Source organism: Durio zibethinus, chromosome 8 (assembly GCF_047325235.1).
Source record: "Durio zibethinus cultivar Kanyao isolate XHJ-2024 chromosome 8, ASM4732523v1, whole genome shotgun sequence".
Lineage (NCBI taxonomy): Eukaryota > Viridiplantae > Streptophyta > Magnoliopsida > Malvales > Malvaceae > Durio > Durio zibethinus.
The window spans coordinates 3,555,848-3,627,936 of record NC_143169.1 but is presented as its reverse complement, the minus strand read 5'-3'; the positions used below and the strand labels follow the sequence as shown (position 1 = coordinate 3,627,936).

At 29.2% G+C, this 72,089-nt stretch overlaps 1 protein-coding gene and 1 pseudogene across 2 annotated transcripts; both read left to right on the top strand.

Moving 5' to 3' along the window:
- The first annotated feature begins 38,659 nt into the window (after positions 1-38,659).
- Positions 38,660-49,354, top strand: LOC111293530 (uncharacterized). Its single transcript, XM_089764593.1, has 9 exons — positions 38,660-39,139; positions 39,288-39,443; positions 40,227-40,382; positions 41,721-41,795; positions 44,093-44,248; positions 44,935-45,009; positions 45,163-45,318; positions 46,795-46,941; positions 47,135-49,354. The coding sequence occupies exons 1-9, from the start codon at positions 38,779-38,781 to the stop codon at positions 49,267-49,269; spliced, it is 3,417 nt and encodes a 1,138-aa protein (XP_089620719.1). The 5' UTR covers positions 38,660-38,778; the 3' UTR covers positions 49,270-49,354.
- Positions 49,355-55,474: 6,120 nt separating this feature from the next.
- Positions 55,475-58,375, top strand: LOC111293531 (DEAD-box ATP-dependent RNA helicase 35-like; annotated as a pseudogene). Its single transcript, XR_016343985.1, has 3 exons — positions 55,475-55,611; positions 55,803-56,717; positions 57,388-58,375. The product of XR_016343985.1 is annotated as a DEAD-box ATP-dependent RNA helicase 35-like (transcript).
- The last annotated feature ends 13,714 nt before the right edge of the window (positions 58,376-72,089 follow it).

Genomic DNA, 72,089 nt, shown 5'->3' with positions numbered 1-72,089 from the left:
TTCCGAGTAGAGATGCTTTAAGAAATCTCTAGGTGAGAAAGAGTTCTTTTAATGTTACCAACGTACTGGAACATTTTAAGAATTATTTCAATAAAAAGGTTTTGATTTATTTTTCTCGAGAATAATTTTAATAAATAAAAAATCAAAGAAATTATTTTTCGAATACTGAAAATAAGACTGTTTGTATCAAAATCAAAGGATAACACGTTGTTAATTGGTACCGTTTTTTAACGGGCGTTGTGGGGGTGCTAATCCTTCCCCACGCGTAATCGACTCCCGAACCCAGACTGTTTCGCAGACTGTAAAATTATCTTTTTAATAAATTTTAATTAATTTTAAGATTTCATTAAAAGGATATGTTTTAATAGGTGGCCAATCGCACCTAGCCAAAAAAGATTGGTGGCGACTCTGTTATTTTTTATTTCGTTTCCAAATTCGTCGGGCGGACACAAAACCGTTACGACATTGTCACAATAATAATTTTATTTTATAATTTTATTAACTTTTTTATTAGTATATTATTTTCATATATATTATTAAGTATGATAAAATATTTAAAAAAAAAAACATGAAATAAAGTATTTTGAATATTATTATTTGATTCTAAAACTAAATGTTAAGATTTATCACTACAAAATAGATATATATCCAAAAATATTAACACTTAAATTCCCCTTCATCCAAAAAAGCAAAGAAAAACACTTATATTCTCTATCTATTTACCAATTTCATTATGATAAACCAGTTGAATTAAACTTCAACTTCGGATTTCTTTCTTTATTTAATTAGTAGGAGTGCAGCAAGTGCTATATAACTCAGAAATTATCGAAGTGAAACTAGTTTTGGTAGTGCCAATGTGATTCTTAAGTTTAAAAACTAGTTTTCAATGAGTGTTTTGAGTCCTATATTAACATGTATCACGCCCCAGATCTGTTCCCATGGAATCTTAGCTTTTAAATTGCGTAGGAAAATGATTGTGGAATTTTTTTCCAGGCGGAGTTGCGGAAACATAAGCATGTGGGAAGACATGATTGCAATGTTTTTTTTTTTTCTTTATACATTTGCTCTTTGAATGGGAGAAGGTAGTGTAACGAATTGAGAAAAAAGAAAAAACTTGTTTGTAATTCATTCGATGTACGTGTTTGGACTGCTTATAAATTATAATTCTACACTTATCAACTGTTACCCTTAATTTGTGTTCTCTTCATGATTCGAAATATTTATGTTATTACAATGTATATAGTGTGAATTGTGTTAATTAAAATATTAAATTAATTATTTTCAAATGAGTTTAAGGAAATACATGAAGTTCTATTGACATCGATTTACGGGTAAGTTCCTTGAGGAACCTATGTAGAAACTTATTTTAGCGTAAATTACGTAGGAGTTTCCTTTGAATTGCTGAGCTAGCTTGACTATTTTATCAATCAACTTGGTGTGTTCAAAGTTATCATCTCGAGTCAATAATAATATTATAAAAAAGCTTGAAAAAGAAAGCATCATGTCTGTAAAAAAAAAAAAAACATATATCTTTTCTTTTTTTGATTAAGCCCTACAATATCTTTTCTTTTTGAGCTTATTTCAACTTCTCCATATCATTTTTCACTTTTATTTTTATTTTAGATTTTTATGTTGTTGTATTTTTTTAACAAAAAAATCATGTTAGGTTTACTTTAGGAAACGATAGAAATGCACCTTAATTTTTAATCTCAAAATTTTATTACATTCTTTTTAAAATACATTTAATTTTCTTGTTTTGATAAATTATTTACTAATTAATTACTCGTGCATCTTTTTTATTACAATTTTTAATTGCCAAAAAATCAAAAAAAAATTTATAATTCAATTATAGAATTTGTAATTAATAATTCTACCTTTAATTGTAAATCTTATTATTGTTAAAAAATATAATATTGTCACAATAATATTTTTATTTTATAATTTTATTAACTCGCCTTTTTTATTAGTATATTATTTTCAAATATATTAATATATATATGCTAAAATATATCTTTTAAAAAAAATAAAATAAAGAAATTTATATATTATTACTTGACTGTAAAATTAAATGTCAAGATGCAAAAGAATATATATCCTAAAATATTAACACTTAAATTCTCTTTCATCCAAAAATAAATAAATAAAAACATTTAAATTCTCTATCTATTTACTAATTCCATTATGATAAACCAGCTAGATTAAACTCCAACCTCAGATTTATTTCTATGTATAATTAATAGGAGTGTAATTACCCTAGTGAAACTAGTTTTGGTAGTGTCAATGTGATTCTTAAGGCTAAACACTAGTTTTCAACTAGTATTTTAGGTCCTAAATCACCCTGGATCACGCCCCAGATCAAGCCCCATGGAATCTTTGCTTTTAAATTGTGTAGGAAAATGATTGTGAAATTTTTGACGAGTGGGAGTTGTGGAAAACATATGCATGAGGGAAGACATGATTGAAATATTTATTTGATTTTTTTTCTTCATTAATCATTTGTTCTATGAGTTTTTGGAATACGTATAAAATACAATTGTATATTTTTGGACAACTTATAAATTATAATTGTACAATTATAAATAGTTATCCTTAATTTATGTTTTCTTCATAATTTGAAATATTTATGTTATTACAATTTGTATAGTGTGAATTGTGCTAATTAAAATATTGAATTAATTATTTTGAAATGAGTTTAAGTAAATACATGAAGTTTTATTGACATTACTTCTGGGGTGCGTTCCTCCAAGAACCTATGCAGAAACTTGTTTTTGAGTAAATTATGAAGGAGTTTCCTTTGAGTAAATTTTGGTATGTTCAAAGTCATCATCTCGAGTCATAAAAAAGTTTGAAAAATATGGCATCATGTCTGTGGAAATCATTTTGGCAGACGCAAAAGGACTTAACTTTTGGAATCCCACTCTAGTAAGAAGAAAGAAAATATCCGGAGCAGAGGGTAAACGTGTGGAAGAAGGTCCTATTACTGTATAATTTGATAACTCAATATTGAAGTTGAAACTTGAGGCCAATTGATGCGTTGCACGTATATCTTATGTATTCATATAAAGCTTAGCTTGAGCGCATGCAGTTGTAGCATCAAATTTCGGGCAGAAATTAATGGCTAGGTGTAAGTTGGGCTCGCTTGACTGATTTATCACGCAAACATGGTGCGTTCATAGTCATCATCTCGAGTCAATGAATGTTGCAGACTTGAACTAAAATGAATGTTGCAGACTTGAACTAAAATGAAAGCGATAAATATGACAGACGAAAGGACTTACTAATTTGTCTTTGGATGTCCTTAAAATCTGAAAAGGAAGACTTTTGGAATCCCACCATAAATACTAAGAAGAAAGAAAATATCCCGGAGCAGAGGACAAACGTGTGAAGCAAGGTCGGATTACTGTATGTTTTGAGGCTTGACGCCAATTGATGCATTGCACGTATATCTTATGTTTTTATATAAACCTTAGCTTGAGTGCATTCGTGCAGTAGCAGCATCAGATTTCAAAACAGAAATCAATGGCTATGTGTAAGTTGTTTTTATTATTGTTGTTGGTCCAATTCCATGAGCATCAAGCTTGCTATGAAGAGGAGAGGAGGAGTCTATTGAAAATCAAGGCATACTTCCAATCAAATGGGTATGCAGACTATTTTCTTCGACCTTCATGGGGTGAAGATGATCCAGACTGTTGCCGTTGGGAGAGTGTCAAGTGCGCTAACACCACGGGTCATGTCATTGAACTTTCTCTTGGCAATGTAGGCGAAAGTATTTATGGAGAACCCTTACCATGTATGCTTAACCAATCTATATTCCAGCCATTTAAGGAGTTAAGGATTCTCAATTTAAGTTGGTATGGGATTAATCTGATTCAGAAGGAAGGTATGCTGCTAAATGCTATATAACATAGATCTTGCTGAATGAATGTGTACATTAATTAACAAATTGCTACAATTTCATTGTATTTTTTAAATTTATTTGACTAGTTAATTTGCTAATTGTAATTATACATATATATTATTTGTTACAGGTTTAAGTGATTTGTTGAGACTGCAAAAGCTTGAGACTTTGGATCTTTCTGGTAACTCTTTTTCAAATAACTCTTTACAGTCCTTAAGTGCTCTCACATCACTTAAAAATTTGATTCTACGTAACAATTACGTGGAAGGATCCTTTCCTGTCCAAGGTACGTCTAATATTTGTTATTAATATCATATTAAATATTAATTTGTTTTGATTTTTAGTGTAATTAAATTAAGATTTTTTTAATACGATATAACAGAGTTACTAAATAATATTAAATAATAAATTTTTTATATGTATTGTATTTAAAAACAATGGAATATTTAAATAATTAACAAAATTTGCCATAAATAATATATTTAAAGTATTTGAAAGCCATATATATATAATATAGTTGTTGGAATGTGTTAATTTCTTTCATATAAATGCCTAGACACCCGCATATACTACGTACATGTTTAGTTAGTTATTTTAAAGTGTTGTCAAATACTTATGAATAAAAAGTATAGTCAAAGATTTAATATAATTTTATAATTTTTTAACAATAAACTTGTCATTTTTTATTTTAGTATTAATTACAAAATTTAACATAAATAATATATTTAAAGTATTTTTAAGCCATATATTTAGTATATTTCTTGCATTTATTAACTTTTTTCATATAAATGCCTACACATCCACGTATACTACATAAATGTTTAATGGATAAAACTTACATGAAGTTTAATAGGTGGAGTTTGTGAAGTTTATTATCAAAAATAAATAAATAAAAACTTTAATAAAAAATCTGAACTAATAAATTAATAAAGCTTAATGTAAAAATTAATAATATATAAAAAATTATTAAAAATATTATTTATAATTTAAATTTGATTAATACTTATTCAACAATAAAAATTCTATCAATATTTTTACTAAAAATATTTATTTAATAAATATATCAAAATTTGTTAAATTTTTTTCAAAATTTACATATTTAATATATGTGATGAAATCTTTCAATCTATCAATTTTGATTTTTAATTTTAGTTTTTATTTACTTGTTTCTAATAAAAAAATTTCACAAACTCTACCTATAAAATTTCATGCAAGTATTTCTTCATGTTTAATTATTTATTTTAAAGTGTTAGTCAAATACTTATGAAAAAAAAAGTAGTCAAATATTTAATATAATTTTCTAATAATAATTTTTTATATTTTTATTTTAGTATTAATTAAGAAAAGGTTAAGTGCAATATGGCACGTAGAATACCCACATATCAAAAGTCTTAAAAATAATTAGAAAAAGATAACATGAGCAACAACTTCAAGCTTGCAATTAGCTCTAATGTTTTTAAAAGCATTATTTTACTTTTATTTTTTAAAATAAAAAATTACCAAATGCATTTATTTTTTGTTATTGTTATTGAAAGGAGAAGAGAGCCCCGTTTGAAATTTAATTCAAATGTTGTTTTGAATGGGATTCTTGTTGGTTATTGAATATTATTTTCGTGCAGAATTATCTGTTTTGGAAAACTTGGAGTTTTTGGATTTGAGCAGCAACTATCCAAGAGGTTCTCTAACAATGCAGGGTAATCTCTAAACAAGTTTGAATTTTGCATTTTCCTCGGTTGGCTTTTTTCTCTTCAATGCTCTATTATTTCTCTTTTTCTTTCTCTAATTATTCAAATAAAGTATGGTATGATGATAGTTGAGTGTTGACAATCATTCTTTACAATTTTTTAGATTTAAAAAGGTTATCTAAACTAAGAAAGTTGGAGTACTTGGATCTGAGTTTCAATAGATTCAACAAAGATATTATGAGATTATTGGTATTTCTACCGTCCCTCAAATCTCTCTTTCTGAAAATGGCATGGAAGGGTCCCTTTATGTATATGCAGTTCCAAAGAAATTTATCTATAACAAAAACAAATCTCTCTTGTATAACAAAAAGCCAAGTTAAAGATTACAAAGGATTTGAATACCTAAATTGTTTCCAAAGCTTAACATTAGCACAAAATAAGGTGAATTCCAAAAACCTCTCCCAAGACCTCGAAATTGTTTAAACCCAAAGTCTCTCATAGGTCACAACTTCCTCCTCCATTCTATCATGGCTTGTTGTATGCTTGAGTTGTTGTTCCCAAGGTCATTTTTGTTTCTATTCTACTTTGCTGAGTTTGATCTTTCTACTTAAGGAAGATAGGTTTGCAGACTTTGGCTTTGGTTTTATTCATTAAATTTTTACGTAATTTTTTTTCTTAAACATTATTTGCTGCTGAAAATATGAATTTGAGAAAGGATTAAACATTCATTTAGCTCCTGTACATTACATTTTCTGATAATTTAGTAGTTAAAAATACAAAATTGTAATTAAAAATTTGAACTTGCATTCCATTAAACATTTTGGTCTTTGGACTATTTTCGTTAATTAAGCAGTTATCATAGATGAAACATCTAATAAAATCCTAACACATGTAAAAAATCTTTAGTTATCACCAAATCATTCATTGCTATGGTAAAAAAAAAAAAAAATGTTAAAATTTCTAAAAAATATGAAAAATTTTATAAAAATTTTCCAAAAATCAAAACAAAAAACTAAATATTTTGATTTAAATAAAATGTTAAAATTTGAATAAATAAAAAAATAAAAAAATAATTTTTACAAAATAAAATCTTTAATTTATAAAAATCTATTATACTACATTGATCTAAAACAAATCAAGGCCGATCTACACTAGGATATTCGATCGACTCTAACGGTCCCATGCCCCTTCTCCTTCCCTTTTCTTTCCTCCTGTTCAATCCTTCCCTTCTTTTCTCTCCTCTATTCTTTCCCCTTTTTAAAAAAATTTTTTAAAAATTTTGTATTAAAAATTCAAATTTTAATTGTTTTTAAAAGATTTCAATATTTTAAATATTTTTGACATTTATAAAATTTTTTAAAGCAATTTTGAATTTTAATAAAAATTCATATTTTTTAAATTTTTAATAAAAATTATAGATTTTAAATTTTTTGGATATTTTAAATGATTAAGTAAAAATTCAAAGATTTTTCTAAAACTTAATTTACTAATAAAAAAAGAAAGTTGGCTACATATATATATATATATATCGTTTGACATGTAACCAATGAAAATGGATAAAAATTTTGGAATTTCAAATACAATTTGTACATTTTTCGACATGTCTTTTATAAATATTTTGTTTCTTGAGATTAATTAATATTGCTACAAATTGTATGATAAAAAAATTTTGACATGCGAATGCATGTCTATGTGTCACTGACCTAAGGAAGAGTCTTGAATCTCACATCGAACATGATAAGAGGGTCACTAGGGTATATAAGGGTTCACACCACTTCCGTCTTGTGAGGTGCCTTTTGTAGGACAAAACCGTGAGGCTATGGGGGCCAGAGCGGATAATACCTCACAAGGGTGTGAACCGTGACGGTCAGGCTGATCCGAGATATCGAATGAGTGGATGTCCAGGTCTCAGAGTCACGCGAGTTCGGAGCTTAAGTCTCGACCCATGACAAGTGGTATCAGAGCCAGCCTTAAACCGTTCGATCCACGTCAAGCACCTCAAGGGAGGCAGGCAGGGTGGTCAGCCTTCGTGACGAGGACGTCACGAGGTTGGGTGCGGGAGAATGTCACAGACCTAAGGAAGAGTCCTGAATCTCACATCGAACATAATAGGAGGGTCACTGGGGTATATAAGGGTTCACACCACCTCCGTCTTGTGAGGCACCTTTTGTAGGACAAAATCATGAGGTCAGGGGGGCCAAAGCAGACAATACCTGACAAGGGTGTGAACCGTGACAGGAAGGCTGATCTGGGATGTCGAAAAGGTGAATGCTCAGGTCCCGGAGCCGTGCGGGTACGGAGTTTAAGCCTCGACCCGTGATATATGCACGTTGCTAAAAAACTCTGCAATGTTTCTTTTGATACATGATATTATGCAAAGCTACTTAAATGCATAGTGATAGCTAACTTTTCAAAAAAATAAAATTTTCATTATAAAATGTTTATAATCTTATAAAAAATTATTAATGTTATAAATTATTTTTAAATTATAATAAAATATTTAATGTAGTATTTAAATTATAAATATATTAATTAATATGATATTTAAAAGATTATTTATCTATCACATATATAATTTAAGAGTAATTACATTAAAGGTGTGTATCACATTAGTTAATAAATTTATAATTCAAATATCACATTAGAACCTTTTGAAATTTAAATACTAAATTAAATTTCATAATATAAATATCATATTTTAATTATTATCTTTTCTTTTTTTATTATTTTTTTCTTTTTTTTTCTTATTCGATTCAGCTTGACAGGATCTAGTGCATTAAATACACTACCACCAAAGTTCAAAATGACAGCGGTTGCTACCACCGGCAAGCACGCTACCTAAATTGACAACATGGATTTTAGGTTGAAAAATGAGATTCGAATCTCAGAAAATCTGGGATTTGAATCTCAGAAAGTTATATAAATAGAGCTTGTTATCTACAAGAAAGAGGAGGATAAAAAAAAAAGCTTTTAAAAAAAATAGATTAAAAAAAAGTTTTACCAGATAAAAAAAACCATTATGCAAAAAAAAAAAATAAAAAACAGTCCCCTAGAATGGGGAATCCCACGCCAAAAAATAATACTTGTAAAAAAAATGAGTCAGAATAAAAAAAAAAAAGGGAAAAGGTTTTAGCCAAAATTTAGAAAGCAAATCTAGGAAATTGGTTACTCTTTTTGCTAAAAAGAATTTCAAATCTATGTTCAAGGGTTCGAGAAAAGTTTGTGGGTGATTTTTGAGATTTTTCGATCACATGTGCGATGACGATGATCGGTTGGTCCCATTGGGTTTTTGTTTGAGAGACTAAGGGAGAAGTTTTTTTTTTTGGAAGAGAAAAGAATAACTGAAAAAAATTGGACCTTTTATATAGACGGTTAGTATTGAAATGATGTTGTTTCAATAAATGTCCAAAACTATGTCGTTTTAAGCCCTGAAGATCATCGCGTTAACCCGTGACTTGACCTGGGATCCGCGCACCCTATCTGACGATCCGTTTCTCTTTTAGCCTTTGACTGGTCCAGCTAGCCCAATTTAGATCGAACTGAACCATTCCTAAACTAATCGCTCTAACCAAATCGAATCACTAACGTCAGATCAAACCGTCAATCTGACCATACCTGCATTGATCGAACCATTGAAAAATCCGATTCAGATAAAAAAAATTTTTTTTGAATTTTTATATATTATTTTATTAATATTTATGCATGTTAAAATATTTATATTTATTAGATTAAGTGATGAAATATTTAGTAAATTTTTTTAAATTTTGTTAATTTTTAAAATAAACTTTAAAAATAAAAAAATAAATTTAATAATAATACAAAAAATAAGAAAAAAAATTTTTATCCGACGATGAGATTCAGAGGTACTCCGAGTAGTGATATCTACGAAATCTCTAGGTGAGATCTTTTTTAAAATATTATCAGTGTATTAGAGTATTTATAAAAAAAATTTCAATACAATAAATTTTTTTTTCTTATAAAATAATAAGTAAAAATTAATTAATATATTAAAAAATAATAATATAAATAAGGAAAAGGAAATTTTATCCAATGATGGGATTCTAAAAGTATTATGAGTAATGATGTTTTACGAAATCCCTAGTTGAGAAAATTTTTTTTTTAATATTACTAGTGTATTGAAATATTTTAAAAAAATCTTCAACATAATAAATTGTTTTTTTTTAAATTTCAATTTAAATTAAAAAAATTAATAAAATAATTAATAAATTTTTTTTTTAAAAAAATAAAACATGTGAATCAACATGGTAATATTCTACATTGCATGCATGACTTTTTTACGAAAAGTAAATTTGAGCATACGAGGATAAGATTTTAAAGTATTCCGAGAAGCGATGCCTAAGAAATCTTTAGGTGAGAAAAAATTCTTCTAATGTTATCAATATACTGGAACATTTTAAGTGTTATTTTAATAAAAAGGTTCTAATTTATTTTTCTCAAATATAAAAAAATAATTTTTATTAAATAAAAAATCAAAAAAATTATTTTTCAAACACCGAAAATAAGATTTTTTTATCAAAATCAAAGGATAAAATGTAGTTAATTGGTACCATTTTAAACGGGCATTGTGAGGGTGCTAATCCTTCTTCATACGTAACCGACTCTCGAACTCAAACTGCTGTGCAGACCCTAAAATTATTTTTTTAATAAATTTTAATTAATTTTAAGATTTCATTAAAAAGATATATTTTAATAGGTGGTCAATTACACCTAATCAAAAAAGATTGGTGGCGACTCTATTATTTTTTATTTCGTTTTCAAATTCGATGGACGGACATAAAATCATTACGATAATTCCAACCATTTAAAGAGTTAAGGATTCTCAATTTAAGTTCGTATTGGATTAATATGATTCAAAAGGAAGGGATGTTGCTAAATGCTATATAACATATACCCTGCTGAATAAATATATGTACATTAATTAATAAATTGCTACAATGCAATAATATTTTTTAAATTTATTTGACTAGTTAATTTGATAATTATAATTATACATATACATAATTACAGGTTCTAATGGCTTGTTGAGACTGCAAAAGCTTGAGACTTTGGATCTTTCTAGTAACTACTTTTCAAATAACACTTTGTGGTCCTTAAGTGCACTCACGTCTCTTAAGAAGTTGAGTCTAAGTGACAATCACATGGAAGGATCCTTTCTTGTCCAATGTATGTCTAGTATTTGTTATTAATATCATATTAATAATAAATAATAATATTAAATAATAATTTTTGGATATGTGTTCTATTGTTTTAAAATAAAAAATTGATATATTTAAATAATTAACAAAATTTAACATAAATAATATATTTAAAGTATTTTAAAGCCATATATATAATATAGTTATTGCAATATATTAATTTTTCATTTTCCTCGATTTTTTCTCTTCAATGCTCTATTATTTCTACCTTTTATTTTTTAATTATTCAAACAAATTATGGTATGATGATAGTTGAGTGTCATTCTTTACAATTTCTTAGATTTAAAAAAGTTATCCAAACTAAGAAAGTTGGAGTACTTGGATCTGAGTTACAACTACTTCAACAAAGATATTATGAGGTTATTGGAATTTTTGCCCTCCCTCAAATTTCTCAAGCTTTTTTGGAATGACATGGAAGGGTCCCTCTCTGACCAAGGTATGTATATGCAGTTCCAAAGAAATTTATTCTATAGCAAAAACAAACCTCTTGTATAACAAAAAAACAAGGCAAAGATTACAAAGGATTTGAAAACTTAAATTGTTTCCAAAGCTTAACATTAGCACAAAATAAGGTGAACTCCAAAGCCTCTCCCAAGACCTCAAAATTGTTTCACCCCAAAGTCTCTCATAGGTCACAACCTCCTCCTCCATTCTACCATGGCTTATTGTATGTCATAACATATAGATCGAAGGATCTATCGCTAGACATTGACTTAAGGAGTCGTCACCGATCTTTTTTGTTTAGGTGCGATTGGTCACCTAAGGAATCTATCTTTTCAAGGAACCCCTAAGCTTAAAGGTCCGTAAAAGAATAGGTTCAAGTCTATCAACTAGAACAAGGTTCAAGAGTTCGGTTACGAGTGAGGAAGGTTATAGCACCCTCACAACGTCCATTGAAAGATGGTACCAGCTTAATTTCATGTCATCCAATAAGCCTTAAAAATTTATCAAGTAATTAACTATTGAAAATTATTCTCAATTGACTCTAATACTTTTAGCAAAAAAATTGAGAAAACTTTCTCACCTCAAGAGTATGCAAGGAAACTACTATTTCACTTGCAGAGGCTCTATCGTTGGATTATTTAACATTAAAAAAAAATTCAAGAAACAAAAAGGAAAAGAAATAAAATGAAAGAAGAAAAAAAAATGATTCAGCTTTAGATATAAATTTTTTTCTTCAAAAACTCAATGTTTTTTGTATAAGAAATATTGATACTTGCAGAGGCTCTATTGTCGGATTATTTAACATTAAAAAAAATTCAAGAAACAAAAAGGAAAAGAAATAAAATGAAAGAAAAAAATATGATTCAGCTTTAGATATAAATCTTTTTCTCTTCAAAAACTCATTGTTTTTATACAAGAAAAATTGATACTTAAATTGATACTTGCAGAGGTTCTATCGTCGGATTATTTAATATTAAAAAAAATTCAAGAAACAAAAAAAAAAAGAAAAAAATGATTCAGCTTTAAATATAAATCTTTTTCTCTTAAAAAACTCATTACTTTTGTACAAGAAAAATTGATACTTTCAACTTTTTCTCAAAAACACCCTTTTTTATAAAATTATTTTCAAAGAAAATTGATACTTTCAACTTTTCTTCGAAAATATTTTTTAGAAAAACTTATTTTCAAGGAAAATTGATACTTTCAACTTTTTCTCGAAAATATTTTTTAGAAAACTTATTTTCAAGAAAAATTGATACTTTTAACTTTTCCTCAAAAATATTTTTTTTGGAATTTTATGTAAAGGCAATCAAAAAAATAAAATAAAATAAAGTAAAATAAAAATAAAAATAAAATAAAATAAGGAATACTAAATAATTCTAATATAATCAATAAATAATAATAATAATAAATAAAATAAAAATATATATATATAAAAAAAAAAAACCTTAACGATGCTTTGCTTGAGTGGCTGGGATCGGCTCGAGGAAGAAAAAAATGGCTCGAAGAACAAGGCTCGCGAGCGCGCAGCTCGGCTTGGCTCCAGAGGAAGCTTAATATGCGGGTCGTTGGACTGGGTCGCGATCGGGTAGGGTCAAATTTTGGCAAAATGCGCAGATCCTGTGGGTTTACTAACGCTAAAATGACGTTTTACGGCACTATAAAAGGCTTCAACCTCTGTTTTTTTGTAGAGTGCTTCTTTCCTTCTCTCTTTTCTCCCCATTTTTCTCTTCCTTCTCTTTAAAAAAATTAAGAACATCAGTTGAATCTCATCAGATTCTAAAAAATATTATCAGAATTTGGGTTGTTCGTCTGAAGTTCACCGAAAAGTTGATCGATTTTTGGAAATAGTACATCAAAAACTGGGTAGTTGGTCAAAAAATTCAATCAGTGCCGAAAAATTCATCGGAATCTAGAAATTTTTCAAAAATTTTCAGAAAAAAATTCGCTTAAAATTCTCCAAAATTTTTAAAACAAATCTGAAATTGCTTTTGACCCTTTTGAACACCCTTTTTTCTTTTTTTTTTTTGCTTTTTCTTCATGTGTGTTTCTGTGTTTTTTCTTTGTGATTTATAGATCTATTTACAGGGATTGATCAGAAAAGTTTCTGATCAATCCCAATTTCATCTTGGATTGGGATTCAATCTTTGAATCCAATCCAGATTCTGATTGAATCCTAAATTCACGGTAGAATTCTAAAAAATTTTTTTACCCTAATCCCAGCCGCAAGGATAAAAATAAATATATATATTAATAGATAAATAATAATATATGAATAGATAAGTAATAATAAAAAATATATATTAATAGATAAATAATAAAATATGTTAATAGATAAATAATAAAAAATATGTATTAATAAATAATAATAGTAATAATAAATAAATAAATAAAAATAAAAATGCAAATGGGTTTACCTATTTCGATCAAGCCCAACTGATCCGAGCTTGGACTAAATTGAGTGTCTACAACTGCCCCTCTTTGCTCATTTTCTGTGAAATAGAAATTGCGCTAAGACGTAGGCGCACATTCAAGACTCCATTCGACCTTTTTTTTGTGTTAAAATTTTGATCAAAGCTTCTTTAAGCAGAGGCTCAACGACTTTGAGAAACATAAACAAAGCTCCTCTAATCAGAGGTTCAATGACTTTGGAAAATAAATGGCTCCTCTAAATAGAGGCTCAACGACTTTGAAAAATAAATGGCTCCTCTAAACAAAGGCTCAAAGACTTTGAAAAATAAAAAGCTCCTATAATCAGAGGCTCAACGGCTTTGAATAATAAATAAAGCTCTTCTAAACAGAGGCACCACAACTTTTGAAAAATAAACAAAGCTCCTCTAAACAGAGATACCACAACTTTGAAAGTAAATGCCCCTTGACAATCATGTCCAAAGGAGTTAAAAATCGTATTTGAAGGAATTTCAGGAGATTATGCCTAAAGGTCTTACAAATCAATCCTCATACCAAGAGATATCCTATTTCAAGGATTAGAAATTTACCTGACAAGCTTTTTCTCAAATTTGAAAATGTCTTCACATTTGTCTTCTCTATGTGAGATTTTGGAATACCTCTATTTCTTGAATTTATGCACTATATTTTCTTGAATGTAGTATATGCTATGCAATGCGTGTGAAATTCAATACATGCTATGCAAATGTTGGCTAATTAATTCTTATTTAATTGTGGTACTCAAGTTTTTCAAGCCCTTTTCTTGGGCCTCGAACCCTTGATTCTTCAAAGACCAAGTTACACTATTCTTCTAAGATCGAGCCAGTGTAACTCTCAATCATCTCTTCCATTTAATTTGCACATTCTTTCTGTAAGAAATTTTTTTCCAAATTCAATGTCCTTATCAAGAACTGAACATCTCGATTTTACCTTTATCACTCTTGACTTTTTCAATGTAATGTAAAATCTTTTATGCCATTGTTCATTTATCAATCATTATTTCAAACTCAAAAAGTAAGAATGCATTTGCACATTTCTTCCATTGTAAGGTATTAAGAAGAAAAGAATAAGAATGGTTGGGAAACAGTCAACAGGAGAGACACACAAATAGTGAAATAAAATGTTTTTTATTAACAAAAATATTGGCAAACTTTAGCCAAGAAAGAATTACAAAAATAGGCATAAGGAGACAATGCCCAAAAATGAACAATCGGACAATCATGATGTTGAACTTTGAAAATCTTTTACTGTTACGTAAAAGAAATTCTTAAGAATGTATAAGGCACCAACAAAAAGTATCATTTAAAGCAAACCACTAAATCACTAGTCCTTAGATACTAGCCACTTACCCACTCAAATGCATACTTTTAGCAACAAACAACCTACTTGAGACATCTTTAAAGAATTTTCTTATTAAAGCAAGTAATTCAAGTGAAGCATTTAGTGTATGTTTATATTATCATAAATTAAGTCATTCTATGTAATATTGTTCTTTAAAAAAAAATCACTCATAAAGGTAAACTCATTAGAAGTGTGTGAATTTCAAAAAGAATTGGCACATTTCAAGAGAGATTATTAAAATAAAGTGGATTCTCAAATTGTGAATACTAACATAAACGACTCGAGAAAATTTTGGTATTCAAAACTAAACTTTAATTGTTCATTTATAGGTGTAGAAGCGTTGCTACTAGGTAAATTCAAGCAAGAATAATTAATGGTACTTTGATAGTGAATGCTTAAAGCACTTGATCGGGAGCAAAAGTCAATTAAAGGACTTTAAAGCCCAAATGTGGAGAAAGTGCTGCATTTAGAGAGAACATCAAAAGTCAAATTGAGGGAATTAGTTCATCATTGATTTTAATTTTACCATTATTGGTGCTAATCTCACTTTCATCACTATTTTCAATTTTATCAAAACCAATCTCATCACTCATATAAACGAACCTTTAATGAAGATGAAACTTTTTTGCTTCTATTTCCATTTGTATTGATGGTTGTTTTGCTTTGGTTATCTAATAAGTAATATAGCCTAGGAAGTTTATCTTTTAGGGGTTCGTTATTATGTTTAGTTTTGGGTCTTAAGACCTCTGTTTTGGATTTTTTTTTGGTACATAGCCATGAGAGAAGGGAAAGAAGGTCTTGATATTTTTGTTCAAAATCAAGCGAAATCAAGATTTTTATATCTGTCTAAGATACTATTTTGGACTATTCTTTTACGCTTATGAGAAATCTTTTTTTATTATCTCCTTTTGATATCCAGAGACTCTATCAATTAATTGTTCTTAATTAGCCAACCTCTCTCAAAATTGTTTAGGTTAGAATGTTAGATAAGATAAATCAATTACATATGGAAAACTAACAAGTGAAAAAAAAATTAAAAAATGCATGCAAATATACAAACTTACCTTGATCAGAAAGGAACCCCTTCATGTCATTGTTAGAAATAAATCAACTTAAGGCCTTAAACATTTTCTCTGGAGTCACACTAGCCTTTGTTAAGAATCTGCCATGCTTGTAGACACCCAATTTGGTCCAGGCCCGGATCAATTGGGCCTGGTCCAAATGGGTAAGCTCATTTTTTTTTCATTTTTGTATTTTACATTTTTATTTTATTTATATATATATTTATTATTATTATTATTATTTTTTATAAATTTTTCTTTTATTTTTATCTTATGTATTTATTATTTATTATTTATTATTACTATTTATTAATATATATATCCTTATTATTATTATTACTTTTTTTTCTGTTAATATTTATATATATTTATCTGATTATATATTATAATTTATCTATTATTTATAATTTATCTATTAATTTTTTGGTTTATCTGATTATTTATCTATTAATTTTTTTTTATTATTTGATTTTTTTATTTTTTTATTTTTTTTTGGCTAAAGATTGGATTGGGATTCAATCAGAGTCCATATTGGATTCAATGATTGAATCTCAATCCAAAAAGAAGTTGGGATTGTTCAGAAACTCTTATGATCAATCCTTTTAAAAGGACCCTCGAATCAAAGGAAAAAATGGAGAAAAAAACAGAGTTACTGGTTGAGAAAAAAAGGTACACAAAAGAGATTTGAAAGCTGAAAAAGGGTTTAGAGGCATTAGAAGAGCTTTAGGAATCGGTGGGAAATTTTTGGAGATTTTTCTGTGAATTTTTTTCTGGAAATTTTTGAAAATTTTCCAAATTTCGGTTGAATTTTTCGACGAAGGTTGAATTTTTCGGCAACTATTCCAGCCAATTTTGAAGTTTCCGTCCAGCTGCCTAGTTTCCGATAAGAATTTCCAGAAATCGACCAACTTTTTCGGTAAACTTCTGACGAAAAACCCAGATTTCGATGAAATTTTCAGAATTCGATGAATATTCAACCGGAGTTCTTCAGGAATTTTAGAGAGAAAGGAGAGAAAAAGAAGGAAGAGAGAGAGAGGGAAGGCTCGGTCTACTAAAAAAATGAAGGAATCAGCCTTATATACCTTCCCAAAATGATACCGTTTCTGCGTTAAGTAACCTAGAGGATCCGCGCGTTTTGCCAAGATCCGACCTGAGCATCGACCCGCTTTCAACCCGCGCGTGACTCACCTCTCTGAGCCGTTAGCCGAGCCTAGCAGACACTCCGAACCGCGTCTCCGAGCCGTTTTTCTTCTTTAAGCCGAGCCAAGCCATTCCAGTTTTTTTTTTCATTTTATTTTTATTATTATTATTATATTATTATTATTAGGTTTGCTTAGTTTTTTTATTTTTATTTATTTTATTTTCTTTTATTCGTATTTTCATTTTATTATTTTATTTTCTTTAAATAGAATTCAAAAAATATTTTTGTGGAAAAGTTGAAAGTATCAATTTTCTTCGAAATTAAAGTTTCCAAAAATATATATATTTTTGGGGAAAAGTTGAAAGTATCAATTTTCCTTGAAATTAAAATTTCAAAAAAAATATTTTTGGGGAAAAGTTGAAAGTATCAATTTTCCCTTGTACAAAAGCAATCATTTTTCTTTTTTTCTTTTTTTATTTCCTTTGAATTTTTTTTAATGTTAATTAATCCAACGATGGAGCCTCTACAAGTGAAACAGTAGTTTTCTTGCATACTCTTGAGGTGAAGGGATTTTCTCAATTTTTTGCTAAAAGTATTAGAGTCAATTGAGAATAATTTTCAATAGTTAATTACTTGGTAAAATTTTAAGGCTCATTGGATAACACGAAATTAAGTTGGTACTATCTTTTGATGGGTGTTGTGAGGGTGCTACAACCTTCCTCACACGTAACCGAACTCTCGAACCCTGTTTTGGTTAGTAGACCTGAACCTATTCTTTTAGAGACCCTTAAACTTAGGTGTGCCCTGAAAGGATAGATTCTTTAGGTGGCCAATCACACCTAGATAAAAAAAGATTGGTGGTGACTCCTTAAGTCAATACTAGCAATAGATCCCTAGATCTAGACGTTATGACAGCTTGGCGACTCTATTAGGGACCCTGAGAGTCAAGCCAGCAAATAAATTTATGTTATCCAAAAGCCTAATAAAATTGAACCTTTTTGTATATGTGTTATTATTCATTCATGTTTATTTAGTTTATTAATTATGTCATTCATATGTATGTGCATAACATGAGCTTTATACCCGAGCTCTGTCCCTTTAAGAGGGAGTAAAGTACCTATTGTTTTCGTGAGGTCTAATGCCTCCGTAGTGGCTAGCGAAATACTCCCACTCAAATTGAATCATTTTCGCTTGTAGCCTGTAATGGGTGAGAATTAGGGTGCCCTACTAGTCTGTGATGGACAAAGATGTAAGAAGCAATTTGGGAACCTTTAGACTCTAATCTTAAACCACATAGTGAACCTTACGAGTGCCTAAGCTATAGATAGAGCCATCACTCTTCCCTTTTAGAATTGACCAAAAGCATAGGATTCATTCCTCCTATTCTGTGTGATAATTAAATTTACTTAGTTATTTGTTTATTTCTTTTTTCTGGGCATACTAACCTTTTATCTCATTTTTTTGCATTGGTTCATGCTCATATCATATAGTTGCATAAAGAACATTTGCTTAAAAGACGGTCTTCAACAAATTTTTTTCATGGACTCCAATGAACGACTAGTTTGCTCTTCATCCGTATTAGCATCTTGTGAGACACCCAATGAAGTAAGAATCCAATAAAAAAAGATTCAACTGAAGATGGGAGATTGTTTACCAATTGGATATGATTCTACTCTGTTTCAAAAATCATCTATCCTCCTTAAACATAATAATCTAGAGGATTTGGTTGATATTTGGAAGAGGATGAGTCTGTTAAGATAAGAGCAGTTTGGCTAGAGACACGGTCATATAGCACACCTTCTAGCAGTAGTTGTTGATGATCAACTAATCAGAGTTGCAGCATAATTATGGGATCTTACATACAAGTGTTTCATCTTTAATGAAGCTGATATGACTCTCACCATCAAAGAATATTCGATTTTGTTGGGTTTGCACCTCAAGGCTCCTGATAAGATATATGTCAAAAAACACAAGTTAGGATTTCGTAAGGGTTTGGCTCAACTCATGGGGATAGACAAGGAAATTATGGATTCTCATACAAAGAAGAAACAAGAACAAGTTTGCCTACCTTAGAAGTTCTTTCATGAGTTCCTAGTGCAACATGTCAATGAAGAACGGGGGTTAAATATATTTGCCTTGGCCATATACGAAATGATGATCTTCCCAAAGGTTTTGGGTTATATTGAGATAACGGTGGTTGACTTCATCGAGAGTGTGATCAATGGCTGTAATCCTTTAACGGTAATATTAGCATAGACTGTCAGATCTTTGAGCTACTGTCGTCGAAATGGATGGCGCTTTATATGTTACATATAGTTATTGTACTTATGGATGAAAAACCATTTTGAATGGGGAAATGGTGCTTTCTCAAAGCTTTATATCTGTAATTGAGCTCCGATCAAGGAATTTTGTAAAAGTGGGTGGTCAGAACAAAAGTCTAAAAAGGAATGGATAACTTTCCTACAAAAGTTGACCAGCGCCAAAGTGAGTTGGTTGGCCCTATGAATAAATCGTGAGCCTATGTTGTATCGATGTGGGGATAATACAGTGGTCCCACTTTTGGGTTTATGAGGAGTGACAAATTATTCACCACTCCTAGTGAGAAGGTAATTTGGAGGAGAACAGTTCATTCTTATGACTTATGGGCTTCATCAATTAGATTTCTCTTATAGTGAGCCTAAAGCATTTTAGAGGATGATTGAGATGATTAAAGCATGGAAAAATCCCCAAAGAGTGAGTCCTGGACCATTTACTGATAAAATCACTCCAGGGTACATGGTTTGGAGAGCGAAACGAAGACAAGAAATGGTATTCACTTATAAAAGCTTTCAATCACCAACAGAAGAAAAACTTGAAGAGACACCATCAGAATTAGAGCTCGCAACAAAAGAATTTGAGTCTGAAAAGGGTAAGTTAAAGCAAGAAATCCAGAAGCTTCAAGAAGAAAAAGCCCAGCAGAAAGATAGAGCTGAAAGTCATGAAGTTAAAGTTCACAAGATTTCTAGAGAATGTGATACAACTATTTAAGACCTAGCAAAGCTACACCAAGAGCATAAAAGGTTATGTGTGAGAGAAAGGGCCAAAGAGATAACCATTGTCGAGCTAACTGAAGAAAATGCAAGATTGAAGTAAGAGTATGCTGAATTGGAAGAAGAAAGTACCCAAGTACAAATAGAGAGTAACATGCTAAACAGTTATCTGAGTAGGCTAAGGCAAAAGTTGAATGAACAAGAAGACCACATTGCTGCATTGGTTAGGGAGCATAGAAAATTATCATACCAAGTCTGGTGTAGTAAAAAGGAAAACTTAGGAAGACAGAAATACATCGAGCACCTAATGACCCAAATCTGTAAAGGGGTATGCAAGGCAAGAGAGATGGTGAAAGAGGCAGAGGCATTGAAACAAGTGGTGACACCAGTAGAAGAACATGGACAGCGACTGTTGAACTTAATTGAGGAAGCCAAGGCCCAGTATGAACAGATCAAATAATTTTATGGTTATAATTCTAGGATGATAAACTAAATGTAGATAAAAGTTTTTTGGAATAAATGAAATCTTTTAGTTGAATACCGTTTTTAAGACAAATGTTCTTTGCATACATGCATTTTTCATTCATTGCATTTTCATGCATTACACTTAATAAACTAACCATATGATAGTCATACAAATTTACTAATTCTAAGACATGGTACTCAAGGTTCAAGGATAGCTCCATCTAGCGAGAACCCTGCCCATCGATACAACACAAGATCTAGAGCCAGACAAATAGAGCAAGAAAATTCTCACAAATTTGAAAAGATAGAAAAAGCATAGGAGAAGATTGAAAATGAGTTAAGCAAGATTCTGGATCTCTCAATAAGCTGAATAAAGGAAAATGAGTTGAAGAAAATACAAGCCAACAAATTCCCCCATTGCAAAAAGTGGCTGACCCTTTGTATCCTCTAGGTTTTGGCCTACCTAAAGTCCAGTCTGTTCAAGAGGTTCCACCGTAACGCTTCACATATCCAACATATCCTAGAATATCGTCGGCTTCCAACCCAGGGCATTATAATAGCTACGTAAATTCTGTCTTTACTGAAAAGGTAGTAGAACCATTTTTTGATCTAGATGATTTGAAAGAGAAGGAGAAAAAAAAGATAAGAGTGGAAACTCAGGAAAGCTCAAAGATTAGTATGCTAGAACAAAGGCTACTGGCTATGGAAGGATTTGGTTTCTATGGTTCAGTTGATGCTCCTGGGCTCTGCTTAGTCCCTGATATGGTCATTCTTCATAAGTTCAAAGTACCAAAATTTGAAAAATATGATGGTATGAAGTGCCCCAAAACCCACATCACCATGTATTGTCAAAAAATGGCAGCTCATGCTCATGATGAAAAACTCTTGATGTATGTCTTTCAAGATAGCCTTACAGGCTGAACGGCTAGGTGGTATGTTCAGAAAGACAGAACCCGCATTTGCTCTTGGAGTGATATGGCTCATGACTTCATCAATTAATATCAACATATTATCGATTTGGCCCCTGATCATTTGTCTTTACAGAACCTGGAGAAAAAGGCAAATGAGTCTTTTAAAAAGTATACCCAGAGATTGAGGGATATAGCTTCTTAGGTACAACCTCTACTGACTGAAAAAGAAACCACAGTGTTATTTGTTAGCACTTTGAAACCCCTTTATTATGAAAAAATGATAGGGAATGCAACAAAAAACTTTACTGATATGGTAATTTCAGAAGAAATTATTGAGAGTGATATCAAGAATGACAAGCTGAAAGGAAATGAAGCATCTGGCAAGAGAGTCTCGAAGAAGAAAGAGACTGAAGCTCAGGCTGTGAGCTTTGATAGACAGCAATTCGGGGGTTATCTACCCTACTCACCACTAGGATACCTACCATATTATCCTACTATAAATAACACTTCCCCTTGCCCATACCAACCATTTGTACAGTCACCTTACCCCTAAACATATCAAACCCCTTCTAGGCCTCAAAATACTATATACAGTTCTAATACTCAGCCTACCCCAAGACCCTAAAATCACTCAACTAACCCCATTGGTCGTTCACAAGAGCAATAAACTACCCGTGAGAACCTGTGTTTGACCCAATTCCAATTACTTATATAGAATTATATAAGGAGCTTTACAACAGTCATTTGATTGCTCCTAGTAAATTGGAACCCCTCAAGCCACTTTACCCTAAGTGGTACGATCTCACAGCCCACTATGACTACCATTATGGGATCGTTGGTCACTCCACCGAAAATTGCACCGCTCTGAAACATAAAGTGCAATGGTTAATCAAAGATGGAATGATTTGCTTTGATATAGGAGGGGTGACTGCACTGAATGTTAGTGGCAATCTCTTGTCGAATCATAGTGTGAATGCTATAAGTGAAGAACATGAGCACCATGTGAAAAAAAAAAGTGGCAGATATTAAGACACCTCTCAGCCAACTGTTCGATATTCTATGGAGAGTTGACATGATACAACTAGTAAGACCACATAGCTATCATATAGCATATATAGCTAGTATTAGTTATAAGTATCATAATGGGGCAATAGGCCATTCCATTGAAACCTGTAGGTAGTTTAGGTGCAAAAACTCTTAGATTCATATCAAATGAAGGTTTATGAAAGAAGAAAAAACTTAAGAAGTGTTGAGGTGTCTATGACTAATAAGCCTACAAAGCTGTTTCCAAAGCCAGTGACAATTCATTATGGGAACAAGCCAAAGTCTATCATAGACAAACTCATTCTCACGTTGATAACTTTTAAAGTTTCGACTCCTTTCCCATACAAGGATGATAAAGCTATACCCTGGAGATATGACTATGATACTATAGTTTATGGGCAAGAAGATGATGTCTCCAAAGCTGACACTTCCAATATAACTGGTGTAAGAGGCATTACCCGAAGTGAGAGGTACTACACTCCAGAAATGTTAGAGAAAGCTAGAAGAGAGAAGGCCAAAGAAGAAGAAGGATAAAATAATCCTGAAGTAAAACCTGAAGAAGATCGTTCGAAGTCGGTATCAGAAAGAGAGATTTGTGAATTCCTAAAGCTAGTAAAACATAGTGAGTATTCAGTTGTTTAACAGTTGAATAAAATGTCAGCTCGAATCTCATTACTATCACTGTTATTAAACTCAGAGCCACACTAAAAATACCCTGCTGAAAATGTTGAATCAGGCATACGTGGCATATAATATATCTGTTGAATATGTGAATCACTTGGCTGAAAATCTAGTCATGTCGAATCACATTTCATTCAGCAATGATGAGATTCCCTTGAAAGAAAAAGAAAATGCTAAGGCTCTATATATCACGATCAAGTGCAAGAGCCATATCATAGCCAAGGTTCTTATTGATAATGGCTTTGCTATCAATATCATGCCTATGTCAACTTTGGTGAGGCTACCTATCGACTACTCTCATATGAAGAACAGTCAGATGATTGTGAGAGCTTTTGATAAGACCAAAAGAGAAGTCCTGGGGGATATCGAGATGCTTTTACAAATCAGGCCATGTACTTTTAATGTGAAGTTTCAAGTAATGAATATCTCTCTATCCTACAGCTGTCTATTGGGAAGGCCATAGATTCACATGACAAGAGCTGTGCCCTCTACCTTGCATCAAAAGATCAAGTTTAATGTAGAAGGTCAACTAGTAGTGGTAGTTGGGGAAGAAGACATGCTAGTGACCCAACTATTGAATACTCCATATGTAGAGGCTGTCGAAGAAGCATTGGAATGCTCTTATCGATCTTTTGAATTGGTTAATTTTATGGGTGAAAGATTTAAAAATCAACCTTTTTCAAAGATAGTGATGAGCTAAGTCATCAATAAGGGCTGGTATCCTGGATTAGGGCTAGAAAGAACTTACAGGGAATAAAGGAACCCCCGACGGTAATAGACAATAGCGACAGGTTAGGCCTAGGCTATAAGATGACAGAATGGGAGGTCAAAAGAAGGCTAGCAGGAAAGACATCAAGACTAATGGTTATCCCACATCTGTATGAGACTTTCAGACCTGGAAGATTCATGTACCTAGATATAAGAAAAAGTGTGGAAAATATTTTTGCCCAGTTAACCATTAATGCTGTTAAAGATGAAGTAGGGTTTAATCAAGAGAAGTGGGTTCACCTTTGTCTGCTAGATTATGAGCTGAATAATTGGAGTGCCATCGAGATGCCTGTGACTTTTGAGACTAATACAATGTAATTGTAACATCCCAATAGCTATTACCCAAGGCATTGGGGTGATCTTTTTTGTTTGGGCCATTTATCATTTATTATTTTTAATAAAAAATAGGAAATATGCATTTTCATTCATTTCTTCTTGTGTCTTCATTATTTTCATCTTTCCAAGCACATCTTGCCAACATATCCCATTTCATTCAATTTCAGGTCTTTAAATGAACATGAAGATGATCATGATAACAATTAAGAGGTTAGTTTTGAGAATTCAATTAACACTGATGAACTTAACAATGAAGAGAATTCTAAGGAATATGTTATGCCTTCGGACCTAATAAGATTGATTGAATAAGAAAATAAGCCAATTGAGCCTCATCAGGAGATAATTGACTTAATGAATCCGGGAGATGAAGAGAATAAGAAAAATGTCAGAATTGGCACTTCACTTTCATCAGGAGATAGACAACGATTGGCAGACCTACTTCAAGAATTCGTAGATGTATTTGCTTGGTCTTACTAAGATATGCCAGGGTTAAGCACGAAGATAGTGGAGCATAGATTGCCTTTTAGGCTAGAATGTAAGTCAGTTCAGCAAAAACTGAGACGAATGAAGCCTGAAATGCTACTAAAGATCAAGGAAGAGGTGAAGAAATAATTTGATGCAGGTTTTCTACAAATGGCCAAGTACCCAGAGTGGGTAGCCAATATAGTACCCGTTTCTAAGAAAGATGGAAACATACAAATATGTGTAGACTATCGGGACTTAAATAAGGCTAGTCCAAAAGATAACTTTTTTTTGCCTCATATCAACACACTGGTAGATAATACGACTAGGCATTCAATTTTCTCTTTTATGGATGGTTTCTCAGGGTATAATTAGATAAAAAAGATCACTTTCGTGACTATGTGGGGAACCTTTTGTTACAAGGTCATGCCTTTTGGGTTAAAGAATGCTGGAGCAACATATCGAAGGACAATGGTAACACTCTTTCATAACATGATGCACAAAGAGATCGAGGTGTATGTAGATGATATGATTGCAAAGTCTTGTGAAGATGAAGATCATGTCACCAGCCTCAGAAAGCTATTTGAGAGGTTAAGAAGATTCCAACTCAAATTAAACCCAGCCAAGTGCACCTTTGGGGTAAAGTCAGGGAAGTTACTGGGCTTTATGGTCAGTAAAAGAGGAATTGAAGTTGATCCAGATAAGATACTGGCCATTCAAAATTTGTCACCTCCTAACACATCAAAAGAAGTTCGAGGTTTTTTAGGGAGATTGAACTACATTTCTCGATTTATCTCTCAGCTTACTTACAAATGTGATCCCATATTTAAGCTTCTCCATGAAGATAATCCTGGAAAATGGAATGAGAAATGTCAAGAGGGGTTTGATAAAATTAAGTAATACTTGTCGAACCCTCCAGTGTTGATGCCACCTGTACCAGGAAAACCTTTAATTTTATACTTAACTGCATATGAAAATTCAATAGGATGTGTGCTGGGGCAGCAAGACGAGTCTAGCCGAAAAGAGAGAGCTATTTACTAACTGAGTAAAAAGTTCACAGAATATGAATCTAAGTATTTCTCATTAGAAAAAATGTGTTGTGCATTAGTGTAGACTGCCAAAAGACTCAGACAGTATATGCTCTATCATACCACATGGCTCATAGCAAAATTAGATCCAATTAAATATATCTTCGAGAAGCCTTTTTTGTCTAAAAGAATTGCTAGATGGCAAGTAATGCTATCGAAATATGATATTATATATGTGAGCCAAAAAGCAATAAAAAGGGATGTTATAGCAAAATTTCTTTCAGATCATGCTATCGAAGAGTATGAGCCAATGAAGTTAGAATTTTTTGATAAAGACCTAATGACTATTTTTCAACTGGAGAAAAGGGAGCATGAAGAAAAATGTTGAAAAATGTACTTTGATGGAGCTGTCAATGCCTTGGGACATGGAATTGGGGTAATTCTGATCTCTCCAGAAGAATAATACTATCTTGTAACAGCAAAGTTAAATTTTAATTGCATAAATAACATTGCTGAATATAAGGCATGTGTCATGGGTTTACAAGCTGCTATAGATAGAAAAGTGAAAGCATTAAAAGTGTTCAGAGACTCAGCTCTAGTTATATATCAATTGAAAGGGGAATGGGAGACGAGAGATTCAAAACTCGTTCCATATCATAAGTATATTCTAAAGTTGATGAAATAATTTGAAGATATCCAGTTTGACCACTTACCTCAAGAAGAGAATTTGATCGTTGATGCATTGGCTACTTTGGCTACAATGATTCGAATTAATAACAATACTGACATTCAACCCATCAAGTTAGATGTTAAGGATATACCAGCTTATTGCTCTAATGTAGAAAAAGAAGAAGATGGAAAGCCCTGGTATTACGACATCCTATAGTATATTAAGGATCAACAGTACCCAGTTCAAGTAACAAAAAATGATAAAAAGGTCATCCGAAGATTGGCTATGAGCTTTTTCCTAGATGAGGATGTTTGGTACAAAAAAAGTTGAGATCAAGTATTATTGAGGTGCGTAAGTAAGACTGAAGCGAGAAAAATCATTGAAGAGGTGCATGATGAAATATATGGGGCACATACCAGTGGACATATGATTGTGAGATAGATCATGAGAGCAGGATATTACTAGTTGATGATGGAGAATGATTGCATTGACTATGCTCATAAATGTCATAAATACCTGATATATGCTGATAAGATTCATGCTTCGCCATCTGCTTTACATGTTATGGCACCACCATGGCCATTCTCAATGTGGGGCATGAATGTCATTGGTCCAATCACCCCAAAGGCTTCTAACGGGCACAGATTCATTTTTATGATGATAGATTACTTCACAAAATGGGTAGAGGCAGCGTTATATGCAAGTGTGACACGATCTGTGGTTTGCAAGTTCATAAAAAGAGAGATCATCTATAGATATGGACTTTTAGAGAGAATTATTTTAGACAATGCCAAGAATCTAAATAGTAAGATGATGCAAGAAATATGTGCTCAATATAAGATTAAGCATCATAATTCAGCACCATATCGTCCGAAAATGAATGGAGCAGTTGAGGTAGCCAATAAGAACATAAAAAAGATTCTGGAAAAGATGACTGAAACTTATAAAGATTGGCATGAGAAGTTGCTATTTGCACTACATGCATATCGAACATCAGTTCATACCTCTACTGGAGCAACCCCATTTTTTTTAGTTTATGAGATGAAAGTTGTACTACCAGTGGAAGTAGAGATCCCATCCTTGAGGGTTCTAAAAGAAATTGACTTGGAAGAAGTTGAATGGATTCAAGGACGCTATGAACAATTAAATTTCATAGAGGAAAAGAGATTGACTGCACTATGCCATGATCAGCTATATCAAAGAAGAATGATGAAGGCTCATGATAAAAAGATTTAATCCCGTCACTTTCGAGAAGAAGAGTTGGTCTTGAAGAGAATCCTCTCAATCCAGCACGATAGTAGAGGAAAATGGACTCCGAATTGGAAAGGGCCATATGTGGTGAAACGAGCTTTCTCGGGTGAAACGTTAATATTGACTGAGATGGATGAAAATGATTTACCCCATCTTATAAATTCTGATGCTGTGAAGAAATACTATGCTTGAAAATGAAAATGAAAAAAAATGAAAAAAGAAAATGAAAAAAAGAAAAAAAATGAATGAAAAAGGAGGACTCAAGGTGAAAACCCTAAAAGAGCGGTTTGAGTCATAGGAGGTTTATCTAAGTTGAAAACCTAAAAAGGCGGCTTAGATAAGGAGAATATAGTATCAAATTTGAAAATTCGTTGGCATGGAGACTAGCATATTTAGAGGAGCTCCAAGTTGTTAAATACATCAGAGGGTTGAGTTTTTTCAAAAAAACCTTGAGATATATTATCATGATTTTTCGATTGTTCATTTTTGGGCTTTGTCCCCTCACTTATCCTTGTAATTCTTTCCTGGTCAAAGTTTGCCAACACTTTGCTAATAAAAGACATTCTATTTGTCTTTTTTTTTTATGACTATTTCTTAACTATTCTTATTCTTTTCTTCTTAATACCCTATAATGGAAGAAATGTGCAAATGCATTCTTACCTTTTGAGTTTGAAATAATAATTGATAAATGAATAATGGCATGAAAGATTTTTACATTACATTGAATAAGTCAAGAGTGATAAAGGCAGGATTGAGATGTTCAGTTCCTGATAAGGACATTGAATTTGGAAAGAGATTTTTTATAGAAAGAATATGAGTGGAAGAGATGATTGAGAGCTACACTGGCTCGATCTTAGAAGAGCAGCATAATCTAGTTTTTGAAGAATCAAAGGGTTCGGGGCTCAAGAAAAGAGCTTGAGAAGCTTGAATACCACAACTGAATAGGAGTTAATTAGCCAACATTTCAATAACATGCATTGAATTTCATATACATTGCATAGCATATACTACATAAATTCAAGAAGTAGAGGTATTCCAAAATCTCACATAGAGGAGATAGATGTGAAGACATTTTTAAATTTGAGAAAAAGCTTGTCAGGTAAGTTCCTAATCCTTAAAATAGGATGTCTCTTGGTATCAGGGTTGATTTATAAGACCTTTGGGCATAATCTCCTGAAATTCCTTCAAACACAATTTTCAACTCCTTTGGACATGATTGTTAGGGAGCCATTTATTTTTCCAAAGTCGTTGAGCCTTTGATTAGAGAAGCTATTTATTTCTTCTAAAAGTCGTTGAGCCTCTGATTAGAGAAGCCATTTATTTCTTCTAAAAGTCATTGAGCCTTTGATTAGATGAGCCATTTATGTTTTTCAAAGTCGCTGAGCCTCTGATTAGAGGAGCTTTATTTATTTTTCAAAGTCATTGAGTCTCTGATTAGAGGAGCTTTGTTTATCTTTCCAAAGTTGTTGAGCCTTTAATTAAAGGAGCCATTTATTTTTCCAAAGTCGTTAAGCCTCTGATTAGAGGAGCCTTTATTTATTTTTCAAAGTCGTTGAGCCTCTGATTAGAGGAACCATTTATTTCTTCTAAAAGTCGTTGAGCCTCTGATTAGAGAAGCCCTTTTATTTTTTTAAAAAAAGTCGTTGAAGCCTCTGATTAGAGGAGCCATTTATGTTTTTCAAAGTCATTGAGCTTCTGATTAGAGGAGCTTTATTTATTTTTCAAAGTCATTGAGCCTCTGATTAGAGGAGCATTGTTTATTTATCTTCAAAATCGTTGAGCCTCTGATTAGAGGAGCTTTGTTTATCTTTCCAAAGTTGTTGAGTCTCTGATTAGAGGAGCCATTTATTTTTCCAAAGTCGTTAAGCCTCTGATTAAAGGAGCCTTTATTTATTTTTCAAAGTCATTGAGCCTCTGAATAGAGGAGCCATTTATGTTTTTCAAAGTCGCTAAGCCTCTGATTAGAGGAGCTTTATTTATTTTTCAAAGTCATTGAGCCTCTTATTAGAGGAGCAATGTTTATTCATCTTTAAAATCGTTGAGCCTCTTTTTAGAGAAGCTTTGTTTATCTTTCCAAAGTTATTGAGCCTCTGATAGAGGAGCCATTTATTTTTCCAAAGTCGTTAAGCCTCTGATTAGAAGAGCCTTTATTTATTTTTCAAAGTCGTTAAGCCTCTGATTAAAGGAGCATTGTTTATTTATTTTCAAAGTCATTGAGCCTCTGATTAGAGGAGCATGGTTTATGTTTTTCAAAGTCGTTGAGCCTCTGCTTAGAGTAGTCTTGATCAAATCTTAAACATAAAAAAATAAAAAAAAGGGTCGAGTTGAGTTTTGAATGAGTGTCTACGTCTTTGCGCAATTTTTGTTTCATAGAAAATGTGCAAAGAAGAGCAGCTGTAGACACCCAATTTGGTCCAGGCCCGGATCAATTGGGCCTGGTCCAAATGGGTAAGCCCATTTTCTTTTTTCAATTTTGTATTTTATATTTTTATTTTATTTATATATATTATTGTTATTATTATTATTTATATATATTTTTCTTTTATTTTTATCTTATGTATTTATTATTTTTTTATTTATTATTACTATTTATTAATATATATCCTTATTATTATTATTACTTTTTTTTCTGTTAATATTTATATATATTTATCTGATTATATATTATAATTTATCTATTAATTTTTTGGTTTATCTTATTATTTATCTATTAATATTTTTTTTTATTATTTGATTTTTTTTCGGCTGAAGATTGGATTGTGATTCAATCAGAGTCCATATTGGATTCAATGATTGAATCTTGATCCGAAGAGGAGTTGGGATTGATCAGAAACTCTTTTGATCAATCCCTATAAAAGGACCCTCGGATCAAAGGAAAAAATGGAGAAAAAAAAAGAGTTACTGGCTAAGAAAAAAAGGCAGACAGAAGAGATTTGAAAGCTGAAAAAGGGTTTAGAGGCGTTAGAATAGCTTTAGGAATCGGTGAGAATTTTTTGGAGATTTTTTTACGAATTTGTTTCTAGAAATTTTTGAAAAATTTCCAGATTCCAGTTTAATTTTTCGACGAAGGTTGAATTTTTTGGCAACTATTTCGGTCAAGCTTGAAGTTTTCGTCCAGCTACCTAGTTTTCGGTAAGAATTTTCAAAAATCGACCAACTTTTCGACGAACTTTTGACGAAAAACCCAGATTCTGATGAAATTTCCAGAATCTGGTGAATATTCAACCAGAGTTCTTTGGGAATTTTAGAAAGAAGGGAGAGAAAAGAAAGGGAGAGAGAGAATGAAGGCTCGGTTTGCTAAAAAAATGAAAGAATCAGCGTTATATATCCTTCCAAAATGATGACGTTTCTGCGTTAAGTAACCTAGAGGATCCGCGCGTTTTGTCAAGATCCGACCCGACCCGAGCGTTGACCCGCTTTCAACCCGCACATAACTCACCTCTCCGAGCCGTTAGCTGAGCCAAGCCGACACTCCGAGCCGCGTCTCCAAGCCATTCCCAGGTTTTTTTTTTCATTTATTATTATCATTATTATTATTATTATTATTATTATATTAGGTTTGCTTAGTTTTTTTATTTATTTATTTTCTTTTATTCGTATTTTCATTTTATTATTTTATTTTCTTTAAATAGAATTCAAAAAATATTTTTGAAGAAAAGTTGAAAGTATCAATTTTCTTTAAAAATAAATTTTCAAAAAGGGTTTTTTGAGGAAAAGTTGAAAGTATCAATTTTTCTCGAAATTAAAGTTTCCAAAAAATATTTTTGAGAAAAAGTTAAAAGTATCAATTTTTCTTAAAAATAAATTTTCAAAAAGGGTTTTATGAGGAAAAGTTGAAAGTATCAATTTTCCCTTGTATAAAAGCAATCATTTTTCTTTTTTTCTTTTTTTATTTCCTTTGAATTTTTTTTAATGTTAATTAATCCGACGATGGAGCCTCTGCAAGTGAAATAGTAGTTTTCTTGCATACTCTTGAGGTGAGGGGATTTTCTCAATTTTCTGCTAAAAGTATTAGAGTCAATTGAGAATAATTTTCAATAGTTAATTACTTGGTAAAAATTTAAAGCTCATTGGATAACACAAAATTAAGTCGGTACCATCTTTTGATGGGCGTTATGAGGGTGCTACAACCTTCCTTACATGTAACTGAACTCCCGAACCTTGTTCTGGTTAGTAGACCTGAACTTATTCTTTTAAGGACCCTTAAACTTAGGTGTTCCCTGAAAGGACATATTTCTTAGGTGGCCAATCACACCTAGATAAAAAAAGATTGGTGGTGACTCTTAAGTCAATGTCTGACGATGGATCCTAGGATCTAGATGTTATGATAATGCTATAGATGATCCTTTATTTTCTTTAACATTTTTTTTCTGTTCCACTCTTTTTAAGCTTCTTTTCAAAATTCTGCTTGATCTATGATACTACATCAGAAAATCCATCAAATTACCATTCATGAATTTCTAAGACTTCTTAAGAAAATTGAAGTTAAATCAGATTTCCAAAGAGCCTTTTTTAGTTCATCAATAAAGAATGATATTTTCGGAGAATCCCTTCTTCCTTTAATGGCTTTCTGAAAGGGAGAGTTTAAAAGATTTGCCTTGTCTTATACGAATACTAGCGAATAACATGAGTAAGAATGGTGCAGCTTGGTTTTGTTTGGTTTAAGGAAAAATCTCATAACAAATCAAAATTTTTGACACCAAATTAATCCTAATTACAATGAAAACCAAACCAACCAATTGAAATAATTCAATTTAGTTTGATTTCTTATTTGGTTTAGCATATTTAACATGTCAATTTTTTTTAAAAAAATTAAATATTTTAAAAACAAAAGAATAAATATTTAGATATTTTATCATTTAAAGAAAATTTTAAGGACTGAAGAAAGCTTATATAATATTTAAATAAAAATATTAATATATAAAAACTTATAAAGATAATATAACAAAAATACTAATGTAAATATATTGGATAAGATTTGATAAGCATAGATGCATGAGATTATTTTAATATAAAAAAATTTTTATTGAATTTTAATTTTAAAATTCAATTTAAGTCATTAAAACATTAATATCAAAATATATTTTAATATTTAATAACAAATTTAAATAAAGCGGACCTAAACATATTTAATTTGATGGGCTTGCCTGAACTAGTTGGCTTGGTTTGGTCATGACACTTCTATTTTAAACTTCTCTTCCAACTTTAAAATAGATGACACACCAAAAGAAATGCACTTCTGAAAACATACATTAAGTTTCACAAGTCAAAGCATGAGGTATCTTGCAGCAGTCATTAAACGTCATTATGTAATATCAATTAGAGATGTTAATCTTATTCATATTCAATAAAAAATATGATTTTTTATCTTAATAATGATACAGATGGGTGTTATATTATGAGTACACATATGAGAATGGATATGATTTTAAATTTTTAGAGGGTACGAGGATGAGGATAGATAATATAACACCCATTTCGTACCCGTACTCGTACCCTACATATATATATTTATATATATCTAATATATAATTTTTATTAAATAATATAAATTAAAGTTAATATATTTTTATTGAAAAATATATATTAACATATATTTATAAAAAATTACCTAAATATACAAGATAAAAATAAAAAAAGCTAAAAAATTTTAGTTTTTAGTTTTTTTTAAGCTATGGGTATGAGTATTACCTATACCCATTAAATATCCGTAAAAATGAGGATAAAAATAAATTTAAAATATCTATTGGATATAGGTATGAGGATGAATATAACATTAAAATTCATAGATTGAAATGGAAAATACTCTACCTACCCATATCTTACCCATTTACATCTCTAATATCAACTTAAATCTTAGAAATTTAAGGATTGCATTTCAAGCCTTAATGTTTTGCTATACCTATTTACCTTATTAACCAAAAGGATAGAGGTGATGGTAATAGGAACAAAGAGGGCTTGGCCCTCCTAAAATTTGTGTGTGTGTGTGTGTGTGTATAAATATATATAATATATTTAAATTGACTTTAAAATTAAAATTCTTAATTTTATTTTTTGGTTTTATTACTTAGTCTTATATATTACAATTTAAGAGATGTTCAAAATCTTATTTATTATACCCAATATTCATTATTTAAGATTTCTTAAAACTAATAGGTTTATCAGGAATTTTAAATCATAATCCTGTGAGCTTAATAAAATTTAAATTTTTTTTTAGAGTTTTCAACAAAAACTCTATTTCCAATAAGTACCAAATCTTTTTTTTTCTTTTTTTTTTTATACAAGAGACCGAAGCCTAAAGGCATTAGAAAAAGATAAATTGCAAATTTTAAAAATTGATCTCTAATTTGACATGAATCCACCGTACGATAAGTTAGGTAAACTATATGAACTAAGCCCTACGATCCCTTTTCTTTTTGAGCTTATTTCAACTTTTCCTCTACATACCACTTTTCACTTTTATTTTTACTTTAAATCTTTATATTGTCATAATTTTTTTCCAACAAAAAATTATATTGGATTTAATTTAGGAAAAGATAGAAAAACACCATAATTTTTAATCTCAAATTTTTACTATGTTCTTTTAAAAATACATTTAGTTATCTTGTTTTGATAAAATATTTAATAATTAATTTATTCATACATCTTTTTTATTTTAATTTTTAATTGTCAATTTTTTTTAAAATTTATAATTCATTGATAGAATGCGTAATTAGTAATTCTACCTTTAATTATAAATTTTATTATTGTTAAAATATAAAATGTTGTCATAATAATATATTTATTTTATAATTTTATTAATATTTTTTTAGTATATTATAAAATATTTTTTTTAAAGAAACATAAAATAAAGTATTTTGAATATTATTACTTGACTCTAAACTAAATGTTAAGATCAGTCATTGCAAAAAAGATATTTATCCTCAAATATTAAAATTTAAATTCCCCTTCGTCCAAAAAAGAAAAGAAAAACACTTAAATTCTCTATCTATTTACCAATTCCATTATGATAAACTAGTTGAATTAAACTTCTACTTCGGATTTTTTTCTTTGTTTAATTAATAGGAGAACAGCAAGTGTCATATAACTCAGAAATTAGCCAAGTGTTTAAAAACTAATTTTCAAAGATTGTTTTAGGTCTTACATCAACACGTATCACGCCCCATATCTGGCCCCACAGAATCTTAGCTTTTAAATTGTGTAGGAAAATGAATGTGGAATTTTTGTTCAGGGGGAGTTGCGGAAAACACAAGTATGCGGGAAGACATGATTGTAATGTTTATTTGCTTTTTTTTCTTTGTACATTTGTTCTTTGAATGGGAGAAGGTAGTGGAGCGAATTGAGAAAAAGGAAAAAAAACTTGTTTGTAATTCATTCGATGCACGTGTTTGAACTACTTATAAATTATAATTATAAACTTATCGATTGTTACTCTTAATTTGTGTTCTTTTCATGATTTAAAATATTTATGGTATTTCAATTTGAATAGTGTGAATTGCGCTAATTAAAATATTAAATTAATTATTTTCAAATGAGTTTAAGGAAATACATGAAGTTCTATTGACATCAATTTAAGGGTGAGTCCCTTGAGGAACCTATGCAGAAACTTGTTTTAGCGTAAATTATGTGGGGGTTTCCTTTGAATTGCTGAGATAGATTGACTAATTTATCAATCAAACTTGGTATGTTGAAAGTCATCATCTCGAGTCAATAATAATATTGTAAAAAAGTTTGAAAAAGACGGCATCATGCCTGTAAAAAAAAAAAAACATGTATCTTTTCTTTTTTTTTGGATTAAACCCTACAATATCTTTTCTTTTTTAGCTTATTTCAACTTCTCCGTATCATTTTTCACTTTTATTTTTATTTTAGATTTTTGTGTTGTTGTATTTTTTTAACAAATAATCATATTGGATTTACTTTAGGAAAAGATAGAAATGTACCGTAATTTTTAATTTAAAAATTTTGTTACATTCTTTTAAAAATACTTTTAATTTATTTGTTTTGACAAAATATTTAATAATTAATTTATTCATGCATCTTTTCTATTTTAATTTTTAATTACCAAAAAATCTAAAAAAATGTATAACTCATTGATAAAATTTGTAATTAGTAATTCTACCTTTAATTGTAAATCTTATTATTGTTAAAAAATATAATGTTGTCACAATAATATTTTTATTTTATAATTTTATGAACTCATCTTTTTTATTAGTATATTATTTTCAAATATATTAATAAATATATGCTAAAATATTTCTTTTGAAAAAAATAAAATAAAGTAATTTACTTGACTCTAAAATTAAATGTCAAGATGCAAAAGGATATATATCCTAAAATATTAACACTTTAAATTGTGTGGGAAAAGGATTGTGGAATTTTTGACGGGTGGGAGTTGTGGAAACAAATGCATGAGGGAAGACACGATTGCAATATTTATTTGATTTTTTTTCTTTATTAATAATTTGTTCTGAGAAAATTTTTGGACTGCTTATAAATTATAATTGTACACTTATAAATAGTTACCTTTAATTTATGTTCTCTTCATGATTTGAAATATTTATGTTATTAGAATTTGTACAGTGTGAATTGTGTTAATTAAAATATTAAATTAATTATTTTGAAATGAGTGTAAGTAAATACACGAAGTTTTATTGGCATTAATTCAGGGGTGAGTTCCTGGAGGAAGCTACGCACAAACTTGTTTTTGAGTAAATTATGAAGGAGTTTCCTTTGAGTAAATTTTGGTGTGTTCAAAGTCATCATCTCGAGTCATAAAAAAGTTTGAAAAGGATGGCATCATGTCTGTGGAAATAAACATGGCCGACACCAAAGGACTTAACTTTTGGAATCCCACTTTAGTAACAAGAAAGAAAATATCCGGTGCAGAGGGTAAACGTGTGGAAGGAGGTCCTATTACCGTATATTTTCATTCCCCGGTACTATCGAAGTTGAGGCGCGAGGCATTGAAATATTTATGTTTTTACAATTTGTATTGTGTGAATTGTGCAAATTAAAATATTGAATTAATTATTTTCAAATGAGTTTAGGTAAATACATGAAGTTTTATTGACATGAATTCAGGGGTGAGTTCCACTAGGAACCTATAACTATGTGGGAATTATGTAGGAGTTTTCTTTGAAAATTCAAAATAATAATAAAAAAAAAAAAAAACAGAGTTGCATTTAAATTGCTGGGCTAGCTTGACTTATTAATCACTCAAACTTGGTATGTTCAAAGTCATCATCTCCAGTCAATAATAATGTAGAAATGTTGAAAAAGATGGCATCATTTTTGTGGAAATAACTATGCTAGACACGAAAGGACGACTTTTGGAATTCCACTACACTAAGAAGAAAGAAAATATCCGAAGCAAAGGGTAAACGTGTAGAAGAAGGCCCTATTACTGTATAATTTGATAACCCAATATTGAAGTTGAAACTTGAGGCCAATTGATGCATTGCACGTATATCTTATATATTTATATAAAGCTTAGCTTGAGCGCATGCAGTTGCAGTATCAAATTTCAAACAGAAATTTTTATAAACCCTTTGTGTGTGTGTATATATATATATATATATATATATATATATATATATATAATCTATTTAACTTGACTGTAAAATTAAAATTCTTAATTTTATTTTTTGGCTTTATTACTTTATCTTATATCTTATAATTTAAAAGATGTTCAAAATCTCATTTATTATACCAAATAATTATTATTTATAAATTCTTAAAACTAAGAAATTTATCATAAATTTTAAATTATAATCCTGTGAGCTTAATAAAATTTAAATTAATTTTTTTTAGAGTTTTCAACGAAACTCTATTTCCAGTAAGTATCAAATGTTTTTTCTTTTTTTTGGGTACAAGAGACCGAAGCCTAAGGACTTTAGGAAAAGATAAATTACAATTGTATATTTTTTGACTACTTATAAATTATAATTGTACGGTTATAAATAGTTATCCTTAATTTATGTTCTCTTCATAATTTGAAATATTTATGTTATTACAATTTGTATAGTGTGAATTGTGTTAATTAAAATATTGAATTAATTATTTTGAAATGAGTTTAAGTAAATACATGAAGTTTTATTGACATTACTTCAGGGGCGTGTTCCTCGAGGAACCTATGCAGAAACTTGTTTTTGAGTAAATTATGAAGGAGTTTCCTTTGAGTAAATTTTGGTATGTTCAAAGTCATCATCTCGAGTCATAAAAAAGTTTGGAAAAAATGGCATCATGTCTGTGGAAATAAATATGGCAGACGCAAAAGGACTTTAACTTTTGGAATCCCACTCTAGTAAGAAGATAGAAAATATCCGGAGCAGAGGGTAAACGTGTGGAAGAAGGTCCTATTACTGTATAATTGGATAACCCAATATTGAAGTTGAAACTTGAGGCCAATTGATGCGTTGCACGTATATCTTATGTATTTATATAAAGCTTAGCTTGAGTGCATGCAGTTGTAGCATCAAATTTCGGGCAGAAATTAATGGCTCGGTGTAAGTTGGGCTGGTGCGTTCATAGTCATCATCTCGAGTCAATGATAATATTGTAAAAAAGTTGAAAAAGATGGCATCGTGTCTGTGGAAATGAATGTAGCAGACATGAACTAAAATGAAAGCAATAAATATGACAGACGAAAGGACTTCTAATTTGTCTTTGGATGTCCTTAAAATCTGAAAAGGAAGACTTTTGGAATCCCACCATAAATACTAAGAAGAAACAAAATATCCCGGAGCAGAGGACAAACGTGTGAAGCAAGGTCGGATTACTGTATATTTTGAGGCTTGACGCCAATTGATGCATCGCACGTATATCTTATGTTTTTATATAAACCTTAGCTTGAGTGCATTCGTGCAGTAGCAGCATCAGATTTCAAAACAGAAATCAATGGCTATGTGTAAGTTGTTTTTATTATTGTTGTTGGTCCAATTCCATGAGCACCAAGCTTGCTATGAAGAGGAGAGGAGGAGTCTATTGAAAATCAAGGCATACTTCCAATCAAATGGGTATGCAGGCTATTTTCTTCGACCTTCATGGGGTGAAGATGATCCAGAATGTTGCCGCTGGGAGAGTGTCAAGTGCGCTAACACCACGGGTCATGTCATTGAACTTTCTCTTGGCAATGTAGGCGAAAGTATTTATGGAGAACCCTTACCATCTATGCTTAACCAATCTATATTCCAACCATTTAAGGAGTTAAGGATTCTCAATTTAAGTTGGTATGGGATTAATCTGATTCAGAAGGAAGGTATGCTGCTAAATGCTATATAACATAGATCCTGCTGAATGAATGTGTACATTAATTAACAAATTGCTACAATTTCATTGTATTTTTTAAATTTATTTGACTAGTTAATTTGCTAATTGTAATTATACATATATATTATTTATTACAGGTTTAAATGGTTTGTTGAGACTACAAAAACTTGAGACTTTGGATCTTTCTGGTAACTACTTTTCAAATAACTCTTTGCAGTCCTTAAGTGCTCTCACATCTCTTAAAAAATTGATTTTAAGTAACACTCGCATGGGAGGATCCTTTCCTATCCAAGGTACATCTAATATTTGTTATTAATATCATATTAAGTATTAATTTGTTTTGATTTTTAGTTTAGTTAAATTAAGATTTTTTAATACTTTGTAACAGAGTTACTAAATAATATTAAATAATAATTTTTTGATATGTATTGTATTTATAAAAAAAACTGGTATATTTAAATAATTAACAAATTTTAACATAAATAATATAATTAAGGTATTTTAAAGCCATATATATATATCATATAGTTATTGGAATATATTAATTTCTTTCATATAAATGCCTAGACTCCTGCATATACTACGTACATGTTTACTTAGTTATTTTAAAGTGTTAGTCAAATACTTATGAATAAAAAGTATAGTCAAAGATTTAATATAATTTTGTAATTTTTTAACAATAAACCTGTCATTTTTTATTTTATTATTAATTACAAAATTTAACATAAATAATATATTTAAAGTATTTTTAAGACATGTTTAGTATATTTCTTGCATTTATTAACTTTTTTCATATAAACGCCTACATATCCACATATGCTACATAAATGTTTAATGGATAAAACTTACATGAAGTTTAATAGGTGGAGTTTGTGAAGTTTCTTATCAAAAAAATAAAAAATAAAAATTTTAATAAAAAATCCGAACTAATAAATTAATAAAGCTCAATGTAACATATATCCTGCTGAATGAATATGTGTACATTAATTAATAAATTGCTACAATTGCATAGTTTTTTTAAAATTTCTTTGACTAGTTAATTTGATAATTGTAATTATACATATATATAATTACAGGTTCAAATGGCTTGTTGAGACTGCAAAAGCTTGAGACTTTAGATCTTTCTGGTAACTACTTTTCAAATAACTCTTTGCAGTCCTTAAGTACACTCACGTCTCTTAAAAAATTGATTCTATCTGACAATGACATAGAAGGACCCTTTCCTGTCCAAGGTACGTCTAATATTTGTTATTAATATCATATTAAGTATTAATTTATTTTGATTTTTAGTGTAGTTAAATTAAGATTTTTTTAATATAATATAATAGAGTTACTAAATAATATTAAATAATAATTTTTTGATATTTATTGTATTTAAAAAATGGTATATTTAAATAATTAACAAAATTTAACATAAATAATATTTTTAAAGTTTTTTAAAGTGATATATATAATATAGTTATTGGAATATATTAATTTCTTTCAAATAAACGCCTAGACACTCACATATGCTACGTACATGTTTAGTTAGTTATTTTAAACTGTTAGTCAAATATTTATGAATAAAAAGTGTAGTCAGATTTATTGTAATTTTATAATTTTTTAACAATAAACTCGTCATATTTATGTTTTAGTATTAATTACAAAAGTTAACATAAATAATATATTTAAAGTATTTTTAAGACATATATTTAGTATGTTTCTTGCATTTATTAACTTTTTTCATATAAGCGCCTATACATCCACATATACTACACAAATGTTTAATGGATAAAACTTACATGAAGTTTAATAGGTGGAGTTCGTGAGGTTTCTTATCATAAATAAATAAATAAAAATTTACTAAAAAATCTAAATTGATAAATTAATAGAGTTCAATGTAAAAATTATTAATATATAAAAAAATTATTAAAAATATTATTTATAATTTAAATTTGATTGATATTTATTCAATGATAAAATTTTTATCAATATTTTTATTAAAATATTTATTTAATAAATATATCAAATTTTATTAAATTTTTTTTCAAATTTTACATGTTTGATCTATGTGATGATATCTTTCAATTTATCAATTTTGATTTTTAATTTTAGTTTTTGTTTACTTATTTCTAATAAAAAACCTCATGAACTCTACCTATAAAATTTTATGTAGGTATTTCTCCATGTTTAATTAGTTATTTTAAAGTGTTAGTCAAATACTTATGAAAAGCAAGTATAGTCAAATATTTAATATAATTTTTTAATTTTCTAATAATAATTTTTAAAATTTTTATTTTAGTATTAATTAGAAAAGAGTTAAGAACAATATGGCACGTACAATACCCACATATCAAAAGTCTTAAAAATAATTAAAAAAAGATAACATGAGCAACAACTTCAAGCTTGTAATAAACTCCAATGTTTTTAAAAACATTATTTTATTTTTATTTTTTTCAATAAAAATTTTACCAAATGCATTTATTTTTTGTTATTGTTACTTAAAGGAGAAGAAAGTCCGGTTTGAAATTCAATTCAAATGTTGTTTTGAATGTAATTTTTGTTGGTTATTGAGTATTATTTTCGTGCAGAATTATCTGTTTTGGAGAACTTAGAGTTTTTGGATCTGAGCAACAATTGGCTAGGAGGCTCTCTAACAATGCAGGGTAACCTCTATACAAGTCTGAATTTTTCATTTTCGTCAGTTGATTTTTTCTCTTCAATGCTCTATTTTTTATCCTTTTCTTTCTCTAATTATTCAAATAAAGTACGGTATGATGATAGTTGAGTGTTGACAATTATTCTTTACAATTTCTTTGATTTAAAATGGTTATCTAAACTAAGAAAGTTGGAGTACTTGGATCTGAGTTTCTATAGATTCAACAAAGATATTATAAGATTATTGGAATTTCTACCATCCCTCAAATCTCTCTATCTTTCTGAAAATGGCATGGAAGGGTCCCTTTGTGTATATGCAGTTCCAAAAAAATTTATTCTATAACAAAGACAAATCTCTCTTGTATAACAAAAAAACAAGGTAAAATTACAAAGGATTTGAAAACCTAAATTGTTTCCAAAGCTTAACATTAGCACAAAATAAGGTGAGTTCCAAAACCTCTCCCAAGACGTCGAAATTGTTTCACCTCAAAGTCTCTCATAGGTCACAGCCTCCTCTATGCTACCATGGCTTGTTGTATGCTTGAGTCGTTGTTCCCAAGGTCATCTTTGTTTTTATTTTGCTTTGCTGAGTTTGATCTTTCTACTTAAGGAAGATAGGTTTGCAGACTTTGGCTTTGGATTTATTCATTAAAAGTTTTACGTAATTTTTCCTCTTTTTTTTTTTTTGCTTGAACATCATTTGCTAGTGAAAATATGAATTTGAGAAAGGATTAAACATTCATTTAGCTCCTGTGCTGTACATTTTCTAATCATTTACTATTTAAAAATAAAAAATTGTAATTAAATATTTGAACTTGCATTTCATTAAACATTTTGATCGTGGGACTATTTTTGTTAATTAAGCAACTATCATAGACAAAACATTTAATAAAATCCTAATACATGTAAAAAAAATGTTTTGTTATTACCAAATTATCCATTGCTATGTCAACAAAAAATAAAAAAGATAAAATTTAAATTTTCTAAAAAATATGAAAAAATTTACAAAAAATTTCAAAAAGTCAAAACAAAAAACTAAACATTTGGATTTAAATAAAAAGTTAAAATTTGAATAAATACCAAAAAATAAAAAATGATTTTAAAAAAATAAAATCTTTTATTTATAAAAATCTAATATACTACATTGATTAGGACTATCAAAGCTGATCTACACTAGGATACCGGATCGACTCTAACGGTCTCGTGCCTCTTCTCCCTCTTTTCTCTCTCTTCCCATTCAATGCTTCCTCTCTCTCATCCATTCTTTCCCTCTTTTCTTTTCTTTTTGAATTTTTTTAATTTTGTATTAAAAAAATCAAGTTTTAATTTTTTTAAAAAGAATTTTCAATATTTTAAATATTTTATAAATTTATAAATTTTTTCAAAGCAATTTTGAATTTTAATAAAAAATCATGTTTTTTTAATTTTTAATAAAAATTTTAGATGTTAAATTTTTTGGATATTTTAAATGATTAAGTAAAAATTCAAATTTTATTTCTAAAACTTAATTTACTAATAAAGAAAGAAAATTGTCTAAGGATGGATATATATATATATATATGTCGTTTGACATGTAACCAACGAAAATAGATAAAAATTTTGGAATTTCAAATATGATTTGGACATTTTTCTACATGTCTTTTATAAATTTTTTATTTCTTGATAATAATTAATATTGTTACAAATTGAATGATTAAAAAATTTTCACACGTAAATGTATGTCTATGCACGTTGCTACAAGACTCTGCAATGTTTCTTTTGATACATGACATTATGCAAAGTTGCTTAAATGCATAATGGTAGATAAATTTTTGTAAAAATAAAATTTTTATTATAAAAATTTTTTAATCTTATAAAAAATTATTAATCTTGTAAATTATTTTTAAATTATAATAAAATATTTAATGTGATATTTAAACTATAAATATATTAATTAATATGATATTTAAAAGGGTTATTTGTCCGTTACATACATAATTTAAGACTAATTACATTAAAAGTGGGTATCACATTAATTAATAAATTTATAATTTAAATATCTCATTAAAATTTTTTAAAATTTAAATATTAAATTAAATTTCACAATATATTCCAACCATTTAAGGAGTTAAGGATTTTCAATTTAAGTTTGTATTGGATTAATATGATTCAAAAGGAAGGTATGCTGCTAAATGCTATATAACATATACTCTACTGAATGAATATATGTACATTGATTAATAAATTGCTACAATTACATAGTACTTTTGAAATTTATTCGACTACTTAATTTGATAATTGTAATTATACATATATATAATTACAGGTTCTAGTGGCTTGTTGAGACTGCATAAGCTTGAGACTTTGGATCTTTCTGGTAACAAATTTTCAAATAACTCTTTGCGGTCCTTAAGTGCTCTCACATCTCTTAAAAAATTGATTATAGGGAACAATGACATAGAAGGATCCTTTCCTGTCCAAGGTACGTCCAGTATTTGTTATTAATATCATATTAAGTATTAATTTGTTTTGATTTTTAGTGTGGTTAAATTAAGATTTTTTTAATAGTTATAACAGAGTTACTAAATGATATTAAATAATAATATTTTTTATATGTATCAAATTTTTTAAAAAAATTAACAAAATTTAACATAAATAATATATTTAAAGTATTTTAAAGCCATATATATAAAATATAGTTATTGCAATATATTAATTTCTTTCATAGAAACGCCTAGACTATCACATATACTACGTACATATTTAATTAGTTGTTTTAAAGTGTTAGTCAAATACTTATGAAAAGAAAGTGTAGTCAAAGATTTAATATAATTTTACAATTTTCTAACAATAAACTCGTTATATTTTTATTTTAGTATTAATTACAAAATAAGTTAAGAGCGATATTTTGCATAGAACACCCACATATCAAAAGTCTTAAAAATAATTAAAAAAGATTGTGAGCAACAGCTTCATGCATGTAATAAACTCCAATGTATTTAAAAGCATTATTTTTATTTTTATTTTTTACAATAAAAAAAATTACTAAATGCATTTTTTTTTTTTGGTTATTGTTACTGAAAGGAGAAGAAAGTCTGATTTGAAAATCAATTGAAATGTTGTTTCGAATGTAATTCTTGTTGGTTGTTGAGTATCATTTTCGTGCAGAATTATCTGTTTTGAAAAATTTGGAGTTTTTGGATCTGACCGGCAACTTGCTAAAAGGCTCTCCAACAATGCAGGGTAATCTCTAAACAAGTTTGAATTTTCCATTTACCTCAGTTGTTTTTTTCTCTTTAATGCTCTATTATTTCTCCTTTTCTTTCCCTAATTATTCAAATAAAGTATGATTTGATGATAGTTGAGTGTTGACAATCATTCTTTACAATTTCTTAGATTTAAAAAAGTTATCTAAACTAAGAAAGCTGGAGCACTTGGATCTGAGTTCCAACAGATTCAACAAAAATATTATGAAGTCATTGGAATCTCTGTCGTCCCTCAAATTTCTCAATCTTTCTGATAATAGTATGGAAGGGTCCCTCTCTGACCAAGGTATGTATATGCAGTTCCACAGAAATTTATTCTACAACAAAAACAAATCTCTTGTATAACAAAAAAACAAGGTAAAGATTACAATGGATTTGAAAACCTAAATTGTTTCCAAAGCTTAACATTAAGCACAAAATAAGGTGAATTTCAAAACCTCTCCCAAGTCCTCGAAATTGTTTCACCCCAAAGTCTCTCATAGGTCACAGCCTCCTCCTCCATTCTACCATGGCTTGTTGTATGTTTGAGTTGTTGTTCCCAAGGTCATCTTCGTTTCTATTCTACTTTGCTGAGTTTGATCTTCCTAGTTAAGGAAGATAGGTTTGCAGACTTTGGCTTTGGTTTTATTCGTCAAAATTTTTACGTAAATTTTTTTTCGTTGAACATCATTTGCTACTGAAGATATGAATTTGAGAAAGGATTAAATATTCATTTAGCTTAAACACTATACATTTTTTGTTAATTTAATACTTATGGAATAAAAATCTTAATTAAATATCTGAACTTACATTTCATTGAACACTTTAGTTTTAGGGACTATTTTCGTTAATTAGGTAGTTGTTTGGACAAAACATATAATAAATTCCTAACACATGTAATAAAGTTCAATAATCGTCATATTATTCATTGTTACATCAACAAAAAATAAAAAATGAAAAATTAATTTGAAATTGCTACAAATGTTTTAAAAAATATGAAAAATTTTATAAAAAATTTCAGAAAATTCAAAACAAAAATTAAATATTTTGATTTAAATAAAAAAAGTTAAATTTTGAATAAATACAAAAAAATAAAAATTTTAATAGATAAAAATCTAGAAGAAATGAGTCAGATCAACACTAATCCAGGGCAAATCAAGCCCGATTTGCCCCAAGCTAGCCAATCGACTCTAACAGCCACTTGCCCCCTCCCCGCTCCCTTCTCTCTCTTTCCTTTCAATCCTTTCTCTTTGTCCCCGATTCTTTCCCTTTCTCTTTTTTTTTTGTTGAATTTTCTTTTTTAGTGTTGTATTAAAATCAATTTTTAATATTTAAAAAAGTTTAAAATATTTAAAATATTTATAAATTTTTTAAAAGTAATTTTGAATTTTAATAAAAAATAATATTTTTTAATAAAAATTTTAGATTTTAAATTTTATTTATATTTAAATGGTAAAGTAAAAAATTCAAATCTTTTTCTAAAACCTAATCTACTAATTTAGTAAAAATCAAAGTTGTTTACGGATAATTATTATAAAAAAAAAAAAGTTGTCTACGGACATATATAGGTCATTTGAAACATAACTAATGATAATGGATAAAAATTTTGAAATTTTTAAATACGATTTGAAGTTTTTAAATAAGCACAATGCACTGTACTCCTATACACCTTTCTTTTATACATTATAGATTTTTGAAGTTTTGAAGGTTTAGTTGTAGTTGTAGGCAGATCCTTTACAAGTGTTTCCAATACCATTATTTATTTTTGTTTATTTGGTGATAGATTTGAAGTCTTCAACAAAACTGGAGATATTAGATTTGAGTTTTAATAATTTGGTTGGGAATGTTCCTTCTACGGTAAGGGAACTGGCTTCGCTTAAGGCATTATCTTTGGCAGGGAATGGTTTTAATGGCTCTTTACCAATTCCAGGTAATACTTTTAGTTTGGTGCAAAAAGAATAAAAAGGGCTTAAATATATATACTAAAAGGCATGTACCGGATATATATATATAGCGATTAAATTGTTTTTTTTTTTTTTTGCAAAAACAACAAACTTTAATTAGCATTGAATTATATATAATGTTTTCATGTAAATATTCCTCTAAATTTCTTCCTTTGCCAGGTATATGTGAACTAAATAGACTTCAAGAGTTGGATCTTAACGGTAATAGTTTTGAGGGAATCATTCCCCAATGCCTAAACAATATGACTTCTCTTCGTCTCATTGATCTTGGAGGCAACCATTTTGAAGGCTCATTCAAATTTAGCTTATTTATGAATCACTCCAAGCTTAAGACAATCATGCTTCCTTGTGATGGTGACAAATTGAAGATAGATGCAGACCATCTACATCAAAGCCCATTGTTTCAGTTAGAGACGTTAAAACTCTCTAACTGTAATCTGAAAAACACTCCTCAATTTCTCCTTTACCAGTATCGAATAAAAGCAATTGATCTCTCTTACAATAACTTGAGTGGTATGTTCCCTACCTGGTTAGCTGAAAACAACACTGAGTTGGAACTTTTAAATCTAAGGGAGAACTCTTTTTCTGGTCAATTTCATCTCCCAGCAAATTCTACGAGAGAAATTCAATTGGTTGACGTCTCCAGCAATCATTTCAGTGGGCAACTTCAAGATGACTTCGGAAAAATATTATCAAATGCAATGTGGATTAATTTGTCCAATAATCATTTTGAAGGTGATCTCCCATCGTCAATTTGTGTCACAAGCAAGTTACTGGTATTGGATTTGTCTTCTAACAATTTCTCAGGAGAAGTACCTAAGGAGTTACTTACATGGTGCACCAACTTGAGACTCTTGTGGTTATCACATAATAAATTTCATGGTGAAATATTTTCTTCCCATTTTAAATTGAGTCAGCTATGGTATCTCGAGTTGAGAAACAATCAGTTCACAGGTAGTCTATCTCTACCAAACAATGTTGAACTTTGGTCATTAATAGTTTTTGATATCAGCAACAACCGAATAGAAGGTGAAATTCCTAGTTGGATTGGTAATTTGACAAGCTTACAAATACTTTCTCTGAACAAGAATTTATTTAGAGGCCAGTTTCCTTGTAAAGAGAAACTTTTCTCAATGGAATACTTGGACCTTTCTCACAACCTTCTCAGGGGACCCTTGCCTTATTGCTTTAATCAGAATGCTTTAAAGCAACTTAATTTGGAAGGGAACCAATTCTGGGGATCAATGCCAAGTGAACTTTTCAATTTCTCGGCTCTGAAGGTGTTGAATCTTAAAGATAACAACTTGTCTGGCAGTATTCCCTACAATATCAATGGAAACCTCCCTAGCTTGAAAGTCCTTTCATTAGGGAATAACTATCTAAAGGGTTTAATTCCGGAGTTGCTCTGTCAATTGACAAATATAAACACTTTGGATCTTTCCAACAACTGTTTCTCTGGGCCAGTACCTCAATGCTTCTATAATATCTCCTTTGGAAAGATCGAGGCAAAACGTGCTATCCTCAATTCACCAGAATATAGTATTGATTTCGATGTTACTGTACCTTATACGGTACATGGAAATCTCTTAAAATATATCTCTGATGACTTTGAGTGGTATTCCGCTTACAGAACACGATTTGAGTTTGATTTTGTCACTAAAAATAGGTTTGACATTTACAAGGCTGGCTTTTTATATTTGATGTCCGGACTTGATTTGTCATGTAACAATCTAACAGGGAAAATCCCAGTAGCATTGGGGAACCTATCCTCAATTCATGCATTGAACTTGTCTCACAATCGATTAGTAGGACCCATTCCAATTTCTCTTTCAAAGCTCGTTGAAATAGAAAGTTTGGACCTTTCCTACAACTATTTGAGTGGGGAAATCCCATCGGAGCTGACCAACCTTGTGCGTTTGGAAGTCTTCAATGTGTCACACAACAATTTATCCGGTAAAATTCCATCCACCAATCAATTTTCAACATTTGAAGAGAGTAGTTATGAAGAAAATCCATTGCTTTGTGGATGGCCATTAAATAAAAACTGCACCAACCCTCCGACACCATACTTGCCAATTGTTCCTTCAGATGAAGCACAAGGGAAATGGTTTGAAGTTGATTTTATTGCCTTCTACGCAAGCTTTGGTGCAACATATCTCGTGTTCTTGTTGAGTTTCGTGACTGTTCTATTCATCAATCCTTTTTGGAGGAGAAAATGGTTCCATTTTGTCGAGAATTTCCTCTCTTCCAGCTATTATTTTGCTTATGATAGTCTAGGCAAATTATGGAATTAGCTATGTTTGTAATTTCCATAAATGCTTGTAATTTGTCATGACTCTTGAGTCTTTGTTAATGCTTACAAATATTGGGAATTGTTCCAAGTTAGTTTTTCAGGTAAACAATCTCTTCCACAAAGATTTGCCAAGATCAAATTTAAATGTTGTCCACTTGACCTTTAAGAATCACATATTCAACAAATTTTGGCATATTTTCATTTAGCATTATTATATTATTAAAGGAAAACTTTTTTTACCCCATCCAATCAAGGGCGGAGCCAAATGAAACCCTCACTGGGAAAAAAACTATGTATTTTCTAGATAAAGTTTAAAGAGTTTTCATTGTCACAACTAGTTTTTATGTTCCTTTCTAATCATTTTATAGCATACGTCTGTTAAGCATTAAACTTAAAATCAATTGACAGTAAGTGAAAGAACTCAACCTGAATATAAAGTTATAGGAAATTGAAAATTTATTAGATGGATGATAACCCACTTTAACAGGCGCCTATCACGTGTAGGTGAAGATGAAAAAAGTCTTTCATGTGATAAATTGAGAAAAAGCAACAAAAAAAAATTCTGACTTTGATAACATATTAAACATCTAACCTAAAACCAATTGGCAGTAAGTGAATGGGTCTAACCTAGATATAAGATTATAGGAAATTGAAAATTTATTGGATGTTGGATAATCCACTATAACAATGTCTAAATATCATTTTCTTAAATTGAAAAATGATTTGTACAAACTTTGATAGTATTTTCAAATAAAGAAATGTGTATAGATATGTTTGATTTTATACTATATATTAAATTTCAAGACATGCAAAAATAACAAGATGTCGAAGCTAAAGGTGTAAATAATACACTTGTACTTGTAAATTATTCGAGTTCAACTCAAATAAAATTCGAATTCGATTCGATTATTATTGAATCGAACTCGAATTCGAGCAGCTTAATTTATGAAGTAAATCAAATTCAACTATCCTAATACTTCACTCCAACGACTTATGAGCTTAATCAATTTTTTTTATTTAAATATATATTTTTATTATTTTAATTAAAATTTTATAATTTTACCCTTATATATATATATATATATATATAACCCTAAGCACTTTAACTCTTTTTCTCAAATCTCATTTGCTTTTCCTTTCCCTCAATCTCCCTTTCAACGATGTCTTTGTTCTCTCTTTTCCCATCTCATCCTAGCAATCACCCTTTTCCTTTCTAGCACTCTTCCTTAATGCCTCATTTCAACATAACTGTTTGTAAATTGAGCATGTTGTATCTACATGCCTACCCTTACCTTCAATTAACATCAGTTTACATAGAAAAATCAAAAGCGTCAACTCCAAATATGAACTACTACTGCACATTTGAAGGTTGAGTGAGTAATTTTGCTAAACCTTTAGCTACGCCCCTTGGCTAAAAAATAGCTACTGAATGTTGTTTATTTCTACTTTAACTACTTAACGGAAAAAAAAAAGAAAGTGTTTGAATAATATATGCCAATAATAGTGCTTGTTTTAACGCTTCTTTTTTTTGTTTACAATTTTAATATTGCCTTAGTGAAACTATTGTTATCTTGATATTAGAACTTTCGATTTTTTATGTTGAGGAATTTTTGGATTTGGTTGTTTGAATTTAATTGGTTGAGACTTCTAATTTTTTTTATGTTTAGAAAAATTTTTAATTTGATGTTGAGTTTTTTATATTGTTACGATATTATTTTGAAAATATCATTATTTAAAAAAAAAAACATCTCAATTTAAGTTTTAGTTTAAATTTCAAATCAACTAATTGTGTTTTACGATCAAGCATATTAATTAAATTTCTAAATTTTTATTAGGTAATAAGTTAATATCGAATGAGTTCGAATTTTATCTTGAATCGAGTTTAAGCTTGATAAATAAAACTCGGTCAAATTTGAATCAAGTTTCAAACTTCAATATTTGAGTCGAGCTCGAGCTCAAACTCAAGCCCAAGTATTGTAGTTTACTTACTCGGCTTAACTCAACTTGATTATGTCTTTAGTTGGAGCTTTAATATGTATTTTACTCTTATTTTATCTTCTATGTTTATTTGCAAAATTTCTCAATTCACTTTAACAAAAAAAAAAAAAAAAAAGATAAAATTTCATTAGAAGTTAAATCGTTTCAAGATTTTGTTGTTGTTGGTAACAAATTTTCTTAATTGGTTTCTTATGCATTTGTAGTTTCTTATAACATGAAGATAATATTTTATGCTTCCAACCTAACATTTATCTGATGTCTTACTCATAAAATTGGTGTTTATTATTTTTTTTATAATTTAATATAGTTAAATTAAGCCCTACTAGATGAGAACTTTAGCCATCCCCCTCCCGTATCATGCTTATCTTTTCACTTTCCTATTGAAAAGGCTCTTTTTCTTAAGAAAAGGTTGTATAAAACAATTATGCCATGTTAACGTATTTTTTTTATTGAAATATATCATTTAATTACATTATTAAAAAATGTCAATTATTTATTACATATTATATGTGATAATTAAATAATAAATATTTATTTTAATAAATTAATTAATTATTTTATAATAATTAATTAATTTTTTAATAATATTATTATATGACAAAATTTAAATGAAATATATATATAGATATATATATATATATATATATATATATACATATTGACTTGATATAATTGTCTTATGTAATATTTTCTCTTCACCAAAAGTCTTTCTCTTTTTGTCTAAGCTAGTGATTTTTTTTAGCGTTTTTGGAAAAAAAAGAAAAAAAAAAACAGATGTCATCCATTCCTCCAATCTTAAAAAATGGTTTTTTTTTTTTTTTTGCATAATTTCACTCTTTTATCATTCCTCGTGGAACCAAACTCTTCTACCTATAGATAATCATTTTTTTTTTGTGGGGGGGGAGGGGGGACTTTCCTACTTCATGGCAATGGCCTTTGATTTTCAACTATAAAAAACAAGAAAAATTTTATAAAAAAAATTTAAGTGAAATTTCTTAAATTTTTTATTAAAAATATTTCAATAAAAACTAAAATCAAAATTAATAAATTGATAAAATTCAATTAGAGGATTAATACTATGTATAAAAATTATTAAAACTATAGTTTATAATTCAAAGTTATTGAGTATTTATTCAACAATAAAATTTTTTTCAAATTTTTTATTTAAAATATTTATCTAATTTCAAATTTTGCATACATAATTTTTGTAATAAAATTTTTTAATTTATCGATTTTAATTTTTAATTTTAATTTTTATTAAATCATTTCGAATAAAAAAATTTCACAAACTTTATTTAAAAAATTTCACTTAAATCTTTCCCTTAGAAAAAAAAAATCAAGGTAAAAGCGCCAAGGGATAAGCCAGCTTCAAAAAAAGACTAAAGTATTCAAGAAAAGAAAAGAGAGTTTGATATTTGAGAGCTAAAGAAATTGTTACTATAAATAATATAATAATTATAGAATTAAATACTATAAATAATTAGATTGTTGACTTGATTTACTGATTAAAAATACAAAAAAAAAACCTTAAAATTTTAATAAAAATCCAAAAAATAACAAAACTATGAAAATTTAATAAATATATAAAAAATTAAAATTTTAAATTCAAAAAAAGAAAAATTTTCGTAATGTTTAAAAAGCTTTTTACAATTTTTTTAAAATTTTTAAATTGTTTTCAAAAAATTTAACTTTTCTTATTTTCAATTTTTTAAAGTCAATGAATCTTTTTTTATTTTAAGAAAATTTTATTTTTATTAAAATTTTCATTTTATGAAATTTTCAGAAAATTTTTTAATTTTAGATTTTTATTAAAATTTTGAGTTTTTTTATTTTTTAAATGTTAATAAAATTTTTAAATATTTCTGTTTTTTTTTTAATATTTTTTAAAAATATTTCTAATTCTTTGAAAAAAAATTTAGAAAATTTTTTTGAATTTAAAAAAAAATTTTCTTTTAATGTTAATATGAAAATTGATGATTTGGTATTGGTTGAACTACTTGACACGTGTTAGCATCTTATTGGATGTTCATGTATGTCAACAAATTAACTAACAACGTTGATCTTAAGTACCAAAGTAAATGATGGAATGAAAGTTTCAATACCAAACTAAAAGTTTTATTTGTTTGGAAACCAAATGACAAAAAACGTATGGTATATGGGCCATATTTATATTTAATCTTTCTTAAAATTAGATTTGACAAGTTCAAATACAATAGGAAAATAATATGATAAAAAAATAAAAATAATATGGTTTGAAAGTTTAATAAAAAGAGTTAATAGCACACATGGTTCTTAAACTTTAGGCTAGATTTTATATTGGTTTCTAATTTTGAAAAGTTCTAATTAAATCCTTAATTGTCCAAATGTGTGTCAATGTGATCTCTCTATCTGCTAAATCATCTAAATTGATGACAATTCCTACATGGCATGACACATATTCTTCCAAACTTTTATTATGTGAAAATTTTTAATGTCCACTAAGCAAATAAAAAAGCAACAGACACTTTTGCAATGTCTACTAAAAAAATAAACCAGCTAAAAAAAAATCTTTGCAATTTTTTGGGTTTAACTGAAATTGGTAATTTAGCACATTTGTTATTGCAAAAAATGAATACCAAAAAAATAAGAAAAAGTATATTAGTGAGTTGCCTTAGAATTCAGAACCCTCCACGAATGAGTTATCAAAACTTCTTAAACTATATGGAAATCAAATCTATACCCATTTATCCAAATTATATCATAAAATAACTTATTAAAGAAAATCTATTTCTTTTTGCATTTCACTAAATAGAATTTAAAGCTAAATCATTCAAATAAAAAAAAAAAAAAAGAAAATACCTTTTTTTCACACGGTGAGTAGGCATATTCCATGTGCATCCATAAGAACAATTTCACCCTTATCATGAGGGTCAAGATACTACAAATCGACTAGGAAGACTAATAAAATGGTGAAGCCATCGTTGGTGAAGAAAAGAGAAGTTTTGAAAACAGTGAGATGCCTTTTTTTTTTTTTTCATAAATATAACCACCATCCATGACCAAATATGCTTTTATTTTATTCCCCTGCAATACTATTAACCCTTCTCTTCTTTTTCTTGTTTAAACTTTCCCTCTTTTAAAATCAAAGGCCTTCGATTTGGAACAAATAAGACGACAACAACAACAACAACAACAACAACAACAACAACAACAACAACAACAACAACAACAATAATAATAATAATAATAATAATAATAATAATAATAATAATAATAATAATAAGACTCTTCTCTCTTTTATAGTAAAACTTACTTTGTTTTAAAGGTTTTTTTTTTTTGTCTTGTCAAAGTTTTTTTTTTGTCTTGTCAAAGTTTTTTTTTTTTAGTCTTTTCCCTTTTTTGTTTTATAATTTATTTAAAAACTATAAAAATTTCACGTAATCTATTTAAACAACAAAAAAATTCACATAATAAAAGTTTTAAAAGATTATGTGTCATTCTATGTAGAATTTACAATCAATTTAGATGATCTAACAAATGAAAATATCACATTGACATACGTTTAAGTAATTAAAGACTCAATTAAAAATTTTCAAAGTTTAGGGACTAATATAAAATCTAACCCCAAACTTAGAGATCATACGTGCTATTACTTCTAACAAAAATCATATATGAGTGGAAAAAATTAAAAAAAAAATTCATATTTAATGTGCCAACAAAAATTATGATATTATAATTTTTATGTGTTTATATGTGTTTAATTCAAAATAAATATACATAAATACAATAAGAGTTTGGTTTAGTGATAAGGAAGAAACTTTAAAACCATGAGATCTCATGTTCAAATTCAATTATGTATGGATTTGTTTCAACTTAAGATATAACTTGTTTAATTATATTCTAGTTTATTGATACATTTATTTGTTTGACTATACTTGTAATTTAAAAATATATATACACCAATACATGAGGTTAGGTTTTGCTACCTAAGTAGGCTTTACTCTTTAGGACGTTTCGGAAGAAGACGTGAGGCCCGCTCTCTCAGGAAGATCGGGCTTGACAAATAATAAGTTCAAAGTTCAAACCACATCCAAGCTGGACCGAACCAGCCCATTGGACAGCTCCCTACAGTTTGGAGTTGGGTCTTCCGAGCTAGAGATGGTAAAGTTGGTTTTCGACTCCATCTTCATGTATGCAAAGAAAACGCGACGTAGCTTCACACCTCATGTCTATATCATCCTTCAATCACAGAACTCCTTCAATTCCTTTTTCTCCCCGTCTCTCCCCTTCAGACACTGCAATAACCACCTGCCATCTGTCACCTCGCCACCGCCTTCCGCTGCCGCCTGGTGTTCTAGACACAAAGGTATTTATTCCCAACTTTAATTTCGACTTTCTTTCTTTCTTCCTTTTCCTTCTCTAGCATAGCTTCGTTATTGAATGCACGGAAAATTTTAGGTTTTTATGCTTTATTACTTACGCAATGGATTTTTTTATTAAACCTTTTCGCCGTAATCAGAACATCATTGTTTAGGGTTTTTTTTTTGGGTAATACAGAAAAATAAAAATGGAGGAAGATGATGATTACGTTGAATATATTCCGGTCGCGAAGCGCCGAGCCATGGAAGCTCAAAAAATCCTACAAAGGAAGGGCAAGTCTTCTGCACTTGAAGATGAAACTGAAAAATCCAATCTTGTTGAAGTAAAACCTAGTTTACTCGTAAAAGCAACTCAGCTTAGGAAGGACCAACCCGAGATCAGTCAAATGGAACAAGTTGTACAACAAGAAAAAAAGATGATTGAACATTTATCCAATAGGAAAACGCTTATGTCAGTCCGAGAACTGGCGAAAAGGGATTGCTTATACATAACTCTTGTTGACTGGATGGAAACCGCCTCTGCATATTCGAAAGATATCCAAAAAGGATAGGGATCTGATTCGAAAGCAATGACATATTGTTATTGATGGGGATGATATTCCTCCTCCTATTAAGAATTTTAAGGATATGAAGTTTGTGGATCCAATATTGAAGAAGTTGAAGGCAAAGGGAATTGTGCAGCCAATTCCTATTCAAGTTCAAGGCCTACCTGTTATTTTGTCTGGAAGAGATATGATTGGTATTGCATTAACGGGGTCAGGAAAAACACGTGTTTGTGCTTCCGTTTATTATGATTGCATTGCAGGAGGAGAAGATGATGCCAATACTTCCAGGAGAAGATCCTTTTGGGTTGATTGTCTGTCCTCCGAAAGAGCTTGCTAGGCAGACATATGAAGTCGTGGAGCAGTTTTTAGTACCTATGACGGAATCTGGGTATCGGGTATCTAGAACTTAGACCCTTGTTTTATATTGGTGGCGTTGATACGAGGTCTCAGTTGGATGTTTTGAAGAAGGGGGTTCACATTGTTGTTGCCACTGCTGGGAGACTGAAAGATATGCTTGCCAAGAAGAAGATGAATTTAGACAATTGCAGGTATGATTTTTTTTTTTTCAACGCTTTTGGTAACACCATTGTCAATTAGCTAACCTGCTAGTTTTAGTCTCATGATCATGAATTCAATATATATTCGATTCAATATGCATTTGACAGGATCAGAAATTCTAAATGCTATAGACGCTTGGTGTGGGGACCAAACTACTATTACTTTGGTTTTGCCATTTTATTTGTTCTCACATGTTTAAATATCTCTCTGTACTTTTGCAAATATGTAGTGCTATTCGTTTCTTTATGTATGGTGAAAACATGTAGTGTACTTTAATTCTGCTTTATGTTGCAATTTTTCTTGCGTTTCTTTTCAAAGATATTGTATGGTGTCAAATCTGTCACAGTGAGCTTAACTTTGGTTCGTTTGTTAATTTCTTAGCGTTACATTTATTGGGAAAAGGCTTTGTACTTCCTTTTGGTTTTCTTTGTTATTAATTTTGGTTTGCATTTATTGATTGTTTGTACTTTTGCTTTTATGTAATCTTAGGTGCTTCTGCATTTTTTTTAATATTAGCACTTAATTTCAAAGTTAGCAACTGTGTTGAATCTGTTGAAGCTGGCTTTTTTAACCCCAAAACATAGATTATATGTATGCCTTTTAAACTTTTTTCCCTCGAGATAGATAATGATACTCAAGCAATTGGTTTTTCTTCTGTAGGTACTTGGCATTGGATGAAGCAGATAGACTAGTGGATTTAGGCTTTGAAGATGACATCATAGAAGTGTTTGACCACTTTAAAGCTCAAAAGCAAACCCTTTTGTTCATGCCTAACAAAATTCAGAACTTTGCCAGAAGTGCTTTAGTAAAGCCAGTTATTGTTGATGTTGGAAGAGCAGGAGCTGCAAATCTTGATGTGATTCAGGAGGTTGAGTATGTGAAGCAAGAGGTGAAGATTGTTTACCTCCTTGAATTCCTACAAAAACCCCTCCTCCTGTTTTAATAGTTTGTGAGAATAAGGCTGATGTGGATGACATTCATAAATATCTCCTCTTGAAAGGAGTTGAAGCTGTGGCTATTCATGGAGGCAAGGACTAAGAAGAGAGAGAGTATGCCATTTTATCCTTTAAAGCTGGCAAGAATGATGTCTTAGTTGCAACTGATGTTGCATCAAAGGTTTTGGATTTTCCTGATATTCAACACGTGATCAATTATGATATGGCTGCAGAAATTGAAAACTATGTCCTCCATATGATAGGACGAACAGGAAGATGTGGTAAAACAGGAATTGCAACCACATTTATAAACAAGAATCAGAGTGAGACAACCCTTCTTCATTTTAAGCACTTATTACAAGAAGCCAAACAGATGATTCCACCTGTCTTAGCTCAGCTCAATGATCCAATGGAAAATGTGGATGCAATCACCAATGCAAGTTGTGTAAAGGGTTGTGCTTATTGTGATGGGTTGGGGCATCGAATCCAGGATTGCCCCAAGTTAGAGCATCAAAAAAGCATGGCCATTGCAAATTCTAGAAGGGATTATTTTGGGTCTGGTGGTTACAGAGGAGAAATTTGATTTGTACTTGTAAGTACCTTGAACTCTTTTTGGTTTGTATCAAACATAAAGAATATGGTTTGTAGCGCCTTAATGCCAATTGTATTTCTTCTTTGACGTGAATTAATGCAAAGTTCAATTTCAGAGAAAATCGAATCATGCCCTTTCTTGTTTGTGTAGTTGTGCTTATTTCATCTCATTCATGGAGACTTTTTGTTTTGGGGAAACTTTGCCGCAGTTTGCTTTTTTTATTTTTTTATTTTTTTTGTTTTAGTGTATCTTTATCTCTATGTGCTTGTTTTCCAATATGATTAATAGTAAATAATGATATGAGAATCAAAATTTATATGTAGTTAGGCAACAAGGATATAATTACCTCTGAGCTTTTGTCCAAGTGATAGAGAGAAGGTGAAAATTGGGGGAAAATCTTAAAGTTATTGTTACTTCTGGAATAGAGTTTCTCAAGATTGGAAATTACTTGAGTATTCAAAGCCCTTTAAAATGATGGTAGTTTACAAAATAACTCGTATAAGTGGATTGTGTGACTCTGACCGAGAATTGCTGATACATTGGCCTTACATATGTTGCTAATTATTTACTGTCACTAAGGTTACATAAGTTGCTAATTATTTATTGTCACTAAGGTTAGGAAACATGAAAGGGGAATAGTATAGGTATATCATTGATTTAAATAGCGTTTGCAACATGATATAGCGGCCAGTATTTAACAATAATGCCGGTTTTCGTCACTATTATTAATCGCAATGGAAGTGTAAATCATCATTCATAGAAATAGTCGTATATAGCATTTGTAAATAATGGTATAATAAAAAATTACAGGTATAACTAGATGCTAAAATCATTATTTATCTTTTTTTTAATATATTTATGAATTTTATAACATATTAATTTTGAGATATAATTAAAATATATGAAAAAATTTATTTTAATCTGTAAATATAAGATTAACATATCATAAATTATTTTAAATATCATAAATTATTTTAAATATCATAAATAAATAGTATTATATTAACCTATTCTATGATAAATTATGAAAATTTTAAAAAATTTCACAAACGCAATAAACATGATTACCGTTATTTCATCTATTATTTTCATAATTGTGATAAATATTACGCCACCGAAAATGTAACCGCGATTGCTTTTTAAATTCCTAAGATGTATGATGTATGCTTCTAAAATGTGTTTCTCTCGAATGATGCATACAGTTAGCCCATCTCTGATTATTCAGGGGAAAGATTGCACAAATTAGCTTAATCAACAGGAACTTCAACCTTCATTTTTAGGCCAGAGCTCCTAAAAACCTATGCCAAACACAAAGCAATGATGATAAATATATGGATTGTCTCCAAGGAAAGAACATTACTAAGCCATAATATCATCAAAATTATGATGGTAACACAAACAGGTATGACCTTGCTTCCCAATAGTTATTTGAAGCTAGCCATTAAAAGAAGCTTTAGCAACATAATAACATACGGATCCTATAGACCCTTTATGCAATTTCTAAATGTTTCTTAAATCGCATCAGAATATTAGCATGTTTACTTCATTGCTGAAGATGTAAATATTTGAGAGGTCATCTGCTCTTACCGGAAGAGTCAAATTGTTAGGTTCCCAATACACTACCATCCCTAGTAGTTTACGTAATTGATCCCATAGATGCAAATTACCATACCATATGAATTTGTTGCAGGTTGCAGGTTCAAAAAAAGGCGAAAATGCATGCTACAATTAACCTCCCTTACATCTCAAGTGTCAAATTGGTTAACTTCTTTTTACACACTAGCTTTAAGGTTTCAGTTACTCAACCTCATAGACACCAGCAAAATCTTTGCAAACAAGAGAAAAAATCATAATATTCTTGTTCCCATAATGCTGAGAATTGGTGCTTCCTTGTGTGCCCAACAAAATATGGAACTTTAAAATAAGGTATAAAACCACTCAGACATGGCATAATAGTTGTTGATTTGAGGTCTTTTATCTAGTGTACAAGGTCCATGATTCAAATCCTCTCCTCAAGTTTTCGTGTTCAATTGTACCGGAGAGGGAAATCATGTATAGAACCTAAAGATATATGGTAAAAAACAGGCTGAGTCAACACCATTGGTCTCTACTTCAAATTTATTACAGTCACAGAATCAATCAAGATAAAAACATCATGATTTAAATTTTAAGGAGCCAAGGAATGCTTGCCTAGGGCTGGTATATTCATCCATGCATGTGATACAAAGTAAGACAACTAAAAACAAAATATTTTGGATGATATTAGCTAATCAATTTTTGCTGGATTCCATCCCCCAAGTTAGCACATCATTTATAAGAAAAAAAAATGAAATTTCCTCCTAATTCTATTTTAAGCATCCAAAGAAGTGCCAAAAAAAAAAAAAAAAGAAATGGATTAGGAAATAGTTTACAAGTATTGTTTTCTCTTTTGTAATTTAAGGATGCTTATTATAACTACATACCAAGAAGTGGTTTAACCTTTTCAAGACTCAAAGAAACATTTACTGGTTATCTTTGCCATTTATGCCAAAACCCACTTAAGCTTATTGAGGTTGTATCATGTGAGGTTGTGTGCTCTTGATAATACAACAAGAAGAAACTGATAAGTTTTAATTGCTCTTAAGTTCTTAAGCTAGTCATCTGAATTTGTGAAAATCCCAAGTTAAAGTGGTTAACACCTTACTAAACGGACCATCTTAAGTTTCATTCTCTTACAAATATGAGAATACCATTGTATTACTTGTGAATTTAAATGAGAGAGACAGAGATAGAGAAAAAGAGTAGCCACTTTAGTATAGCCAACCGGGGATGAAAAAGAAGCCATTTGAATATATTTAGCTAGGGATTGAAAGAGGCTTTACACAAGATTTTAAACAATGGTCTTAAGGCCGCTTAAAATTCTTAAAGGTGTCAAGTAGTCCTATTACAATATCTCATAAGAATGCTTCTCTTAAATGGTGCTATAAAAGTACCCATTTTTTTAGAGTATTTAGTCATACTATCTTATAGTCCAAGAACATTTTCGCCTTTTTTTCTTTTTTTTTTTTTAAATAAATTCTTATCTTTGGTGGGACTAGTGGAATGAAAAAGAAAAAAAGAAAAGTTATATCATTAACCGTAGGTCCTAGCCTCCAACTTTAAATATATTGATCTCTCCCTGTCACTTATTTTTTTTACCAGCCTTATAAATTAAACTTTTATGTAAAAAAAAAAAACATAAATTGATAGAAATTGTATAATTATAATAAATATAAAATAGAATGGAAAGCACCTCAACAAAGTCATCCAACATTAGGTAAGAGTCCCTCGAGTAACCTGTTTCTTTCAAAAGTTGGGTAAGACTTGTTGCAACAAAAAGAACAAAAGAGTAAAATGTTTTATCACACACCATTCACATCTAAGTAATCTTGCATGATGCTATCCTTAATAGAGAAACCATAAAGCAGCCAATCTCATTTAAAGTAATTTTATAACTAAAATTATGAGACTACAATGAAATGGAAATATTTAGTTCTAAATTATAGAATGAAGTTAAACTTTGAAAATTTTTTTTTTTTTGTTACTTTAAGAAAATCTTAAGAATGTATAAGGCACCAGCAAAGAGTATCATATGATGCCAACCACTAAATCACTAGTCCTTAGATACTAGCCACTTACCCACTCACCCACTCAAGTGCATACTTTTAGCAACAAACAACCTACTTGAGACATCTTTAAAGAATTTCCTTATTAAAGCAAGTAATTCAAGTGAAGCATTAAGTGTATGTTTATATTCTCATAAATTGTTCTTTAAAAAAAAGTCATTCATAAAGGTAAACTTATTAGGAGTGTGTGAATTTCAAAAGAAATTAGCACATTTATAGAGAGATTACTAAAATGAGGTGGATTCTCAAATTGTGAGTACTAACATAAAGGACTCAAGAAAATTTAGATACTTAAAACCAAATGTTGATTGTGCATTAGTAGGTGTAAGAGCATTGCTACAAGGTAAATTCAAGTAAGAATAATCAATGATACCTTGATAGTGGATGCATAAGACACATGATCAAGGAAAATAGTCAATTGAAGGACTCTAAAGCCCAAAAGTGGAGGAAGTATTACGTTTAGAGAGAACTCCAAAAGTCAAATTGAGGGAATTATTTTGTCATTAATTTTAATTTTATCACTATGTGTACCAATTTCACTTTTATCGTTATGTTCAATTTTATCGAAATCAATCTCATCGCTCATCCAAACGGACCTTTAGTGAATATGAAAACTTTTTGCTTATGTTTCCATTTGTATTGCTAGTTGTTTTGTTTTGGTTATCTAGGAAGTTTATCTTTTGGGGGAGGTCATTAGTATTTTTAGTTTTGGGGTCTTAAGACCCCTGTTTTGGATTTTTTTTGGTACATAGCCATGAGAGAAATGAGAGAAGGTTTTGATTTTTTGATTCGAAATCAAGCGAAATCAAGATTTCTATATCCTTCTAATATACTAGTTTGGATTGATTTTTTGCACTTATGAGGAATCTCTTTTTATTATCTCCTTTTGATATCCAGAGACTCTATTAGTTAGATTAATTGTTCTTAATTAGCTGACCTCTCTTGAAATTGTTCAGGTTGGAATGTTAGATAAGATCAATCAATTACATATGGACAACTAACAAGTGAAAATGAAATTAAAAAATGCATGCAAACATATGAACTTACCTTGATCAGAAAGAAACCCCTCCATGTCATTGTTAGAAATAAATCAACTTAAGACCTTAAACAATACAAAAACGTGCCTTTCAACATATATATAATTCAAATACCAATTTATATATTGTGTATACTTTCCTTGTGATTGATAATCTTACAGATAAGATAAACGTTTCCTCTGGAGTCACGCTAGCCTTTGCTAAGAAGCTGGCAAGCTATAGATGATCCTTTATTTCTTTTAACATTTTTTTCTTTTCTACTCTTTTTTAGCTTCTTTTCAAAATTCGGCTTGATTTGTCCTAACTTATACGAAGGATAGCAACTAGCATGAGCGAGTATGATGCAGCTTGGTTTTGTTTCGTTTTAGGATAAATGTCATAACAAATCAAAATTTTTGACACCAAATCAATCCAAATTACAATGAAAACCAAACCAACCAAATTGAAATAATTCGGTTTAGTTTGATTTCTTATTTGGTTTAACTTTTTTAGCATGTCAATTAAAAAAAACATTTTAAAAATAAAAGAATAAATATTTGATATTTTATCTTTTAAAAAAAATTTTAGAGACTGAAAAAAGCTTATATAATATTTAAATAAAAATATTAATATATAAAAACTTATAAAGATAATATAACAAAAATACTAATGTAAATATATTGGATAAGATTTGATAAGCTTAGACCTATGAGATTATTTTAATATCAAAATTTTTTAATTGAATTTTAAATTCATTTTAAATCATTAAAATATTAATATCAAAATATTTTTAATATTTAATAAAAATTTTAAATGAAGTGAACCTAAATAGGTTTAATTTGATGGGCTTGCTCGGATTGGCTAGCTTGGCTTGGCCATGATACTTCTATTTTAAACTTCTCTTCCAATTTTAAAATAATTGTACTTCTAAGAACATACATCGAGTTTCACGGTCAAAGCATGAAATATCTTGCAACAGTCATTAAACGTCTTTCTTTAATATCAATTAGAGATTTAATCTTATCCATATTCAATAAAAAATATAATTTTTTATTCAAATAGAGATAAAGATAAAGATGAGTATAATTTTAAATTTTTATAAAATACGAGGATGATGATAGATAATATACGAGGATGAGCATAGATGGTATAGTACCTATCCTGTACCCGTATCCTACATATAAATTATATATATAATATAGATTTTTTATTAAATAATATACATTATTATTTTATATAAATTAAAATTAATATTTTTAATTAAAAAATATATATTAATATATATTTATAAAAAATTACCTAAATAGACAAGATAAAAAAAATCAGTTTTTAGTTTTTTTTTAAAGCTATGGATATAAGGATTACCTATACTCTTTAAATACCTACGAAGATAAAGATAAAAATAAATTTAAAATACTCGTTGGATATGAGTACAAAAATAGGTATAATTTTAAAATTCGATGATGGTGACAGAAAATACTTTTACCTATCCATACACTACCCCTTGACATCTTTCATATCAACTTGAATCTTAAAATTTTAAGAATTGCATTTCAAGCCTTAATATTTTGCTATGCTTATTTACCTTATTAACTAAAATGATAGAAATGATGGGTAATAGGAACCAAAGGCCCTTTCAAAATTTTTATAATCCCTTGTGAGTGTGTGTGTGTGTGTATATATATATGTATATATATATTTAATCTATTTGAATTGATTTTAAAATTAAATTTATTAATTCTATTTTTTGGTTTTATTACTTAATCTTATATATTACAATTTAAGAGATGTTCAAATTTCAATTATTATACTCAATAATCATTATTTATAAATTCTTAAAACTAAGAGGTTTATCACAAAATTTAAATCACAATCCTGTGAGTTTAATAAATTTAAATTAAACTTTTTTAGCTTTTTTAACGAAACTCTATTTTCAAATAATTATCAAATATATATATTTTTTCTTTTTTTTGGTATAAGAGGCCAAAGCCTAAGGGCTTTAGGAGAAGATAAATTGCAAAATTTAAGAAGTGAACTCTAATTTAACATGAATCCATCATATGAAAGTGAGGTAAACTATTTGAACTAAGCCCTACAATCTTTTTCCTTTGTGAGCTTATTTCAACTTTTTCTCTTCATATTATTTTTCACTTTTATATTTATTATAAATCTTTATATTGTCATAATTTTTTTCGACAACAAATCGTATTGGATTTACTTTAGAAAAAGATAGAAACACACCATAATTTTTAATCTCAAAATTTTTTTACACTCTTTTAAAAATACATTTAGTTTTCTTGTTTTGATAAAATATCTAATAATTAATTTATTCATACATCTTTTTTATTATAATTTTTAATTGCCATTTTTTTTTAAAATTTATAATTCATTGATAAAATGTGCAATTTGTAATTCTACCTTTAATTGTAAATCTTAATATTGTTAAAAAATACAATGTTATCACAATAATATTTTTATTTTATAATTTATTAACTTTTTTATTAGTATATTTTTTTCATATATATTAATAAGTATGATAAAATATTTTTTTAAAAAAATTGAAATAAAGTATTTTGAATATTATTACTTGACTCTAAAACTAAATGGTAAGATCAGTCATTGCACAAAAGATATGTATCCTGAAATATTAACATTTAAATTCCCCTTCATCCAAAAGAGAAAAGAAAAACACTTAAATTCGCTATCTATTTACCAATTTCATTATGATAAACCAGCTGAATTAAGCTTCAACTTCGAATTTCTTTCATTGTTTAATTAGTAAGAGTGCAGCAAGTGTGATATAACTCAGAATTAGCCAAGTGAAACAAGTTTTGGTAGTGCCAATGTGATTCTTAAGTCTAGAAATTAGTTTTCAACAAGTGTTTTAAGTCCTATATCAACACGTATCATGCCCCACGGAATCTTAGCTTTTAAATTGCGGAGGTGTGGAATTAATATCAACGAGTGTATGGAATTCTTAGCCCTATTAGTCGCCCACCCATCATCCCCATCTCAATGCAACCGCCCTGATCAGCAAAAAATCCACTGGCGATGGATTTTAATCCTCCAAACTAAGGGATTTGTTACCAAATCAAAACACAAGACAGAAAAAATTTAAACAAAAAGGATATAATATTCAACTACTAAAAGGATGAAGCTATAACACAAATGGAAATAATTATATATATTATCTATCAAGTTATTGCCCAAAAAATTGAGAATTTTAAAAAATGTTAGGTTGGCAATAAACGATGAAATATCCCCTATTCGGTGATAATTCGCTATACCTAATACCTTCAAACTTAGAATTACTAATTTGAGATGAAATTTTTCCTGCATTTAAATGAAAATTTACTATAAAGTTATTGTAAAAAATTAATAGAGCTAAATTTTGTTTTCTTTAGGTCAAAATTTGTCATAAATTTATATACTTTTTGAATTTATAAAAATTTAATCTTTTTAGTAATATTTAAAAAAATTTAATCATTGTAATATTATTTTTTAAAGATTTTAATCCATTCATTAACAGTATTAAATTTTATCTTTTAAATGATTAATGTGACTACTAACGTGATATTTTATTTACTTCCTAATTTTATTAATGCTGATGTGCATTACAAATTGTAACCACATACACTACCAAAATGTCAAGTCAAATATCTTAAATATTTCTTAAACTTAATAACATCTTAATGTCATAAAAAAGCAAAAATGAAACTCTGAAAACAAAAGAAAAAAAATGGTTGAAAGCTTGATTCCTCTTGTAGTTCTCTTGCCGTCCCCTCTGAACCGCTTTAGCCATCGTTGCCGTTCCGACCAACGGATCGCCGCTTGATTCTAAATGCCAATGCCTTGATTCCGTTGTTGGCCCAAGATACAATATCTTAAGAATAATCAAATTTTCGATTTCTCCAGTTACAATCCCCTCTATATAGTTATAAGATAGGGATAATTCTTCTGACTCTTTGCACTTGGATACACTTACTGGAATTCTGCCAGAAAGATTGTTCGCACTCAAATAAAGCCTTTTTAGTTTAGGTAGGTAATCAAACATATTTAATGGACTTGACCAGTAAGATTGTTAAATGTTAAATAAATTTTTTTCGGAGAAGAAATGTTGAGTTCGATGGAAGGCATTGAACCAATCTCTGACAAAGAACACAAAGAAGATGGGATAACTCTCATGAAGTTATTACCATTCAAAGACAAGTTCTGAAGTTTAGCAAAGGAACCAAACCAGGATGGGATTTCTACGTTGAAATTGTTGTTAGACAAGCTTATAGATTTCAACCGACGCAAATTAGTCAATTCTATATTTTTATTGGCAATGAGCCATAAAAACTGTTGTTTCCGGTGTGGAGCCTCACAAGGAAAGAAAGATTTCCCAAGTGTGGTGGTATGGTAACATAGAGATTCATGCCAAAAGATTTAGAGCTATAACTCTTTTGTGCACACCGAATTTTTTTCAAAATAATTTCTTTTATTAGTTAGATATCTTAATTTGAATCCATTTTAAAACTTTGATTAGACTTATTTTATGTTGGGCTTTGACGAACTTTGTTTTAGGGTTAATTTTTCATGGAGATTTATTTTATATGGGCTTGAAACCAATTTTGAATTAATTCTGATTTAGACTTAAAGTTTCAAAGCCTAATAGATGTCTAAATTCAATTTGTAAGCTTAAGTCATTCTTATTAAAATTAAAAGATGATGCCGGCCTATAGCAACCGGCGTTAGTGGCATAATGGCAGTTCATTGGATTTTGAAAAAACAAGGGGGCTATTTTGGGAAAATTGAAAGTTGAAAAGTTTCTTTTTTTTTTTTTTTTCTATAAGTGAGAGTTAAAATGATTTTAAATAGAGGATTAACTTTTATAGTTAAAAAAAAAAAACAAAGGTCAAAATGGTGCGTTTAGGAGGCAAGACTTGCACTAGAACTCAAACCTGGATCTAAAAGCTACGCAACTGACCCAATTGGCATTAGTAAGGCTCTAAGCTAGATCAAACCCATCTAGACCGGTTTGAACCGATTTGAACGGCCCAAACAGCCATTAAATAGCCTAAACCACCCCAAGCCACTAAAAACCGCTCTAGACCATGCCATTGACATTTATTAGTCCATTTTGGATTTTTTTCTTTTTTTCAATTATTTACTTATTTATTTGTGCATATTTCTGTTTTAAATCTCTAGAATAATTTTTTTTAGAAAGAGAAAATTTGGTGTTTAAAAAATTAGTAAATTAAAAAATATATGTAATAATAATAATAATAATAATAATAATAATAAAAAAAAAATCTTTGAAGATAAGATATTAAGGGAATTTAGGTAGCTATTCTTTAACATATTTAGGTGAAGATATTTTTTTAAAATACTTCTAAAGAAATGGAGTATTTAGAAAATATTCAATACAAAGGATTTTCATTTGCTTATTTCCCAAAAATATATAATAATAATAATAATAATAAATAATAAAAATGATGAAAGGAAAAAAATCCTTTTTAATAAAAAAATTTATATGCATAAATATAATTAGTAGTAATTAATTATTTTTTTGAAAAAAAGGGGAGGGAAATGAAAATAAAAATCTTCGAATATAAGAGTCTAATGAAATCTAAGTAGTGATTCTTTAAGAATATCTAAGTAAGATGATTTATTTAAAACACCACTAAAGTATTGTGGCATTTAGAATAATTTTCAATAAAAACTTTTCATTTACATTTTGTTTCATAAAAAAATAAATGTTAGTCTTGAATTAATTCTTATTTTGAAATGACAAAACATTAAGCTTGATTATGATTTTGCAAATGGATTTATTTAGTACTTGTTTTTAATTTTTATTATTTCTGTACTAAATAAATAATATGTTTTTGAAAATGATATTTGATTTGCTTAAACTTGAAAAATTGCTTTGAACTCAAAATGAAAATGTTTTTAAGTGATTTACTAAGTGGAAAATGATTTAAGATAAAAAAAAAAAAACCAACTTCTTTTCACATTTAAAGAAGGTTTTATACAAGTTTGGAAAAAAGGGATCGATCCCTTGGTTGATCGAATCTATCCCTTGAGATATAAGATCGATTGAGTTAAGAGTTTGAAAAAACCAATAGATCCCATAAGGGCATGGATTGATTGATTTTTTAATCCAAAAAGCCACAATATTGCAAATTGGCCAAAATAGATAGATCATTTACAAGAAGGGATCGATCGAGTCCAAAAAATGATCGATTAGTTCTAGCTTAGAAAGCTTTAAATGGTTAGTTTTTCAAAAGTTCAATAGGTATTTTCATCACCAATCCATTCCCAATGGCTACAAACTTATTTCTTCTATAAATAGGATTCTTCCAACACCATTGAAGCTAATAGAGAAGACCCTAAAAGCATTTGAATCATAATCTTTTAAGAAATTGAGAGTTTTAAAGCTTTAAAGACTATATTTTTTGAATTTATTGTATCCAAGCTATTGTTGTATTTCATTGATCATTCTTTATACTTAAATTAGGAAAACACATAGCTTCATAAATGTATTTCATTGTTTACAAAGAGCATTTGATATATAAAGGGGAATAAAGAGTAAGAGATAAGGTATCCTCTTAAGAGCTTTGTAATGAGATTGGTAGATTATTACAAAGTGTAGAGGTTGCTATCTTAACCTTGATAAGATGGGGATTGTATCTTGTAAAAGACTTTTTCAATTAGTGGATTAAAGCTTGGTTAAGAAGGCCAAGAAAGAGGATGCAGGTACCTTTGGAAAAGAAACAATCCAATTATTGTGTTTGATTTCTCTATCCATACTCTTTTTAATTTCATTGTTACTTATATTTGCTTCAAGTTCATTAATTGTTACTTATTGCATCATATTTTCATCAAACATATTGATTTTAATTTTCCATTTGAATTTATTGAAATCTAGTTTTGGATAAGAATTTGGAGTAATGCAATTCACCCCATCATGGATTACTATTTACACTTGAACTAATAATAAGAAATGAAATTTTATAAAGTGAAAATATTACTAGGGTTAATTTATAAGTATTATTTTATTATATGCATTTTAAATATTGATTTTGAGGATAAATAAGAGCCACTAAAGAAAGGATTCTTGAAAAGTTCAAATAATGATTCTTAAATGATCTTTAGATAAAAAAGGTTTTCTAAATATTGCCTAAATACTATAATATTTTTGGGTATTTTTCAATACACAAGTTTCTTATTTATTTTCAAGCAAAAGATTTAAAAAAAAAAGATTTTTGTTGAAATAAGAAAAATTAAGGGAATTACTTTTTAAATGTAAGAAGTAAGACCATTTTTATTATTTTTAAGAGATAACATATAGTTAATTGGTAACATATTTAAAATGGACACCATGGGGTGCTAATTTTTCCCTATGCTTAACCATACTTTCAAACCCAACTTTGTTTTTGCAAACCCAAATGTTATCTTTTTAATAAGTTTTAATTAATTATAAAATTTTATTAAAATAATGAGTTTTTTAGGTGGCCAATCACACCAAATAAAAAAAATTGGTGGTGATTCTTTCTATTTTAAGATTTTTAAAATTTTCTTCTAATGATTCTTAAAACTGTTGTGATAGTGAAAACCACAAATGACATCAATCTATTTCAAATAGAGGTAGCCATTGATCAATTAGTTATGTGAAGGTTTTCAGGATCAATAATGACTTAGGCTTATAGTGCAAGAAGTGCCAATTAGTTTGTGCTAATATTGGTTTTTCTTTTCATAAAGAATAAAACCACAAAACTAGGCAAAAACATTGCCACCCTAAAAGGCCAAATGAACAGAGCGTTTTCCATGAAGTAATGTAGAATTGGAACTTGTGAGAGGAAAATTTTTTATGTTTATTCTTTAATATTCCAAGCGATGAAAATTGTGATAGATTGTGTGCTTTTTTTATCCTTTCATTGAAAAAATTTATAATTTGGTAGTTGTATTGCAAAAAATTTTTGAAGGGAAAAAATTGTAACTTTAGTATTTCTTTTTTATTTTTATTGGTATTTAAGGTCAAACAAAATGTAACTTTTTTATATTTAAAAAAAGTAATTTTATGATAAAGTTAATAAAATTTATTTGTACCTTGCAACTTTTTATAATTAATTGTATCATGTTATTCACGATTTAAAACTAACTTTACATTTATCATTAATGATTTTTAAAAATTTTCAGGTAGCCAACACACTTTAAAAACAATTAGTGGCAATTCATTGGTTTTGATTTTTATTGAAAATACTTTTTGACCAATTTTTCCATTATCCATGTCTGGCAATCAAGTTTTCAGACTTGCACGTTGTGACAAATGAGCCATGAAAATTGTTGTTTTTGATGTGAAGCCTAGCAAGGAAAGATAAATTTCCCAAGTGTAGTGGTATTGTACCATAAAGAATCATGCCAAAAAGATTCAGAGTCATAACTCTTTTGTGCCAAGTGTAGAGACTGAATTTTGTCCAATATAATTTAGTACATTTTTTAGGTAAATTACATAAATATACCCTGTGGTTAAACATGATTTGAGTTTGCCCATTGAGATTTAAAAAGTGACACTTAACCACCCTAATATGTGTATTCATGTCATTCCGTTAGTATTATTTAGACATTGTCTATCATAAAATGATAAGAATACCCTTACCTTTGACGAAATTGATTGAATTGTAAATTTTGAAAATGAAAGTTGATCTATTAAGAGATGATGGATTGTTGAGAAGAAGATGAACTTCGGGGTTATTGGATTTCGCTGCAGTTGCATGCATCGTAAATGACCTATTAAAGAACATCAACTCTAATGATGATTTTGTCTTGTTATTTTCCAGTTTTGCCATCAATCCAGATCACAAAAGCTCACAAGTTGACAAAAAATTTCAAACCTTTTTTTTTCTTCTTTGACAAAGAAAAATTCAAGATTTTGACAAATGGGTATGTTTTCTTTATTGAGGTTCTTGTTGTTGTTGTTGATGATGATGATAATGATTGATTGATTGATTGATTGATTGATTGATTAAAAAACATCTGTCATAATGTGTAGATCCGTGGACCTATCACTAGACATGGAATAGATGAGTCATCACCAATCTTTTTTTGTTTAGGTATGATTGGCCATCTGAAACAGATTCTGATCTGTGAAACCAAAGTTTAGACTCAAGAGTATGATTACACATGAGGAAGG

What these genes read in the sequence shown, in the direction of transcription:
- LOC111293530 (XM_089764593.1), top strand. Translation starts at nt 38,779, where the DNA reads ATGGCTATGTGTAAGTTGTTTTTATTATTGTTGTTGGTCCAATTCCAT. An exon ending in AGGATCCTTTCCTATCCAAG is followed by an intron (nt 39,444 to 40,226) that starts GTACATCTAATA and finishes ATATAATTACAG; the next exon opens with GTTCAAATGGCTTGTTGAGA. An exon ending in AGGACCCTTTCCTGTCCAAG is followed by an intron (nt 40,383 to 41,720) that starts GTACGTCTAATA and finishes ATTTTCGTGCAG; the next exon opens with AATTATCTGTTTTGGAGAAC.